Genomic DNA, 71,830 nt, shown 5'->3' with positions numbered 1-71,830 from the left:
GCCGTTAGCTTGTCTTCGCGTGAGTCGTGCGGCGGGGAAACTACCCCAGAACGGTGACCTACTGAACCGTTTATCCAATTTGAAAGAAATGTGCTATGTTTATATTTATGCTCCACACATTTTTACGAAATTTCGTTCACCTGGATTAATTACGAAAGAAACTAAGCGCAAGCTGACAAATTGGGGTCTGTTGAACTTTTGCCTGCTGACAAGGGCAGCGGTAAAACACAAACGCGCCTTCCGACCGGTTACACAGACAACGTCGCAGTGGTTAGAGCATCGCCTCGCTGTACATACCTCGCTAATTTGTACACAAATGAACGATTTATACATATATCACCCGCGTTTATTTTTTTGTGCCACTCACGCGTACTTCTACGAAAGTTTATGCAGCATATATAGACAAAAAACAAAAGCATCGATCAATTTTTTTTTCTCGTTTGGGGGACGGGGGGCGGTAATATTAGGTAGGGTGACGTACGTCTGGTTTGAAATCTCACCATAATCCCTGTTGGCAGTAGTGTCCGTCAGTTGTATGCTATTCTAAGAGGAGAGACCATTGGAGGCCGAGCTTTCCTTCTCACTCGCGTTGTTTCTGCTTTTATTGATCGACCGTGCTTGCCGGAGTAGGCTCAATTTAAGGAATCATCAGCCGGCATTGTTTTTCAGTCATCTCGGCCTTTATAGAATACTGCCAGCATTTATGAACTTGATACGTGCAGCCGTCCTTGGATTGGTTTCATGTGGATTGATTTGGCATGGCTTTTCTTAAATTAATTTGGAGTCGATTGGGGGTTTGGGGCCGTCTGCGTGTCTCTTTGTCGCGCTCTCGATCACGTAGGGTACGCCACTTTTCATGTGGCAAGCCGCGTCATTCTTGGCGCGCAGTGCATCGAACAAGGTTTCATAGACAGATCGCTTCATCGACACTGCAATGTTTCATCGGCAGATCGTTTCTTCGACATTCGATGCTCGACAGAGTTTGGTACATTTCGTCGACACTTTTTTTTTTTTTTTTACTCGGACGTCTAGACAATATTTATATTTCTCTTTCATCGACGCGGCGTTGGTTTCTTGACGTCTCGCGTTCTTCGCGTGTTCGAAGCGCACTGCGGTGTGGACAGGGCGCAGGTGGGGCAAGCGCAAATGCTCCTCACTCTTTGTACGAAGTGCGCTGTGCGCTTGCATTGCTGGAATGGTGCGTGCGACGTGGCGGCCTTTTGAATATGTTTGGCCGTACGCGCGCGTGCTCGGCCTGTCTAGCCATGCGGGTTTGCCCGCTCACGTCTGGCTGTACGTGGCTTTCCCGTGTCCGGAAAAAAGGGCATCCTGGTGGTTGAGCCGAGCCCGGGTAGGTTTGGGCCCTTTGAGGACCCCCGGGTGAGGCAATACACCTCTTTGGCCCCCGCTTCTCGTAGACGGGAGTCCTGGTAAGGCCCGGCCAGGATGATTCAGTCTAGTCGCCTTTTCTTCTACTATCTCCTCTTTCTCGTTTCACCCCTTCCCGCTCCCTCACTTTCACCTTCTTTGGCGGCAAGGGCCAACCTTGTGTGGTGGCAGATACCCTTATCCTAACCATACTTGGGTATAGCACCTGGGCACGTGCTAGTAGATCAGCGCTTCCAGCAAAGCCCATTTTGTTATGGGCTGCTGACAACTACTTAAGTTGGGCTCGATGGTGGCCGGCAAACCGCAAATGCCGAAATCCGTTTCCCATTTATATGGGTACCAAAATATTTTTTCCTTGATCGGGTCCCGAAAAGGCTCCGCACTGAAGAGACAACATGAACAAGCCTTACCTTGCCTGTCATGAATATTCCTAAATTTATAGCAGGGATGGGCAGTATTTCAAATACCAGTATTGGAATACGTATTTCAAATAAGTTGTGTATTTTGCATTTGTATTTAATTACAAATTTGGTAATGTATTTAACGTGTGCATTTAAATACTAAAACGTGGGTATTTCAAATACAATTGCAATTAAATACAATTTTGTGGGAGAAGAAACATCCCTCAAATTTATTGTCATGACTTATTTTGCTCATCCTAAGACATGCCCAGAGCAGGAAGAAAACTACGTTCTGCACCGAATGCAGTGTATCTCAACCAAGCACGAGCGTTTAGTGACTTTGTGATTACGGTGCTAGTCCAGGGGAAGAATAGTGACGAAATCGGCGTTCACGCGCAGACTGGCTAAATAAGTGCCTGTGACAACTTGTCATGCTTTACAGCCTGATTTCCATCCATATTTTTGCCTGGAACGTTCTAATTGTGCGGGTCGTCCAGAGTTTCGTAACTGGTGCGAGTTGCAACAATAAATAATTCTCCAGCTAGTGCTGCGCGTCTTGGTCGTCTCGGTTCTTTGTTGATCTATACCAAAATGTAATCGACAAAAAAAGCTGCTTGAAGCTCTCTACTTTTTTCACCTATTACTTCCGAGCTGATTACATTTTTTTGTGCTTATATTTCTATTACGTTACTAGAGCCTTGCACACTAACTCCCGAGTGTGCAATGCAAAATTAAAATGAGATGCACAGAAACCCGTTGCAGGTGCTCTGAAGTCGCTGCCACAAATTTTGAGGAATGTATTATGAAAAGTATTTGGAGCAGACCAAATACATTTGGTTTTATTTGTATCTTGTATTTAAATGTGTTTTTTTTTGGAAATGTAATTAGATTTGTAATTAAATACATTTTTGACGAAGTATTTTGTATTTGTATTTCGATACATATTTGCATGTATTTTGCCCATCTCTGATTTATAGTAATGCACTCGGAGAACGAAGATCAACCACTTGCAAGGCTTTCCCCGTTCTTGGTCGCAAAGAGCCTAAAAGCTGTAGTAGGAAAATCTTTTAAAGCCCAAAAACTTCCATCTGGCGACCTGCTTGTGGAGGTCACAAATGCTGAGGAAGGCAAAGCACCTCGTGCACTCAACCAAGTAAAAAATTACAAAGTATCAGTGACTCCACATCACTCACTGAACAGCACGCAGGGTGTCATCTCTGAAGATGATCTACTTGGAATATCTACCGACGAGATACTTGAGGGATTTTAAGATAAAGAGGTGGTCGCTGTGCGACGAATCGCTCTCCGTCGCGACGGTGAAGAACGGGACACAAAACGCATTGTGCTAACGTTCAACTCGACAACGCTCCCCTCCACAGTTAAAGCCGGGTATCCCAACTGCAAAGTTCGCCCCTACGTCCCCAATCCAAGGCGTTGCTTCCGCTGCGAGCGCTCTGGACATGGGTCACTAACCTGCAGAGGAAAAGCCACCTGTGGAAAATGTGCAAGCACTGACCACCCTGGCAACAATACCCATTTTCACGTCAACTGCCAGGGAACGCACCCAGCATTTTCTCGCAGCTTCCCGCTGTGGAAGAGAGCGAAGGAAATTCTCTCACTAAAGGCCAAAGAGAATATTTTTTACCCAGAGGCACAAAAGAGATATTCTTTTATTTCTCAAGGCTCTTATGCCGAGGCCACGCGCAGGGGACCGGCGCGGTCGACGGCGTCAACGGGAACGCGGACGTCGACGGACGACCTGCGTCTCCCCCCTCAGTCCCCCTCAACCCTATCCGGAGTGGCACAAACCACTTCAACGCCAAAAATAAATGTGGATCCTATTGCTTTGAGGTCCATTCAAGCGCAGGGTTCTTCAATCCCTGCGCCATACAAAACCCAGGTGCTTCGAGGTCGGGGACTTCCTTCTCGTCCCTGTGAAGGCGCCCGAAAACCTGATGAGCCGTCGGGGTCACAGGCCCTTACAAGTCAGCCCGAGGCGGCCCCAGACGAGCCGATGGACGAGAGCGGGCCCAAGTCCAAGGACGACAGGCCCCACTCAAGCTCGGAGTACTTAGCTTCGACCTCCTGTGGTAACACAGATAGGCCGAAGGATACATCTAAAATGAAAAATACACCCGGCATCAAAATTGATTTTAAGGTCTATATGCAAGGTCTTTCTTCTAAATCATGCATGACGGCAGCATTCCTCCAGTGGAACTGTCAAGGACTGCTTCGAAACTACGACGGCGTGTACTCTTTGTTAGACCAGCATCACCCCATAGCATTTGGTCTTCAGGAAACACGCTTAAACAATAGTCACTCTTATATACTAAGGCGCTTTCAGGTTTTTTGCAGACGGACCTCTTCTATCTCACAGTTCTGGTGGAGTAGCTATAGTTATTTAGCCGTGTACTCCATGTGTTGAGGTCCCGCTGAATACCACTCTTTTAGCTGTGGCAGTTCGTGTTTTGTCGGACCGTTTAATAACCGTCTGTTCGCTTTATAATAATAATAATAATAATAATAAATTGTTTTATTTATTCGTGCCCACAAACAACCTCTTGGTGCACCGTGTGGTGCACTAAATATACATGGAGTAAAACCTAAAAATACAGGAAACAAAAAGTTGTATCAATAAAAGTCATTCAACATTATCGTAATGCAAAAATTGATAATTGATTAATTCACAAACATCCAGTCACGAAGATTTAACATAAACTCCTGGGTGGATAAAACGATGTCGAGTTTAAATTGCTTTGAATCAAAGGCAATTTGAAACCTTGACAATGGGTTACATTCCCCCAAGCTATCCTCTCTCCCGTGAAGAGCTTGAATCACTTCACGACCAGTTACATCAACCTACCCTAATTCTCAATGACTTCAACGCTCATAATCCTCTTTTTGGTACTGGAAGAGGAGATACACGTGGCTCGATGATCGAGCGTTTTCTTTCCTCGACAGCTATATGCTTGCTGAACAAAGCAGAATCTACTTATTTCAGTGCCCCAATTCATTCTTTTACATTTATTGATCTGTCTCTTTGCATTCCAACATTATTTCCTTTGTTTTCGTGGGTTGTCGCTCCTAACCCCTATGGGAGCGACCACTTTCCTATCATACTGAACCGACTAATCCCACCTGATACAGTGCCTACACGAACTCCCTGTTCGAAGCTTGAGGAAGCAAACTGGTCTGTCTTCAGCCAGGCAACCCAGCTCGCTTGTACATCGCTTAACAAACTGTCCATCGATGAAGTCACCAATGTGCTTAGCGCCCGCATCCTAAATGCTGCAATTTTAGCTATCTCTATGACTTCATCTCGCTTACCCCGCCGTCCTAAACCATGGTGGAATGCCGACTGTGAGAAATCAAGAAGAAAACAGCGCAGAGGATGGGGCATAATTAGACGTTACCCAACATTGACTAATCTCATCAGTTTCAAGCGGATGGAGGCTCATGCAAAATACATCCGCCACGTCTCAGAGCGTCAGAGTTTCCAAGGTTATGCTTTCTCTATTAACAGCACCGCCACCACCAAGGAAGTATGGGATAGAGTACATAAAGTCAATGGGCATTACAAGGCTAACTCAGTACCGCTTCTTTCCGAAAACGGACTGTACCCTGAGAGCCTAGAACAACAGGCAGATCTCGTTGGGAAACACTTTGAAAGTTTTTCTAGCTCTCAGAATTCTTCAGCTGCTTTTCTGAAGCACAAGCGACAACCAGAAGTTTAATCTGTGCGGACATCGGGCGGAGCTAGAGAAGCTTACAATTTACCTCTCACGCTGAATGAACTGGAACGGGTACTTCATGAAACTAAACCTACGTCTGCTGGACCGGATGAAATTCACTACCCTATGCTTACTCACCTTCACCCTTCCACACTCAACATAATTTTGCATTTGTTTAATCGCATTTGGCAGGAGAGTACATTTTTATCATCTTGGAGAGTGGCAACCGTCATTCCTTTCCTAAAGCCTGGAAAGGATGCATCGCGTGCATCCACTTACCGCCTAATACTGCTAACTGGCTGTCTTAGAAAAACTCTGGAGATGATTCTTAACAAGCGACTTATGAACTTTTTAGAAAAAGTAAATATTCTTGATAAATTCAGTGTGGCTTCCGTTCGTCACGATCTACATTGGACCATCTCGTCCGCTCGGAGTCTACCATCCGTGAGGCCTTTGTAAATAAACAGTACTGCCTCTTTGTCTCCTTCGAATTAGAAAAGGCTTACGACGCTGCCTGGCGGTATAACATCCTGCAAGGTATGTATAGCCCTGGCATTCGAGGCAGGATGCTAGCATTCGTAAAAAGCTATTTGGCGATAGGTACCTTCGTGTCAAATTTGGCAATACCAGAGTTCTGCCAGGAAAACGGCGTTCCCCAGGGAGGCGTATTGAGTGTCACCCTTTTAATAATAAAAAGAAACTTAATAGCCCGGGCCATTCCATCATCCGTACAGTATTCGTTTTATGTTGACGATCTTCAGATATCCGTCTCATCCTGTAACATTGCTTTTTGTGTGCGTAGGATCCAATTAGCAGTAAACAATCTGCTCAAGTGAGATAGATCAAAACGGTTTTAGGTTTTCACGAGAAAAGACAGTTTGCGTTTGTTTTTCTCGCTTACGGGGAGCTACAGTAAACCCATCCGTGACCATGCGCTCCGCTCCAATTCCAACAAAACCGGAACAGAAGTTCCTAGGGCTTATTTTTGATCGTAAACTGTCCTTTCTTTCCCATATTATGCATCTTAGGGTAATATGCCAGAAAGCACTAAACATCTTTAAAGACCTTTCTCATACCTCATGGGGCTCTGATCGTCTCTGTCTTCTCCGAATTTACAGTTCGGTGGTTCGCTCACGCCTCGACTATGGTAGTTGTGTATATGGATCTGCAAGGCCCTCAGCTCTTCGAATGCTTGACCCCATTCATCACCAGGGATTGCCACTGTCTACAGGTGCAGTTCGCACGTCGCCTATCCCCAGCCTTTATGCAGAGACAAATGAATACTCTCTGTAAAAGCGAAGGTTTGCTTTGGGGTTTATGTATTCCCTTAGAATGCTTTCATTCACCCTGCATCCTGCACGCGAGTTTGTGGAAAAAACAAGATATAAGCGCACCTTTGACAACAAGCCCTCTGTAATCCCGCCTTTTAGTATAAGAAATGAATGCGGCAGCAGATTCGGTTGGACTGAGCTCTACAATGCCCGTGACCCCCGTACCTCAAGCAATAGCTTTTTGGGAATGTAGCCTCATTTTGTGTGACTTTTCACTGACTAAGCACAGCAAGAAAGACACCCCACAAGGTTGCATCAAACAGGAATTTTATGAAATCCAAAGTAGATACGCTGGACACAGCTCGTATTACACAGATGGCACCAAGACGGAAACGTTCGTTGGATGTGCCGTGGTTGGCCCCTCTGTTCGCTATGTGCAACGAATTGCATATACAGCCACTATTTTGACGGCTGAACTATGTGGTATCCGCCTGGCAGTTAATCACATTATACGCGAGGAGTGCTCAAGTTTCGCCCCTGACTGCAGCGCTATCCCAGGCCCTAGTGAGACGCTTTGGTACTATCGGATCGCGTGGTTCGGCACGTTTGGCGGCTTTTTGCTACGCGTTTCGCTGCCATCTTCGTCGCTTCACGAGTTATTTACGTAGGAGGAATGGAGAAAAAGAAACGTCAGCCTGGCACACGATGCTGTTGCGTGGTTGGTTGTAGTAACAACCTCAGGGAACGGACTAGCAAGTCTCTGCACTTCTACCGTTTCCCTGGCAAAGCGTACGAGATCCAACGACGGCAAGCTTGGATCACGGCAGTGCGCCGACAGAAGTAAGTACTTTATTAGTAGTGCATGGATTTTGCTTAATGCGCCGATAATGAATTGAGACGGAATTACCGTTTTTGTTTTCGGAGTATACACGTTTGCAAAAGAGGCTCTCGGGAGCTGACATCTTGAACGATGCTGCTGCCGTCTAGCGTGAGGCGAGCTTCCGCCAAACTGGGGCGCGCCACTGGGACTTTTGGGGTGCGCGGTCGTTCATTCTTCCCGCATTCCCCATGGCAGTGTGAGGTTGACTGGAGAGCAACTTGTGTGTGCTTTATAGGTCTTGAGTATTTTTTTTCAGCCTCCGTATTGGTTCAGTCATTTATTTTCATTGTTTTGTGCCCTTTTTCGAACGAAGACTGTTCCAGTATTTTTTTTTTAAATAGCTTTTTTTTAAGATCTGTCGAAGCTCAATGGCGTCTGCTTTAGCTGGTGATGACTGGAAGCGTATGGATTTCCTGGATCTCGACGGTAAGCACATAAAATCCCTTTTAAAAGACCAATACGAGAAATGATCACAGAGGTTAGTTGAACAGCAACTCGCGAGTGTTAAGTCTTTCGAAAAATGTGTTTCAGCGACTGCAGTTAGCCTTTTTCGAGACACGAGCAGCAGGCGCGAGCATATCGCATATGATGCTGATACATGATGAGCGATGAGTAAAGTAGCTTTTTCGTGGTATCAATTATACACATCTCTATATTTTGAAATGGGGGCGGGGATTCCGGAGGCCATGTGTTACTGGATTGCGGCTCGGAGAAAATTTAATAAACTTTCACGCTGAATCGGCTCGATCCACATGCCTGCTCGTTCCATAAGTGTAAATTTCGGGGTTATGTGCCAAATCCACGACGGGCATTTGGCATGCTCCAAGAAGACTAAGGATTAATTTAGGCCACCTGGATATCTTTTGAGGTTCAACGCAAATCTGAATTACACGTCGCCTTTTCCGCAATACGCCTCCGTCATATTGTGTGCACCTCTCGGCCGGGACTCCGACCCGCAGACTGGGGATCCGTAGGCCAGCGCTTTGCCTCGGAGCCACCAAGGTGTCTAATGGTCGTTTCAACCTCGACGAGGATCATATCGGCCTGTGGTCGTGTACCACTACTGCGTGAGGCACGTTCAAGACCCCAGGCTAGCGGTTGTTGAGGGCTCTGTAAATTTCTCGTCTAGATAGAACGGAAAGACAGCGATGGGAATGCCATCGGATCGGCCGAATTAATCTACCGCTGGAACTTCCACAGAAAAGTGTCTCGGGACGCTTTGGTATTAGCTGCGTGTTACTGCGGTCACACGCAAGCACTTCACCAGAAAAAAAAAACAGCAAAAAACAGTCTGGCTTGAGTTTTTGCTCTATGGAAGCACGTGCTCCGATCGTCTGCCGTTATAATACTACGCGCGATGTCGGTGCTATTAGAAATCCCCCGTACTTCTAAAGTGACGGCACTTTCATGTAGTGATGCAGGCTGCGCGTGGGATGCGCAACCCGGCATTCTTAGCGCATTTGCCAGATAACCCAGAGTGAAAAACGAAACTCTGGACACAAACTTTTAGTTGAGCAACTACCCGAACCAAACCAAGGAGCATGTAAAGAAAGCTTCCTCACTGGATATTCAAAACGTAAATGTGCACTTAAATGGCTATTTGAAGGAAGACATTGCCTAAGCTGGTGATAAAGTGCCTTCTTTTTACAAACTCAGATGCAGCTGAGGATATGTTGAGAGCTGTATTGTGCTATAATAAACCTCGATACTTCAAAAGGCAGTTTTGGTTCATTCAGATTGCACCGGTATTCACTTGTACATGAGTTATATGAATATATTTTTCTTGCAGAATCAACTACTTACGTGCACCCAAAAGAGGTGTCTGTACGGGACTACGACATGAAGTGTTGGGCACCTGTCGAGAAGCCGGACATTGTTTTTTATTTGTTACATTCAAAGGCTTGCGATCTGCAAGACGTAAAGGCATAGAAGAGCCTCGACTCCTACCAATACCTGACTGCTGGATTGGTAGGAATGGTTCACCATCACAGGATCAACGGTGACCTGGCGTATTACAAGGCAGAGGTCGGAAGGTCGCAATCCTTCAACGTTTCCCCGCACAAGGCATGGGTATGCCTGCACAAGAGTGGACGTGTCGTTACTGGAGGCTGCTCCTGTATGGCAGGAAAGGCAAGAGTATGCAGCCACGTGGTTGCCATACTCTGGAAGATGGAGTATGCCTTTTCGAACAACATGACCGGCATTGCATGCACAGATGAAGCGGCGGCCTGGAACAGAGGAACAAAGAGAAATGTGACACCAGCAAGCTTGGAAAATATTGCATTTGGCAGTGAGCAAGGTGAAGAAATAAACGGGGCGGTACAAACACTTGCATTTGAGAGTCACGAGGGCTATGTTGATCATGTAAGGAACAGCCCCCTTGCTGGACTGACGGACATCCCGGGAACATTGTTCCACAGAACATTAACTGGTGCCCCAAGAGCTCCCCTCACTGAAGCAGTTGAGTGTGAGGTGTTGCCTCCCATTGTCAAGCACAATATCCACGAAGACGTCGGCATCCTCCCCGAAAGCTGCCCTGCCTGTTGAAAGGTATACAGCGACCTTGTGAATGTCAGTGCAGCAGGAGTAGAGCTGCTGTGTAGTAGAACAACACAGCAAGGTGAAAGCAGTCTCAAAGTCGCCGCATGAGGCTCACTTCATCCATAGTAAAACGTGTACCTGTCACGCCATCGACTGACCATACCAAAGCTTTCATGGACATCCTGCACCCCCCCCCTTCAGAGGTAATCGGGCAACTGAGCGGGGACGCCGGAATGAGCCAAGAGCAAGGCGGGAGTTTTTTAGAAAACATCAGTGCACAGTGAGGCAGACGGGGCTCGTGATATGTCCAGCACTCCCATGGCTTGCAGCCAGCCCTGACGGCGTGATCGACAGTGAGAATGCACCAGTGGAAATAAAGTGCCCATATGTGGACGACTGCTCTATGTTACTAGGTACAAGAGCTTACGGCTTGCCAAAGAATGATGACGAAACCTACACACTGCTAGAAAATGGACGCAACAAGTACTACCACCAAGTCCAATTCGCGATGCATTGCACTGGGAAGTCAGCCTCCTACCTGTATGTGTGGTCGGACAAGCACGACATGACAGCAGTTGTTCCGTACAACAGGGACTTTGTGAACAGCCACCTTTCGAGAATTCGCGGCTTTTATTTAAAAAGCCTCCTGCCCGCACTCGTGAATGACCTTCACTCTGGGAAGGTAAACATCTCCGACCAGTACCGGTGCCTTGTAAAAGTGTCGTGATATAGTGGACGTTGTGCATTGTGACATTGTGATGCCTCAGTCTTTGTGTGGTCAGCATTGTTGAGTGATCTCTTTTTTGCCCTCTACTCAAATGGTGCAATGGGTGAGCCAATTCTGCACACTTGTTAATGGGATACTCAACAAGAATTCAGATTTCACAAAAACAATGGACGCTCAGGGGGGTCTTCAAGCCCCACATTTCTCATGCAACAGTATCTTGAATGGATTGCTGTATTTTTAGAGAAGACAAGCCTGAACAAGGCACACGATGCCATAATTCTTCACTTCCCCTCATCCTCGGCTGTACTGGGCAAATCGTAACATCACGCGCCTCGCTCACTCGCACTTCCATTTTCCCAAGATGCGGCCATTTATTCGCGATACTGATGCACAAGTAATGTTCTGGAGCTTGTAGTGTAGATACTTTTGCTGCCTTGTGTTGCGAAATCCAAATTTTAGTTCAGCACCCCATTAAGCTGTTTATTTTTGTTCTTCCTTATCCCTTAGTGCTTACTTATCTTCTACACATCCATCATCTTTCCGTAAAAATGCAACTGGTATTTAACACGGTTGATCCATATGCTTAAAAACATCGACATTTTGCCAGCCCACTCAGCGGCCATGGTAGTCGGTTGCCTCTTTGCTGCTATTGCGGGATGCATGACATGTCTCTGGCTTTCTTTAAAAGGTACAAGTGTTCCTCATTAGACATGCATCTTCTGTTTTCCACCTGTCTGCAATTTTCGTTTTTGTTAATAACAAGTCGCAGAATTTCTTATTCTAATTTGTATTGCTGTTACGTTTTAAAATATATGTGCTCTTTTCTGGCTTTTGTTTTCCCTTGCTCCTGTGAATGTCAATTTCAGTGTGTTCATTCTCTTAGTTACAGTATCTTGCTGTGCACTATTTCATAGGCAATGGGCTCTTCGTAGGCACATGAAATGAAGACTACAATTATATTGAATTAAGTTCTTCTCTAACCCTTTCAAAATGTTTCAATTCATCTCTCTCCACCAGTTGCGACAAAAGGCAAGAAATACAATGAAACGTCCCGAGATAAGGAGAGCAATAAAGAAGCGGCACGGGCGATTCTGCCAGAGAGTGCACTAAACAAGCTCCCAAAATGAAACACTCGTCACGCTCATGGTTGGGCTTTATAGTCCATATAGGACGATACGTCTATGCAAGGGGTTAAAATTGTGGTGCACCCTTGCTATGTTTGGGGAGCAATAAAAAGACATTTACATGATTATAGGGGAAAATGGTACACAGTACAACAGTGATGTGCAAGCGATTGCAGTTTTTTAATCTTTTTTTTAATTTATAAGCATAGGCAATTCTTTTCAATACCCCTAAGGGCCGGTTGCACCAACGCCGCTTAGCGCAAAGCGGAGCTTAGCCCGGAACTTAAGATAAGTTTTGGTTTCGTTCGGTTGCACCAAACCCGCTTATCGCTAAACCTAGCACTAAACTACGCTTAACTTAAGCGCTCAACATTGGGCGCTTAGTTTTTGGTTGTTTCTTAATCCTGGATTTAAAACATGGCGGCTGGTTTGTGGCGGTCGACGCGGTGGACGAAATTGGATGTACAAAGTGTTTTAGGCTACAACAGCGGGAGAGTTTCGACAGCATGACCTTCGATTGTGACGAGGATGCAAAATATCGTCGCGTGAAGTGTTTATCGACCCCTGTTTTTAAGTTGGCTCTCCACTTTCAGTGCGTGTTAGCCCTAACCGAGATACGTACGGAGCTGTGGGGCTCACGTCTGTCTTCGCGTTGGTTATTCTGTCCACGACCAACTCTATCGATTCTGTCAACGAGCTTATTCGTATGTACTTTCTGATTTTCGCATAACTGTAACGTATTGTTATTTACCACTTTGTTTATTTCTGCTTGCAACGCATATCCTTCAATCCGATCAGCGCGTTGAATAGTGGCAGTACATGATCTCGGCGATCAGCTGATTGTCGACACCTCCGCCGGTTGCATGAGATTGCGGCGCTTTTAAATAATAAAACAGCAAAAAATTCAATTTTTTTCGTTTTCTGAGTTTTGAGACAATCTTCAGTGAATTTTCCTTGTCTCGCGAGTAGAATCTTGGCTTCTGAAAACTGTATCGTTCCATAACCGTAACTTTTCTGGTGATCGCGCTTTTTAGGAATATTTTGGCGACGACAAACCGTAACAACTACAATGCGAGATTCGTTCAGCGCTGTATTGGGCCAGGCTGGGGCCGGTGATGCGAAGAGACGACCGTTCTCATCGGCATGATGTTATGTACTTGTGGGAGTTTTCGTACTTTGAAGTCTGCCGCCGTCTATTGGTATGAACTCCAGATCTGCCTATTATCACGCGCGAACGAGCTTCTGGTTCTCTATCAGCAGAAAATTAAAGAAAAAAAAACCGGTTCTGGGTGACATTTGCGTGTTCAAAAATTGACAGTTTGTACAATCATCAAGGGATCTACCAGTAGTATCGTTTTGGTGTATTGGTAGTTATACATTCTTTCCCCTTCACTAAAACAAAATATACGTAGTTCCCTTACCAAAATGTTTGACACAATCAAGCCATTTAAAGGTGTCATTTCTGTGGTGACTGCACACCCCTTTTTATGCAGTCACCAACGGTAGAATATGTCAATCTCAGTTGCGGTAGGCGCACTGTGCAGAAAAAGTTGGTCCACCAGCTGGTGATCGGAAGAATTCTGGTACAGTATCCGAATCACTGGATAGGAGCATGGTTTTTAACAAATGGGCTTGAAGGCAGATGTTGAAAGAGATCAGGTTTTGTCTTTTCCTATATTATGAAGGCTTCACTTGCTTACACGACATCATGACACTATAGTCAGTTACAGGTTAAGAAGGTAGCGGCAAATGCCCTTCAAAGGGAATCGGATATCCCTCCGCCACCTCCGCGTCCAATAGCGTCCCACCGTTTCCGTGACGTCGCGGCCAACGCTCGAGGAGGGTCTTGCCTTTCTGTACAGATTTGCTTTATCTTTCGACTTTGACTTAGCATTTTGGAAGCCACGAGAGGGAGATTAGAGTTCCCCCCACCGGCGGAAACAAATACGGCCTTCGGGGATTAGTTTTTCCCCGATGGATACTACAAAGGCTGCTTTCAGGGGCTCGGTTCCCTCTCCGATGAATACAAAGGTCGCTTTCTTATTAAAAAGTGGGATCGGAGACAAGTGGGAATCCATTAAAGCGGAACAAGGAGCGTTTCTAGTGAACTCTTCTAACGACTGCGGAGAGATTTGAAACGGGCGCATCACACTTGTGGGAGGAGCTTCTCCTACCTTCTTGACTTGTAACCGACTATAGTTGCAGCACCAGAGACGATTGCCTTAGGGAGGAAAGACAGGGCTCATGTTTGCATCTTAATGTTGGTGGTTAAGACCCCTCTTGAACAGCTGCATGCTGTGACTATCACATGCATTAAAGTTTTGTTCAACGTCCCTTCAACTATGTGTTCCCATTTTGTATGCTTAAAATGCTGTGTGCAGTGGCACAAGCAGGGGGGTAGTTTGAAAGGTCAAACCTGCCCCCCCCCCCCAAACCCCCTCCCTGAAATCATCACTTTTTCTTTTTTTTTTGTTAGTAAAGCAAGACAAATATTGAAGGACTACCACCCGAAGGTTTGGGACGGCTGTGCCTGTATCCGTCAGTCGTAGAGTACATTAACTACTATACGCAAATATGAAAGAAAGCCCCCCCCCCCCCCCGAATATAATTCCTGCTACACCAGAGGCTGTGCGTATGCATACATAGACATATCCACCTTATGGAAGGGCAGTAGGATGTACAGAAATGGCTGTTTTCCTGATTTCAAGTTCAGCCTGACAACTGGACACTGCACTTTCCGGCATTGTGGCAACAGCAATTCTGCATAACATGGTGCTTGAACTGATCGAAGCAGTACTTCCTGTGGATCTGAAGCTGTCAGGCATTGGTGTGTTTTCCTAGCTATGCCAACCGAACAGCCGCCTTGCAGGCTCTGATAAGAGCAACACTAAGACCATTCTCGTCAACTGTGTGTAAGCCTAAGTGCTCCTAGGTATGTCTTCAAAATGCTGGATGGGCATCATGAGCAACACCATCCTTTGACAAGTTTTCTGGTCGACAAGTGGATGCTCTGTATTGTAGAGAATCATTTTTACCTTTAGTTTTTATTAATTTCACAACTAGCTTTTTTATAAGTATTACATTTTACTGTACTCATGTATACTGGGCAGCTTCTGCAGTTGTATTCTCCTACGATTCATTTGTGCGAGTGGTCTGGTACATCATTTGCACTGGTGTTACTGTCCCTAATCTCAGTTTGTAATTGATAGACCAGTAGTCCAAGTTGGGCTAGTCTCATATTTGCAAAAAGGAACCACGACACGGCACCCAAGTCTGTGTCGACAGTGGGCTGCGTGGTCTGAAATAAATTCAACGATAGAGACAATGCTCGAAACATCAGACCCAGTCACACAAGTCGCCAAGGCACCCTCATTCTCAACCAACTTACCACATGCTCAGACGCAGGCTGCCAAGACGCGGCACCCAAGTCAGTGTCGTCAGTGGGCGGCGTGGTCTGAAATATATTCAACGATAGAGACAATGCTGGAAACATCAGACCCAGTCACACAGGTCGCCAAATCACCCTCATTCTCAACTAACTTACCACATGCTAAGACGCAGGCTGCCACGACGCGGCACCCAAGTCAGTGTCGTCAGTGCGCTGCGCGGTCTAAATAAATTCAACGATAGGGACAATGCTCGAAACATCAGACCCAGTCACACAGGTCGCCAAAGCACCCTCATTATCTACTAACTTACCACATGCTCAGACGCAGGCTGCCACGACGCGGCACCCAAGTCAGTGTCGTCAGTGCGCTGCGCGGTCTGAAATAAATTCAACATTAGGGACAATGCTCGAAACATCAGACCCAGTCACACAGGTCGCCAAAGCACCCTCATTCTCAAGTAGCTTACCACATGCTCAGACGCAGGCTGCCACGACGCGGCACCCAAATCATTGTCGTCAGTGGACTGTATGGTCTGAAATAAATTCAACGAATGAGAGAATGCTCGAAACATCACACCAGTAACACAGGTCGCCAAAGCACCCCCATTCGCAACTAACTTACCACATGCTCAGACGCAGGCTGCGACAACACGGCGCAGAAATCTGTGTCGTCAGTGGACTGTATGGTCTGAAATAAATTCAACGACTGAGACAATGCTCGAAACATCAGACCCAGTCACACAGGTCGCCCAAAGCACCCCCATTCTCAACGAACCTACCACATGCCCAGACGCAGGCTGCCAGGACGCGGCACCCAAATCTGTGTCGTCAGTAGAGTGTATGGTCTGAAATAAATTCAATGACTGAGACAATGCTCGAAATATCAGACCCAGTCACACAGGTCGCCCAATGCACCCCCATTCTCAACGAACTTACCACATGCCCAGACGCAGGCTGCCAGGACGCGGCACCCAAATCTGTGTCGTCAGTGGACTGTATGGACTGAAATAAATTCAATTACTGAGGTAATGCTCAAAATATCTGACCCAGTCACACAGGTCGCCCAAAGCACCCCCATTCTCAACTAACTTACCACATCCTCAGACGCAGGCTGCCACGACGCGGCACCCAAGTCAGTGTCGTCAGTGCGCTGCGCGGTCTGAAATAAATTCATAGGGACAATGCTCGAAACATCAAACCCAGTAACACAGGTCACGAAAGCACCCTCATTCTCAACTAACTTACCACATGCTCGGACGCAGGCTGCCACGACACGGCACCCCAATCATTGTCGTCAGTGGACTGTATGGTCTGAAATAAATTCATAGGGACAATGCTCGAAACATCAGACCCAGTCACACAGGTCGCCAAATCACCCTCATTCTCAACTAACTCACCACATGCTCAGACGCAGGCTGCCACGACGCGGCACCCAAGTCAGTGTCGTCAGTGCGCTGCGCGGTCTGAAATAAATTCATAGGGACAATGCTCGAAACATCAAACCCAGTAACACAGGTCACGAAAGCACCCTCATTCTCAACTAACTTACCACATGCTCGGACGCAGGCTGCCACGACACGGCACCCCAATCATTGTCGTCAGTGGACTGTATGGTCTGAAATAAATTCATAGGGACAATGCTCGAAACATCAGACCCAGTCACACAGGTCGCCAAATCACCCTCATTCTCAACTAACTCACCACATCCTCAGACGCAGGCTGCCACGACGCGGCACCCAAGTCAGTGTCGTCAGTGCGCTGCGCGGTCTGAAATAAATTCATAGGGACAATGCTCGAAACATCAAACCCAGTAACACAGGTCACGAAAGCACCCTCATTCTCAACTAACTTACCACATGCTCGGACGCAGGCTGCCACGACACGGCACCCCAATCATTATCGTCAGTGGACTGTATGGTCTGAAATAAATTCATAGGGACAATGCTCGAAACATCAGACCCAGTCACACAGGTCGCCAAATCACCCTCATTCTCAACTAACTCACCACATGCTCAGACGCAGGCTGCCACGACGCGGCACCCAAGTCAGTGTCGTCAGTGCGCTGCGCGGTCTGAAATAAATTCATAGGGACAATGCTCGAAACATCAAACCCAGTACCACAGGTCCCGAAAGCACCCTCATTCTCAACTAAATTACCACATGCTCGGACGCAGGCTGCCACGACACGGCACCCCAATCATTGTCGTCAGTGGACTGTATGGTCTGAAATAAATTCATAGGGACAATGCTCGAAACATCAGACCCAGTCACACAGGTCGCCAAATCACCCTCAGTCTCAACTAACTTACCACATGCTCAGACGCAGGCTGCCACGACGCGGCACCCAAGTCAGTGTCGTCAGTGCGCTGCGCGGTCTGAAATAAATTCATAGGGACAATGCTCGAAACATCAAACCCAGTAACACAGGTCGCGAAAGCACCCTCATTCTCAACTAACTTACCACATGCTCGGACGCAGGCTGCCACGACACGGCACCCCAATCATTGTCGTCAGTGGACTGTATGGTCTGAAATAAATTCATAGGGACAATGCTCGAAACATCAGACCCAGTCACACAGGTCGCCAAATCACCCTCATTCTCAACTAACTTACCACATGCTTAGACGCAGGCTGCCGCGACGCGGCACCCAAGTCAGTGTCGTCAGTGCGCTGCGCGGTCTGAAATAAATTCATAGGGACAATGCTCGAAACATCAAACCCAGTAACACAGGTCACGAAAGCACCCTCATTCTCAACTAACTTACCACATGCTCGGACGCAGGCTGCCACGACACGGCACCCCAATCATTGTCGTCAGTGGACTGTATGGTCTGAAATAAATTCATAGGGACAATGCTCGAAACATCAGACCCAGTCACGCAGGTCGCCAAATCACCCTCATTCTCAACTAACTTACCACATGCTCAGACGCAGGCTGCCACGACGCGGCACCCAAGTCAGTGTCGTCAGTGCGCTGCGCGGTCTGAAATAAATTCATAGGGACAATGCTCGAAACATCAAACCCAGTAACACAGGTCGCCAAAGCACCCTCATTCTCAACTAACTTACCACATGCTCGGACGCAGGCTGCCACGACACGGCACCCAAATCATTGTCGTCAGTGGAATGTATGGTCTGAAATAAATTCATAGGGACAATGCTCGAAACATCAGACCCAGTCACACAGGTCGCCAAAGCACCCTCATTCTCAACTAACTTACCACATGCTCGGACGCAGGCTGCCACGACACGGCACCCAAATCATTGTCGTCAGTGGACTGTATGGTCTGAAATAAATTCAACGAATGAGACAATGCTCGAAACATCAGACCCAGTCACACAGGTCGCCCAAAGCACCCCCACACTCAACGAAGTTACCACATGCTCAGACGCAGGCTGCCTCAACACGGCGCAGAAATCTGTGTCGTCAGTGGACTGTATGCTCTGAAATAAATTCAACGACTGAGACAATGCTCGAAACTGAGACCCAGGGACACAGGTCGCCCAAAGCACCCTCATTCTCAACTAACTTACCACATGCTCAGACGCAGGCTGCCACGACACGGCACCCAAATCATTGTCGTCAGTGGACTGTATGGTCTGAAATAAATTCATAGGGACAATGCTCGAAACATCAGACCCAGTCACACAGGTCGCCAAAGCACCCTCATTCTCAACTGACTTACCACATGCTGGGACGCAGGCTGCCACGACACGGCACCCAAATCATTGTCGTCAGTGGACTGTATGGTCTGAAATAAATTCATAGGGACAATGCTCGAAACATCAGACCCAGTCACACAGGTCGCCAAAGCACCCTCATTCTCAACTAACTTACCACATGCTCGGACGCAGGCTGCCACGACACGGCGCCCAAATCATTGTCGTCAGTGGACTGTATGGTCTGAAATAAATTCAACGAATGAGACAATGCTCGAAACATCAGACCCAGTCACACAGGTCGCCCAAAGCACCCCCATACTCAACGAAGTTACCACATGCTCAGACGCAGGCTGCCTCAACACGGCGCAGAAATCTGTCGTCAGTGGACTGTATGCTCTGAAATAAATTCAACGACTGAGACAATGCTCGAAAGTCAGACCCAGGGACACAGGTCGCCCAAAGCACCCTCATTCTCAACTAACTTACCACATGCTCAGACGCAGGCTGCCACGACACGGCACCCAAATCATTGTCGTCAGTGGACTGTATGGTCTGAAATAAATTCATAGGGACAATGCTCGAAACATCAGACCCAGTCACACAGGTCGCCAAAGCACCCTCATTCTCAACTAACTTACCACATGCTCGGACGCAGGCTGCCACGACACGGCACCCAAATCATTGTCGTCAGTGGACTGTATGGTCTGAAATAAATTCATAGGCACAATGCTCGAAACATCAGACCCAGTCACACAGGTCGCCAAAGCACCCTCATTCTCAACTAACTTACCACATGCTCGGACGCAGGCTGCCACGACACGGCACCCAAATCATTGTCGTCAGTGGACTGTATGGTCTGAAATAAATTCATAGGAACAATGCTCGAAACATCAGACCCAGTCACACAGGTCGCCAAAGCACCCTCATTCTCAACTAACTTACCACATGCTCGGACGCAGGCTGCCACGACACGGCACCCAAATCATTGTCGTCAGTGGACTGTATGGTCTGAAAGAAATTCAATGAATGAGACAATGCTCGAAACATCAGACCCAGTCACACAGGTCGCCCAAAGCACCCCCATACTCAACGAACTTACCACATGCTCAGACGCAGGCTGCCACGACGCGGCACCCAAATCATTGTTGTCAGTGGACTGTATGGTCTGAAATAAATTCATAGGGACAATGCTCGAAACATCAGACCCAGTCACACAGGTCGCCAAAGCACCCTCATTCTCAACTGACTTACCACATGCTCGGACGCAGGCTGCCACAACACGGCACCCAAATCATTGTCGTCTGTGGACTGTATGGTCTGAAAGAAATTCATAGGGACAATGCTCGAAACATCAGACCCAGTCACACAGGTCGCCAAAGCACCCTCATTCTCAACTAACTTACCACATGCTCGGACGCAGGCTGCCACGACACGGCACCCAAATCATTGTCGTCAGTGGACTGTATGGTCTGAAATAAATTCATAGGGACAATGCTCGAAACATCAGACCCAGTCACACAGGTCGCCAAAGCACCCTCATTCTCAACTAACTTACCACATGCTCGGACGCAGGCTGCCACGACACGGCACCCAAATCATTGTCGTCAGTGGACTGTATGGTCTGAAATAAATTCATAGGGACAAAGCTCGAAACATCAGACCCAGTCACACAGGTCGCCAAAGCACCCTCATTCGCAACTAACTTACCACATGCTCGGACGCAGGCTGCCACGACACGGCACCCAAATCATTGTCGTCAGTGGACTGTATGGTCTGAAATAAATTAATAGGGACAATGCTCGAAACATCAGACCCAGTCACACAGGTCGCCAAAGCACCCTCATTCTCAACTAACTTACCACATGCTCGGACGCAGGCTGCCACGACACGGCACCCAAATCATTGTCGTCAGTGGACTGTATGGTCTGAAATAAATTCATAGGGACAATGCTCGAAACATCAGACCCAGTCACACAGGTCGCCAAAGCACCCTCATTCTCAACTAACTTACCACATGCTCGGACGCAGGCTGCCACGACACGGCACCCAAATCATTGTCGTCAGTGGACTGTATGGTCTGAAATAAATTCAATGAATGAGACAATGCTCGAAACATCAGACCCAGTCACACAGGTCGCCCAAAGCAACCCTATACTCAACGAACTTACCACATGCTCAGACGCAGGCTGCCACGACGCGGCACCCAAATCATTGTTGTCAGTGGACTGTATGGTGTGAAATAAATTCATAGGGACAATGCTCGAAACATCAGACCCAGTCACACAGGTCGCCAAAGCACCCTCATTATCAACTGACTTACCACATGCTCGGACGCAGGCTGCCACGACGCGGCACCCAAATCATTGTTGTCAGTGGACTGTATGGTCTGAAATAAATTCATAGGGACAATGCTCGAAACATCAGACCCAGTCACACAGGTCGCCAAAGCACCCTCATTCTCAACTGACTTACCACATGCTCGGACGCAGGCTGCCACGACACGGCACCCAAATCATTGTCGTCAGTGGACTGTATGGTCTGAAATAAATTAATAGGGACAATGCTCGAAACATCAGACCCAGTCACACAGGTCGCCAAAGCACCCTCATTCTCAACTAACTTACCACATGCTCGGACGCAGGCTGCCACGACACGGCACCCAAATCATTGTCGTCAGTGGACTGTATGGTCTGAAATAAATTCATAGGGAGAATGCTCGAAACATCAGACCCAGTCACACAGGTCGCCAAAGCACCCTCATTCTCAACTAACTTACCACATGCTCGGACGCAGGCTGCCACGACACGGCACCCAAATCATTGTCGTCAGTGGACTGTGTGGTCTGAAAGAAATTCATAGGGACAATGCTCGAAACACCAGACCCAGTCACACAGGTCGCCAAATCACCCTCATTCTCAACTAACTTACCACATGCTCAGACGCAGGCTGCCACGACGCGGCACCCAAGTCAGTGTCGTCAGTGCGCTGCGCGGTCTGAAATAAATTCATAGGGACAATGCTCGAAACATCAAACCCAGTAAGACAGGTCGCCAAAGCACCCTCATTCTCAACTAACTTACCACATGCTCGGACGCAGGCTGCCACGACACGACACCCAAATCATTGTCGTCAGTGGACTGTATGGTCTGAAATAAATTCATAGGGACAATGCTCGAAACATCAGACCCAGTCACACAGGTCGCCAAAGCACCCTCATTCTCAACTAACTTACCACATGCTCGGACGCAGGCTGCCACGACACGGCACCCAAATCATTGTCGCCAGTGGACTGTATGGTCTGAAATAAATTCAACGAATGAGACAATGCTCGAAACATCAGACCCAGTCACACAGGTCGCCCAAAGCACCCCCATACTCAACGAAGTTACCACATGCTCAGACGCAGGCTGCCTCAACACGGCGCAGAAATCTGTGTCGTCAGTGGACTGTATGCTCTGAAATAAATTCAACGACTGAGACAATGCTCGAAACTGAGACCCAGGGACACAGGTCGCCCAAAGCACCCTCATTCTCAACTAACTTACCACATGCTCAGACGCAGGCTGCCACGACACGGCACCCAAATCATTGTCGTCAGTGGACTGTATGGTCTGAAATAAATTCATAGGGACAATGCTCGAAACATCAGACCCAGTCACACAGGTCGCCAAAGCACCCTCATTCTCAACTGACTTACCACATGCTCGGACGCAGGCTGCCACGACACGGCACCCAAATCATTGTCGTCAGTGGACTGTATGGTCTGAAATAAATTCATAGGGACAATGCTCGAAACATCAGACCCAGTCACACAGGTCGCCAAAGCACCCTCATTCTCAAGTAACTTACCACATGCTCGGACGCAGGCTGCCACGACACGGCGCCCAAATCATTGTCGTCAGTGGACTGTATGGTCTGAAATAAATTCAACGAATGAGACAATGCTCGAAACATCAGACCCAGTCACACAGGTCGCCCAAAGCACCCCCATACTCAACGAAGTTACCACATGCTCAGACGCAGGCTGCCTCAACACGGCGCAGAAATCTGTCGTCAGTGGACTGTATGCTCTGAAATAAATTCAACGACTGAGACAATGCTCGAAACTCAGACCCAGGGACACAGGTCGCCCAAAGCACCCTCATTCTCAACTAACCTACCACATGCTCACACGCAGGCTGCCACGACACGGCACCCAAATCATTGTCGTCAGTGGACTGTATGGTCTGAAATAAATTCATGGGGACAATGCTCGAAACATCAGACCCAGTCACTCAGGTCGCCAAAGCACCCTCATTCTCAACTGACTTACCACATGCTCGGACGCAGGCTGCCACGACACGGCACCCAAATCATTGTCGTCAGTGGACTGTATGGTCTGAAATAAATTCATAGGGACAATGCTCGAAACATCAGACCCAGTCACACAGGTCGCCAAAGCACCCTCATTCTCAACTAACTTACCACATGCTCGGACGCAGGCTGCCACGACACGGCACCCAAATCATTGTCGTCAGTGGACTGTATGGTCTGAAATAAATTCATAGGCACAATGCTCGAAACATCAGACCCAGTCACACAGGTCGCCAAAGCACCCTCATTCTCAACTAACTTACCACATGCTCGGACGCAGGCTGCCACGACACGGCACCCAAATCATTGTCGTCAGTGGACTGTATGGTCTGAAATAAATTCATAGGGACAATGCTCGAAACATCAGACCCAGTCACACAGGTCGCCAAAGCACCCTCATTCTCAACTAACTTACCACATGCTCGGACGCAGGCTGCCACGACACGGCACCCAAATCATTGTCGTCAGTGGACTGTATGGTCTGAAAGAAATTCAATGAATGAGACAATGCTCGAAACATCAGACCCAGTCACACAGGTCGCCCAAAGCACCCCCATACTCAACGAACTTACCACATGCTCAGACGCAGGCTGCCACGACGCGGCACCCAAATCATTGTTGTCAGTGGACTGTATGGTCTGAAATAAATTCATAGGGACAATGCTCGAAACATCAGACCCAGTCACACAGGTCGCCAAAGCACCCTCATTCTCAACTGACTTACCACATGCTCGGACGCAGGCTGCCACAAAACGGCACCCAAATCATTGTCGTCTGTGGACTGTATGGTCTGAAAGAAATTCATAGGGACAATGCTCGAAACATCAGACCCAGTCACACAGGTCGCCAAAGCACCCTCATTCTCAACTAACTTACCACATGCTCGGACGCAGGCTGCCACGACACGGCACCCAAATCATTGTCGTCAGTGGACTGTATGGTCTGAAATAAATTCATAGGGACAATGCTCGAAACATCAGACCCAGTCACACAGGTCGCCAAAGCACCCTCATTCTCAACTAACTTACCACATGCTCGGACGCAGGCTGCCACGACACGGCACCCAAATCATTGTCGTCAGTGGACTGTATGGTCTGAAATAAATTCATAGGGACAAAGCTCGAAACATCAGACCCAGTCACACAGGTCGCCAAAGCACCCTCATTCGCAACTAACTTACCACATGCTCGGACGCAGGCTGCCACGACACGGCACCCAAATCATTGTCGTCAGTGGACTGTATGGTCTGAAAGAAATTCAATGAATGAGACAATGCTCGAAACATCAGACCCAGTCACACAGGTCGCCCAAAGCAACCCTATACTCAACGAACTTACCACATGCTCAGACGCAGGCTGCCACGACGCGGCACCCAAATCATTGTTGTCAGTGGACTGTATGGTGTGAAATAAATTCATAGGGACAATGCTCGAAACATCAGACCCAGTCACACAGGTCGCCAAAGCACCCTCATTCTCAACTGACTTACCACATGCTCGGACGCAGGCTGCCACGACGCGGCACCCAAATCATTGTTGTCAGTGGACTGTATGGTCTGAAATAAATTCATAGGGACAATGCTCGAAACATCGGACCCAGTCACACAGGTCGCCAAAGCACCCTCATTCTCAACTGACTTACCACATGCTCGGACGAAGGCTGCCACGACACGGCACCCAAATCATTGTCGTCAGTGGACTGTATGGTCTGAAATAAATTCATAGGGACAATGCTCGAAACATCAGACCCAGTCACACAGGTCGCCAAAGCACCCTCATTCTCAACTAACTTACCACATGCTCGGACGCAGGCTGCCACGACACGGCACCCAAATCATTGTCGTCAGTGGACTGTATGGTCTGAAATAAATTCATAGGGAGAATGCTCGAAACATCAGACCCAGTCACACAGGTCGCCAAAGCACCCTCATTCTCAACTAACTTACCACATGCTCGGACGCAGGCTGCCACGACACGGCACCCAAATCATTGTCGTCAGTGGACTGTGTGGTCTGAAAGAAATTCATAGGGACAATGCTCGAAACATCAGACCCAGTCACACAGGTCGCCAAAGCACCCTCATTCTCAACTAACTTACCACATGCTCGGACGCAGGCTGCTACGACACGGCACCCAAATCATTGTCGTCAGTGGACTGTATGGTCTGAAAGAAATTCATTGGGACAATGCTCGAAACATCAGACCCAGTCACACAGGTCGCCAAAGCACCCTCATTCTCAACTAACTTACCACATGCTCGGACGCAGGCTGCCACGACACGGCACCCAAATCATTGTCGTCCGTGGACTGTATGGTCTGAAATAAATTCATAGGGACAATGCTCGAAACATCGGACCCAGTCACACACGTCGCCAAAGCACCCTCATTCTCAACTAACTTACCACATGCTCGGACGCAGGCTGCCACGACACGGCACCCAAATCATTGTCGTCAGTGGACTGTATGGTCTGAAATAAATTCATAGGGACAATGCTCGAAACATCAGACCCAGTCGCACAGGTCGCCAAAGCACCCTCATTCTCAAATAACTTACCACATGCTCGGACGCAGGCTGCCACGACACGGCACCCAAATCATTGTCGTTTGTCATTGTCGATTGTTTTTCTTGTATTTTGTGCTATTTCTTCAACTTATCACGTTCTGGAAAGTCGATCCACACGTTGAAGAGAACAAAGTAGTCGAATACACGAAAATTTTAAGTTCTGCGCGTGAGCTTGTCTTGCCGAGTATCTGAAGCGTGATTGTTTCTCTGCGCTGTCACCGTAGAATATGGTTCACCAACTCGCCCAAGTATCCATTCTATCATTTCTGCAACATTAAAATGACTCTGAAAGTGCGAGCACCTACAGGGTATATTCACGCAAGTCTTGCAAGTTTTCAATTGTAGGTACAGCGCCCTTGTTGTGTCCATGTGCGATATATGACCAAATACCAGAGACCATTACTGCAAAGTTCTCCGAAAACCAATCCGCGCGGTGGCGAGCGGCAAGAGTGGCACTGTTCACTACTCTGGCCGTTCGTTCGTGTTACTACTAACAAGTGCACCAATGGGAAGGCTTCAGCCATTATTGGGAACACTAAATAAACAAATACAAAATCCAAATACAAGACACACAGCAATCCTGGATGCTAGTAGTGACGCACTTCTGTTGGGGTTCTGTGGATATTTATACAGCGTGTAGTTGGTCAGCCATTTCAAAGTTGCGATGAGTTGCTCGCTGTAGATGAGCAATTTAGCCAGTGCGGTATGACTGCTAGCCTGGGGTCTCCACCCTGCACCACGCAGTAGTGATACATGACTGCACGCCGGTACTATGCTCATCCAGATCGAAATGGGCATGGGTGGGGATTGAACCTAGGATCCTTGAGTTCTGCAGCGCAAGCTTTCGCTCCACGTGCTTCGAGTTGGTGTGCGCTCCGAGTTGGTGTGCGTTGGTGTGTCATAGGAAACACGTGTACAGCAATTGATCTTTAGAGCTCGGCATTTTGCGAGGAATAAATGCCAGCGTCCAAAATTATTTCGCGGGCACAAATTTTCGCGATCAGAAGTGGTATGGTATGCATTAATCACCATGGGGTAAATTCATCGTGGCACCAATTTTTGGCAATTTTTTCTGGGTACGAACTGCGAAAATGAAGGCGTCAGACGACTGGGGCTGTGAAAGCTACGGACTTACTGAACTTCCACGTAAATACTGGCCATCAAACACAGCAAAATACCGGTGCCGGCCAGTTACTGAACTTCCGTAAATATATACACGGCCATCAAAGACAGCAAAATACCGATGCCGGCCAGTTACTGGAACCTTCATGGAAAGACTAGCCAGTAAAGACAGCAAAAACCCGATGCCGGCCAGACACGGCTGGACTGGCCAATGAGCAAGATGAAAGCCTGACGCCGGCCGGGGCCTGTAGCTCCCCGGTGCCCGTGGGCTGCCATCCTGTTACCATGTACGGGCCGGCGTAGTCCCGATACCGGCCGACGCGGAGTGCTACCTACATGTTGACTGGCACCATATACTGCCATATACAGGAGTATCAGGAATCCTATACTGTTATATATGGCAGCCACTGGCACCATATATGACTTTATCTGGCAATATATGTCGTCATATATGGTGTCATCTTCCCATATCTGTCCTCATTTCAGCCCTTGTATGGTAATATATGACCGTATATGTCTACTTATATGCCCATATACGGCCCAATACCAAATATATCTGGGTGATATATGACATTTCTGTAAGGGTATCTAAAGGTGCATTGTTCCCTGTGGCAAGACGCGAAGGATTTTATGAGTAATAAGGTATATTATTAGTGATTTGTGTATGATACAAGCTTCTTTGTGAGCTAATACAGCAGGCATTTTTAAGGTGTGCTGTGTATGATAATTTGCACGCTCGGATTAGACACTAACTGCGGAATATGCGCCGCTTGCGGACTATCTGAGCAAAAACTTTTATTTTTGACCCCAAATTCTCTTTTGCGGAGTTTAGTCTGGAAAATACGGCAGTATCACGGTCAGCATAAAAAATGTGGATATGCCAAGTGCGGTAAAGCACTGTCGCAATGCCGGCGTCACCAGAGTTTGCGATTTACGTGCTCGTATCGTAGCAGTTACACAGTGACGCGACGCAACTCTGGTAAACATATTTCACCTAAGATATTTAAAAAGTGTGATGTCGACATAGAAGCTAATATAGGTCGGCCTGATTTTCGGCTGGTCAGGCCAAAGCTCGGTCTCAGGTTATTTTATTTTCCAGCGAGGATGGCTTCAAGTGGTTGCCGTCCCCGGCGACGAGAATTTGCAGTGCCCATTTTGTGTACAACTGTAAGAACGACGCTGAGGCACACCCCTCGTACATCCCCACCATCTTGCCGCCTCTCTACAAGAAAAAGACGCCCAATGTAGAGAGGGCAAAGAGGTAATAGCAATGTGGTATAGCATATAGTGCAAGATGTGACATGTTCAAGCTTTCAGGATGCTGAAACGATCCAGCCGCTGCCAACCCACGCCACCTCCAGTGGGGACGCCTCCTGACCCTCACATGGTTTCTGAGCCAGAGGCGACAACCGAGGCCGAGAGTTCCAACTGGGATTCCTTTGCGACGCTCGTCCACACGGCAGCCCAAGCTATGCCTACGAAGTGCACGTCTACAATGGTAACTAACGACAATTTATGGGGGTTGGGGGGCACCCTGTGACTGCAAGTAATATCGTTTAAAGGCCCCACTTCTAGGACTGTAAATGAAAGTTCTGTTTAGCATAGAGTATAATGCTCTGGACCTTTGTTTCTTACTTTACAGTGCCTGCCATCGTGAATGCAGAGTATTCATAGATTTGTTTGTGGCACAGGATGTTGAGTGCTAATTTAATTTCCGTATTACTATTTCTTAGGCGACGCAGACTGATGACGAGGCACTGGATGCATGGTGGGCCGCTTTGGCTCCTGCTGTCTGCTACAGATGGACACAACGGATCAACGCAGGTCACTCACACAGAGCAGGTGGCTGAGGTACCCAGGCAGCACACCAATGTTGGACCTACATTGGGCCAACAATGGCAAACGCTGGCTCCGGAGGTTGGTCCAACATAGGTATTCTGGCCGAGCGCAACTTCTTCCAATGTTGGCCCAGCCATTGGAACCAACGTTGGGCCATCGTTCAACGAATGTTCCAGCCATCATTGGCACCAACGTTGGGCCATCGTTCAACCAGCCTTCCAGCCGTCATTGGCGCCAACGTTGGGCCATCGTTCAACCAATGATCCAGCCATCATTGGCACCTTTTTTAGGCCATCGTTAAACCAATATTTCAGCCATCGTTGGCATCCACACTATGTCATTGGCTATGCCAATTTTGGCTTTCACACTAATTCAATGGCTATGCCATCATTGGTATACAAGTTCAATCATTGAATAGGCCGTTATCGGCAGTCAAGCTGATTCATTGGCATGTTCCAGTGTTAATGCCATGTCTTTAATGCTGGCTATGAAATGATGGCAATGTGTTTAAATCCTGGTTATTCCAACATTGGGTTTTAAGAACCTCTGGCCTGTTTCTTATTAGCAGCCCACTGCGAGAAAAACATTCTGGGCACAAATGGCAAGGTCATCCTATGCTTTGTCTGTGCACTATTTTATCTGGCGAGCAAATGACTAATTCAAGATCAATTAATACTTTTTTCGGAATTTTATTGAAAGGGGCTAGGATGGAAGCTCAGCGGGGAGCCTATGCCTGGTCCTGGGGAAGGTCCTGGGGCGAGTCCTGGGGCTGGGGACCCATTACGGCTTCCGAACGCCTCTTCCTCAAGCCTCCCCTTTTGCAAGACCCTGGCAGCCACTTCAGCACCATTTTTAAGCTGCCGATTCTTCAATTGTTAGCTTCGCACTGATGGCATCTACGAAAAGATCCAAAGGTCAAAGATCAACGCTTTCAAACCCACATTGGTCTTAGTAAAGCACACTCCCAAGCAGTACTTCAACAAATGTTAAGGTTTGAGTGTCCCCTAAAAAGTCCCTCGCTCACGACTTTTCAGCCCTTGCGGCGTAGCACCCGTGGTAGCCGATGATCAGGGGTCTACGACGTCAGGGCCGAGGTCCGGACGTAGTGACGAGGCAGTTGACCGATGGCCGAAGGCTTGAATCAGGCCCCGTACGCCGGTGGCAGCCTATGACCAGGTGTCCGCCAAGGTCTGGTCCGAAGGACGTAGCGACGAGGCAGTTGGGCGTTGGCCGAAGGCTTGAGTCAGGCCCAGAACGTCTGTGGCACGGAGTGGCAGCGGGTGTTCAACTGCGCCACGCATGCAGTCTTGTCTTCCCTCCGGAAGGTTGGCGCCCGGACTGCGTGAGAAATGGTTTGTGGGTCGGGCCTCTTGACGTCTGGTCACGCCGACGGAGGTCCGGCCTGGTCGCGTCTGCACCGTCCTTTGTCAACCGCCCGAATCCCCTCTCGCGCTCCTCGCATGCCCCCACCTCGTCTTCTTCTTTCTCGTCCTCTTCGGCTGGTCGCGGGATCGCTCATCACACCAGACTAAGCCAATCAATTACCAACGTTGGTAGGCCACTGGCTAAAGGCTCGTTCACACTGCCCCGTTTTCTTACGTTACGTTGCGAAAAGTCACCGGGAAATCTGTGCTTCGTATTAAGCGTGGTTACCTATTCAAGCAGATAGCCTGGCACGCAACATTCGAGGCACGAATATTTCGGTGACGACGGGCTAGGACGGTGAGTTGCCATGGCAACCAAGGACACAAGGTTCGTCGTAACGTAACGTAAGGAGTTGAGCTCGGTTCAACTTTTCACGCAGCACCGATTTCTTACGTTACGTCTAAGTCACCGAAGCATTCGTGTCTCGAATGTCGCGTGCCAGGCTATCCCCTTGATTCGGTAGCCACGCTTAATACGAAGCACAGATTTCCCGATGACTTTTCGTAACGTAACGTAAGAATACGGGGCAGTGAGAACGAGCCTTAAGACAGGCAATTGGTGGCCAGCTTAAACCAATCGATTGCCAACTTTGGTAACCCGTTGGCTCTATTACAGCTTATATTTCCGAGGGCGTTGTCACTACCGTAGTCAGTACTGCAGTTGCCGTATTTTGTACGCACCTTGAAGTCATTTTTGGGCAAGCAGGCATAATGCTCAGCTTCTTCTGTTATATGTTGCGTGATAACCTTTCTTTGCAGATTGAAATGCGCATCAGCTTTATGTCACCTCCTACCTCAAACATAGGGTGTTCGGGATGTTAATTCAACGCAATTTTTTATTCGTGAAGCATGTAATTGCTTAATCAGTCGCTGGATATTTGTTTAAGGTTTAATTTTTTTTGCTAAAATTATTAGTGCTTTTTATTTATTTTTTTAATTTTGTCCGGTTCAGTCTGAATTATAGGCCGCGTTTTGCGGCTCAGCAAAGCGGGTTGCCTTGAGATTTTCAAGATCACATGCAGCTGACAACACAATACAATATACATGGAATTTACTAAGCATAACTATCAGTTTTGGGAAGACGCGTGTTAGTTATAGTCGGTGACAGGTGGTAGAAGCTCCTCCCATCTCTTTCGATATTTGTAGATCGAAAGATCAAGAGGAGTCGACCTCCTCCCCAGCGTTTATTTTTAACCTGTCACCGAACACATTTTTTTTCTGCGTGGACGTTCAAACTTGCTACAGCTCGCAATGCGTACAGCGTTCTAATTCAGTTGCTAACTTGCTCTGCTTGTGAAAACAGAAGAATCGTTCCCCCAGGAGGCATAGCTAGAGATTGTTCTCAGCGTGAGTGATCAGCACATTAAAAGAACTAAGCCAATTATATATAACATTGGTAAGCCACTGGCTAAGACATGCCAATGTTGCCCAGCCTAAGCCAGTAAATTACCAATGTCGGCAATTGATTGGCTTAAGCTGGCCAACATTGGCCTGTCTTAGCCAATCGATTACCAATGATGGCAACTCATTGATAACATAGACCAATGTTGGCCAGCCTAAGCCAATTGATTGCCAATGTTCGTAACCAATTGACTAAGACAGGCCAATGTTGGCCAGTCTAAACCAATCGATTGCCAACGTTGGTAAGCCATTGGCTGAGGTAGGCCAATGTTGGCCAGTCTAAACCAATCGATTGCCAACGTTGGTAAGCCATTGGCTGAGGTAGGCCAATGTTGGCCACCCTAAGCCAATCGATTACCAACGTTGGTGAGCCGTTGGCCAAGTCAGGCCAACGTTGGCCAGTATATTCCAGTGTACCACCAATATTGGTTCTGCGATGGCCACGTTGGCCCAATATTGGACCATTGTTTGACATTTAAATACCAATGTTGGCCCGACGTCGTGTGCTGTCTGGGTAATTTTAACATAAGAATAATACATTTAACTTTAATATTCTCTATGGGAGGATGTCATCCCTATTGAAAATTCCGGCAAAAACTTCCAGTGACATTCGGTGGAAACGGGCTAATTTCCACTCACTTTCACCAGAAACCAGCGTAGTTGACCAATTTTTTGGTGGAAACATTACCGGCCGCCACTTCCAGTGACCAGATTTCGCTGGACCTTTTGCCGGAGCCGCTGACGGTTAAAATCCGGCAAAAACTTCCAGTAACATTCGGCGGGAACGGGTTAATTTCCACTCATTTTCATCAGAAACCAGTGTAGCCACTTTCGCTGGAAGCTTACCAGAACCACTTTCGATTACCCGCCGCTGGAATCCTACCGGAAGCCACTCTCGTTTGCCGGACACCAAGCATCACTGGAAGCCGACGCAAGGGGGAACCGCTTAAGTCAAGGAGGCCAAGACGAGCAAGGGGACAGAGTTTGTAATGGCGGCCGCCAATGCAGCGGCATTCTCGTGAGTGCGTGTTTTAGCTCGAAACGACGTTGCAATTCTGCAAGAAGTGCGTGCAGCGAACTATTTTGACGACCCAAAACGGTGGGCAGCGATCACCGGCAACTTGATATTTGTGACAGGCAAAAGTCTGGGCCGGAGCAGGTACGAGACCACTCGAGCGGCATTCTCGTGAGTGCGAGTTTTAGCTCGGGACGACGTTGCAATCCTCAAAAAGTACGTGCAGTGAACTGATTTGACGATCCAAAAAAGTGGGCACTTTCACCCGTTTTCATCCGAAACCAATTTACCATGTCTTTGGTAGATTATTTGCCGGCAAACAGATTTCGCTGGGATGTCCCCGGCAGCCACTTTCATATACCAGACGACCCGGATTTCCTAGAAACTTACCCTACACGGGAGGCTGCGTCGCCTCCGAAACGGAGAGAACGGCGAGAGAAGGACCGGCGCGGAGGCGGCCAGAAGCATAGCCTCCTCTATACGGAGAAAGCCTGGCACATCGACGACGGAGCCATAGAGCGCGCGGCCGCAGGAAAAAGAAGAGGAGGAGCGCGCCGAACGGTGACCAATATGGTAGCGCAGAGCAGAAAGGGAAGACCTAGACAGCGAGCGCTTGGGTCATGAGCGGCCGCTCCCCGAACCACGCTTGTGTTTGTGTTTTCGTCACCGTCGTTTTTGTACTCCGGGTGAAACGGGCGCGGCGATTCGAAAGGGCGCAGGGAGAAACGGGAAAGGGTGGACGTTGAGTTTCTCCTCTCCACGATAGCGACAAGAAAAGAGAGAGAGAAAAAAAATTGTTTCTGCGTTTGGCCGCTCGCTCTTTTGTGGCGCTAGCGGACAAGGTTCTCTCCGCTCCCGTTTCTCCGCCCCTCCTTTCCCATTTACGGCGGCCGTCTTTTCACGCGACGCGCCAGGCTTTCTCCGTATAGAGGAGGCTATGCCAGAAGGCAGCGGCGGCTGCCTCCTCTCCGTGCTACGTGCACGTGACGTCCGAGACTCCTTGCGTGCGCCGACCCGCCGATAAAAAAAAAAAAAGTCTCCGGTGCGCACACGCAATTGGCCCTCTCCTCCCCTCCCCCTCCCCCCCCCCCCTCTTTTAGAACACCTACACACACACACACACACACGCACGTCTGTCTCGGCAGTCTCCGTCGGACGTGTTTGTTTTCAGCTTTGGGGGTAGCGGCCGTCGCGATTCCTTGTGGTGTTGTTAAGCCTCGGCTAAAGTTTGTTTCGGCGGACATCGGTGGTGTGGCGCCGGACCCAGAGCTGCGACTTGACGATAGCGTGTGCCCGCGGCAAATACCGTGCCAAAACAAGAGTGACATCCTGCGGGAAGCGGACGCCGGAATCTTGTCTGAGCAAGAAATTGCGAAGAAGCGTGCAATACCGAAAAGCACGCTATGGCGGCAGAAGTTGCCAACGAAAGGAAGAGGATGCGGCCCGGAAAGTATCCCGACCTCGAGAAAACGCTTCTGCTTTGTATTAAGGACATGCGTGCACACGATATTCCACTGAGCGGCCCTGTCATGCTGGCGAGGCAGCGGACTTCGCCCAGCAGCTGGTTTACGACGACTTTGCTGCTTCAGATGGGTGGCTGCACCGATTCCACGAGCGTTACGACTTTGTTTTCCCTGCTGTGTCGGGAGAAGGAACGGCCGTTACTTCACTTTCGTTTGTTCCAACTTCCGTTAATTCGAACTGAGGCGGCTTCTTCTTGCGGTTCGCATTAACGAGCTTTTACTGTATGTGGGGGGCCTATATCTTCCAAAGCAGCTGGGTGTGCAGATGGAAAGAATATATTTTTCAGTGACCTGCTTCTTACGCCTCTGTCCGTCCACCTTCAGAAGCATCCAGCGAGCGAAAAAAGACTGCACAAGATTTCTCAACGTCGGCGGATGTTCGTTTCGCGAATTCGTGGTTTTCGCGAAGCGCGCTACTGACGCCTGGTGCACCCGCGGCGACGGCATCAGGGACGACATCGTGAGTGTGCCCAGGATTTTTCAAGGGAGGCGGATGTTCGCTCCGCGCGGTCGTGGTTTTCGCTAAGCGTGCTACTGACGCCTGGTGCACCAGCGGCGACGGCAGCAGGGACGACATCGTGAGTGTGCCCGGGATCTTTCTACGGCGGCGGGTGTTCGCTCCGCGCGGTCGTGGTTTTCGCTAAGCGTGCTACTGACGCCTGGTGCACAAGCGGCGACGGCAGCAGGGACGACATCGTGAGTGTGCCCGGGATCTTTCTACGGCGGCGGGTGTTCGCTCCGCGCGGTCGTGGTTTTCGCTAAGCGTGCAACTGACGCCTGCTGCACCCGTGGCGACGGCATCAGGGACGACATCGTGAGTGTTGTGCCCGGGATTTCTCTACGGCAGCGGATGTTCGTTCCGCGCGGTCGTGGTTTTCGCTAAGCGCGCTACTGACGCCTGGCGCACTCGCGGCGACGGCATCAGGGACGACATCGTGAGTGTGCCCGGGATTTCTCTACGGCGGCGGATGTTCGTTCCGCGCGGTCGTGGTTTTCGCTAAGCGTGCTACTGACGCCTGGCGCACCCGCGGCGACGGCATCAGGGACGACATCGTGAGTGTTGTGCCCGGGATTTCTCTACGGCAGCGGATGTTCGTTCAGCGCGGTCGTGGTTTTCGCTAAGCGTGCTACTGACGCCTGGCGCACCCGCGGCGACGGCATCAGGGACGACATCGTGAGTGTGCCCGGGATTTCTCTACGGCGGCGGATGTTCGTTCCGCGCGGTCGTGGTTTTCGCTAAGCGCGCTACTGACGCCTGGCGCACTCGCGGCGACGGCATCAGGGACGACATCGTGAGTGTGCCCGGGATTTCTCTACGGCGGCGGATGTTCGTTCCGCGCGGTCGTGGTTTTCGCTAAGCGTGCTACTGACGCCTGGCGCACCCGCGGCGACGGCATCAGGGACGACATCGTGAGTGTTGTGCCCGGGATTTCTCTACGGCAGCGGATGTTCGTTCCGCGCGGTCGTGGTTTTCGCTAAGCGTGCTACTGACGCCTGGCGCACCCGCGGCGACGGCATCAGGGACGACATCGTGAGTGTGCCCGGGATTTCTCTACGGCGGCGGATGTTCGTTCCGCGCGGTCGTGGTTTTCGCTAGGCGTGCTACTGACGCCTGGCGCACCCGCGGCGACGGCATCAGGGACGACATCGTGAGTGTGCCCGGGATTTCTCTACGGCGGCGGATGTTCGTTCCGCGCGGTCGTGGTTTTCGCTAAGCGTGCTACTGACGCCTGGCGCACCCGCGGCGACGGCATCAGGGACGACATCGTGAGTGTGCCCGGGATTTCTCTACGGCGGCGGATGTTCGTTCCGCGCGGTCGTGGTTTTCGCTAGGCGTGCTACTGACGCCTGGCGCACCCGCGGCGACGGCATCAGGGACGACATCGTGAGAGTGCCCGGGATTTCTCTACGGCGGCGGATGTTCGTTCCGCGCGGTCGTGGTTTTCGCTAAGCGCGCTACTGACGCCTGGCGCACTCGCGGCGACGGCATCAGGGACGACATCGTGAGTGTGCCCGGGATTTCTCTACGGCGGCGGATGTTCGTTCCGCGCGGTCGTGGTTTTCGCTAAGCGTGCTACTGACGCCTGGCGCACCCGCGGCGACGGCATCAGGGACGACATCGTGAGTGTGCCCGGGATTTCTCTACGGCGGCGGATGTTCGTTCCGCGCGGTCGTGGTTTTCGCTAGGCATGCTACTGACGCCTGGCGCACCCGCGGCGACGGCATCAGGGACGACATCGTGAGTGTGCCCGGGATTTCTCTACGGCGGCGGATGTTCGTTCCGCGCGGTCGTGGTTTTCGCTAGGCGTGCTACTGACGCCTGGCGCACCCGCGGCAACGGCATCAGGGACGACATCGTGAGTGTGCCCGGGATTTCTCTACGGCGGCGGATGTTCGTTCCGCGCGGTCGTGGTTTTCGCTAAGCGTGCTACTGACGCCTGGCGCACCCGCGGCGACGGCATCAGGGACAACATCGTGAGTGTGCCCGGGATTTCTCTACGGCGGCGGATGTTCGTTCCGCGCGGTCGTGGTTTTCGCTAGGCGTGCTACTGACGCCTGGCGCACCCGCGGCGACGGCATCAGGGACGAGATCGTGAGTGTGCCCGGGATTTCTCTACGGCGGCGGATGTTCGTTCCGCGCGGTCGTGGTTTTCGCTAGGCGTGCTACTGACGCCTGGCGCACCCGCGGCGACGGCATCAGGGACGACATCGTGAGTGTGCCCGGGATTTCTCTACGGCGGCGGATGTTCGTTCCGCGCGGTCGTGGTTTTCGCTAGGCGTGCTAGTGACGCCTGGCGCACCCGCGGCGACGGCATCAGGGACGACATCGTGAGTGTGCCCGGGATTTCTCTACGGCGGCGGATGTTCGTTCCGCGCGGTCGTGGTTTTCGCTAGGCGTGCTACTGACAGTATACGTGTGTGTGTCCGTGTGGTGCACCTGCGCGGTTTTATTAGTTGAACTACCGTGCGTCTAGGAATTTACCCAGCGGCATTGTGAGTACCTTGAAAGATATCTTTTGCGGCAAAGGACTTAGTTGTTCCTGTTTGGTCTGATTGCTTTTGCCTACAGCTCTGCAAATTGTTTCACTGGTATCGACCCTGTTAAATAAATGCATAGAACCCTCAGGTCTATATGGACTAACCACTTTAATTGTTAGCGAATCGTCCAGCATCTGGTAAACATATATGTTTACCAGATGTGGTAAACATATATGTTGCCCTATTGAAAATTCCGGCAAATACTTCCAGTGACATTCGGTGGAAACGGGCTAATTTCCACTCACTTTCACCAGAAACCAGCGTAGTTGACCAGTTTTTTGGTGGAAACATTACCGGCCGCCACTTCCAGTGACCAGATTTCGCTGGACCTTTTGCCGGAACCGCTGACGGTTAAAATCCGGCAAAAACTTCCAGTAACATTCGGCGGGAACGGGTTAATTACCACTCATTTTCATCAGAAACCAGTGTAGCCACTTTCGCTGGAAGCTTACCAGAACCACTTTCGATTACCCGCCGCTGGAATCCTACCGGAAGCCACTCTCGTTTGCCGGACACCAAGCATCAATGGAAGCCGACGCAAGGGGAACCGCTTAAGTCAAGGAGGCCAAGACGAGCAAGGGGACAGAGTTTGTAATGGCGGCCGCCAATGCAGCGGCATTCTCGTGAGTGCGTGTTTTAGCTCGAAACGACGTTGCAATTCTGCAAGAAGTGCGTGCAGCGAACTGTTTTGACGACCCAAAACGGTGGGCAGCGATCACCGGCAACTTGATATTTGTGACAGGCAAAAGTCTGGGCCGGAGCAGGTACGAGACCACTCGAGCGGCATTCTCGTGAGTGCGAGTTTTAGCTCGGGACGACGTTGCAATCCTCAAAAAGTACGTGCAGTGAACTGATTTGACGATCCAAAAAAGTGGGCACTTTCACCCGTTTTCATCCGAAACCAATTTACCATGTCTTTGGTAGATTATTTGCCGGCAAACAGATTTCGCTGGGATGTCCCCGGCAGCCACTTTCATATACCAGACGACCCGGATTTCCTAGAAACTTACCCTACACGGGAGGCTGCGTCGCCTCCGAAACGGAGAGAACGGCGAGAGAAGGACCGGCGCGGAGGCGGCCAGAAGGCAGCGGCGGCTGCCTCCTTTCCGTGCTACGTGCACGTGACGTCCGAGACTCCTTGCGTGCGCCGACCCGCCGGTAAAAAAAAAAAAAAAAAAAACGTCTCCGGTGCGCACACGCCATTGGCCCTCTCTTCCCCTCCCCCTTCCCCCCCCCCCCTTTTTTAGAACACCTACACACACACACACACACACGCACGTCTGTCTCGGCAGTCTCCGTCGGACGTGTTTCTTTTCAGCTTTGGGGGTAGCGGCCGTCGCGATTCCTTGTGGTGTTGTTAAGCCTCGGCTAAAGTTTGTTTCGGGGGACATCGGTGGTGTGGCGCCGGACCCAGAGCTGCGACTTGACGATGGCGTGTGCCCGCGGCAAATACCGTGCCAAAACAAGAGTGACATCCTGCGGGAAGCGGACGCCGGAATCTTGTCTAAGCAAGAAATTGCGAAGAAGCGTGCAATACCGAAAAGCACGCTATGGCGGCAGAAGTTGCCAACGAAAGGAAGAGGATGCGGCCCGGAAAGTATCCCGACCTCGAGAAAACGCTTCTGCTTTGTATTAAGGACATGCGTGCACACGATATTCCACTGAGCGGCCCTGTCATGCTGGCGAGGCAGCGGACTTCGCCCAGCATCTGGTTTACGACGACTTTGCTGCTTCAGATGGGTGGCTGCACCGATTCCACGAGCGTTACGACTTTGTTTTCCGTGCTGTGTCGGGAGAAGGAAAGGCCGTTACTTCACTTTCGTTTGTTCCAACTTCCGTTAATTCGAACTGAGGCGGCTTCTTCTTGCGGTTCGCATTAACGAGCTTTTACTGTATGTGGGGGCCTATATCTTCCAAAGCAGCTGGGTGTGCAGATGGAAAGAATATATTTTTCAGTGACCTGCTTCTTACGCCTCTGTCCGTCCACCTTCAGAAGCATCCAGCGAGCGAAAAAGACTGCACAAGATTTCTCAACGTCGGCGGATGTTCGTTTCGCGAATTCGTGGTTTTCGCGAAGCGCGCTACTGACGCCTGGTGCACCCGCGGCGACGGCATCAGGGACGACATCGTGAGTGTGCCCAGGATTTTTCAAGGGAGGCGGATGTTCGCTCCGCGCGGTCGTGGTTTTCGCTAAGCGTGCTACTGACGCCTGGTGCACCAGCGGCGACGGCAGCAGGGACGACATCGTGAGTGTGCCCGGGATCTTTCTACGGCGGCGGGTGTTCGCTCCGCGCGGTCGTGGTATTCGCTAAGCGTGCAACTGACGCCTGCTGCACCCGTGGCGACGGCATCAGGGACGACATCGTGAGTGTTGTGCCCGGGATTTCTCTACGGCAGCGGATGTTCGTTCCGCGCGGTCGTGGTTTTCGCTAAGCGTGCTACTGACGCCTGGCGCACCCGCGGCGACGGCATCAGGGACGACATCGTGAGTGTGCCCGGGATTTCTCTACGGCGGCGGATGTTCGTTCCGCGCCGTCGTGGTTTTCGCTAGGCGTGCTACTGACAGTATACGTGTGTGTGTCCGTGTGGTGCACCTGCGCGGTTTTATTAGTTGAACTACCGTGCGTCTAGGAATTTACCCAGCGGCATTGTGAGTACCTTGAAAGATATCTTTTGCGGCAAAGGACTTGGTTGTTCCTATTTGGTCTGATTGCTTTTGCCTACAGCTCTGCAAATTGTTTCACTGGTATCGACCCTGTTAAATAAATGCATAGAACCCTCAGGTCTATATGGACTAACCACTTTAATTGTTAGCGAATCGTCCAGCATCTGGTAAACATACCCTACCGAAAAATCCGGTATAACTTTTCCCTATCCGGATTATGGAACCGGAAATTTGTTTCTGGAAACCCAAAATCCAGATTGTAGACAAAGGAATAATTTCTGAAAACCTAAACTCCAGATAGAATCCGGATAGAGTCCAGATAGCTTTCCGGTTCCATAATCCGGATAGCGAAAAGTTATACCAGATTTTTAGGTAGGGTACACCAACCACAGTTCACCAGCTTCCTCCTAAGTGCCTTCCGTTGACGTCCGAAAAAAGAAAAAAAAACACGGTAAATCCCGGCCAATCTGGTGATCTTCTGCTAAATTGTGGCTTTACTGGAAGTGAAAAGAGTCCCATAATCCAGTAAAATAGATTTTTACTGGAAATATACTTCCGGTACAAATCCGGTGACATTCTGATAAAAAATCTGGTGCCATTCCGATAAAAATCCGGTAACATTCCTGTAAAACAGCCGGTAACATTCCAGTAAAGAACCCGGTGACATTCCGGTAAGCTACGGCTTTACTGGAAGTGAAAACAGTCCCATAATCCAGTAAAATAGACTTTTACTGGAAATGACATTCCGGTAAAAAATATTTTTTAATAGGGTGGTGTATACACCAACCACAGTTCACCACAGTATACACCAACCACAGTTCACCAGCTTCCTCCTAAGAGCCTTCCGTTGACGTCCGAAAAAAAGAAAAAAACACGGTAAATGCCGGCCAATCTGGTGATCTTCTGCTAAATTCTGGCTTTACTGGAAGTGAAAAGAGTCCCATAATCCAGTAAAATAGATTTTTACTGGAAATACACTTCCGGTGACATTCTGGTAAAAAATCTGGTGCCATTCCGATAAAAATCCGGTAATATTCCTGTAAAACAACCGGAAACATTCCAGTAAAGAACCCGGTGACATTCCGGTAAACTACGGCTTTACTGGAAGTGAAAACAGTCCCATAATCCAGTAAAATAGACTTTTACTGGAAATATACATCCGATAAAAATCCGGTAATATTCCTGTAAAACAACCGGTAACATTCCAGTAAAGAACCCGGTGACATTCCGGTAAACTACGGCTTTACTGGAAGTGAAAACAGTCCCATAATCCAGTAAAATAGACTTTTACTGGAAATGACATTCCGGTAAAAAATATTTTTCAATAGGGATAACTCAGTTCTTTTCCTATGCAGCTGTGTTTAATGGGAATATTTTATTCTATGTTTCCTTCCAACCATTAGTTCCGAAGTACAGCCTCAAGCACGGCCCTAAGCACGGCCCCAAGCACGGCCCCAAGCACGGCCCCAAGCACGGCCCCAAGCACGGCCCCAAGCACAGAAAGAGATTGGCGACGGCGGTGCGGTTTCCTTGGGTTTCAGTCTCTCAGAGATTCAGAGCAGGCACTGCAGGACCTATGTGGTGTCACAATGACTATTTTCAGCCTCCTACTGTGTCTGACACCCGCAACCAGGTACAGAAGTAGTGATATTCCGGCCGATGACAAACTCGTTCTCTTCTTAATGAAACTTAAGTTGGGGATCCTTTACACCGCACTGGCCGCTCTCCTTTCCGTCCACAAGACCACAGCTTCTCGGATCTTTAGGACCCTACAGGACAATGTTAGTGTGAGGCTTGAACGATGGGTATTTGTGCCAGCCCGTGAAATTATCAAGGAGTCGCTACCACCAGCCTTTAAAACGCACTACCTAAATTGCACATTCATTATTGATTGTACAGAAATTAGAACTGAATCTCCATCTGACCCTGAGCAACAGCACTACCTGTACTCCAGCTACAAAAGTGGTTACACCATCAAATTGCTGATTGGCATAATTCCGAATGGCATGATTTCATTTATATCTAAGATCTATGGGGGCCGACAAAGTGACTTCCACATAACTGTTAAGTCTGAATTTTTGTCTCTGGTTCAGCCCGGTGATGTTGTTTTAAGCGACAAGGGCTTTCCAAGCATCCGAACTACCGTGGCTTAAAAGAGTGCTGTCCTCGTCGTGCTGCCATTCTCAAGTGCTGGTCAGCAGTTTTCTCAGGAGGACATGGACAAGACTTACCATATCGCACAAGTTCGCATTCATGTAGAAAGGCTAATACAGAGGCTCAGAACTTTTCCCATTCTAAAGCACAGAGTTCCAGTCACGCTTATCCCACAGAAGAACCAGGTTGTTCAAGTTTGCTCAGCACTTGTCAACATGCAGGCACCCATTTTAAAAAAGTAAGATGTCTCCTTCTAAGACAGATTGAGCATGTTGGTAAAGTGCACATAGCCCAGGAAGGAAGGGAAATAAAGGATGTACACAGTGCAACTCCCCCACTAGATAGAGTATTTATTTGCACCGAAGTTTGTATAGTAACAGACAAACTTCAGTGGAAATAAACATTGTCTCTAGTTGGAAGTTGTACCGCGTCTGTCCTTTATTGTTCCCCATTCCTAAGCTACATTTCTCATTTTCCATGCCAAAATTAGGACATTCAGCTTTATTTCCTTTAAGCAAGCAGGATGCAGGATATTTATATTTTCTCAAAGCATGCGTTAACCTCTCATGGACAACCATTTAAAGGATCTGTGCAGCGATTTCAGGGCTTTGCTTTAATAATTCTGGAAGGTGATGCCTGACACTTCTGCAGTGAACTACAGAAAACAGATTTTGCCTAGATACCCTAATTTTTATTTAAAAAAAATGAAAAAGTTCCAGGTTCTTGCCGCCTCTCAGCTCGTACATCGTCTTCCGGGTCACGTGCACAGTGACGTCACTTGAGTAGGCGCGGGGTTCCGGAAAAGTTCTCTATTTAGAGCCATCAGCGAGCAGCGAGAACTCATCCGCTCGCGACCGCGTGACCACGTGCTGGCGGACGCCCCGCGAAATATACGGTGAAAGGAGGAAAATCTCATCCGGGTCCGGCCATACCCGTCCTTGCCCGTCCGGCGCTGTCCCCCCCCCCCCCCCCCTCCGGCTATTGGCGGCTATTCGCGGTTTTGTGGACCTAGGATAGATAGCGCCACTAAAACTCCGTATAATAAAAGTTTTGTCGATGATACGAGGGTTTTTACGCATTTATATATACGTTAGAACGACAAGATTTATAGAAAAGTTACCTTTTATCCAGCAGGTATTCGCACAATGTGCTATCTTTTTTACAACTACCCAAGTGACGTGACGCCGCTTGTTTCTCATGGCCGCCGCTCGTGGCTGCAGGACGGGAAATATTCTAAGTTTTGCCTCGCTTTTACGCGGCGGAATCACAACAATTTGATGAAAGGAGGAGTGTTTTCTGTCATTTTTGACACAGTCAACAATATCAAAAGCAGAAGATGCCAATTCTTTCAACGTTAAAATCGTTGCACAGCTTCTTTAAGTCTTTTACAGTAGGCCCCACAGATCATACTTTAGGTGGAAATGTCTTTCAGTCTGTGTTTTCATGTGACATAAAAGTAGGCAGGTTGCCTCCAAGATACCGATCTCACCAACCAGTTCGGCTACGCTGCTGCGGTGCGTAGTGGGAACTTTAGTTTTTCTGCATTTGAGACAACCTCACCTAAGCTCTGCATGTGCAGAGCACGAGATAGCATGAGCGGTATCGTGCACTGCTGGTTGCCGCCTGAAAACTAGAGTTATAGCAGAATCACCCGTGAAACCAGTCTATTTGACAGAATTGCAGTGAAAGTACCATGTGAGGGATCGCCAGACAGTGTGTACTTGCTTTCACCTCAAGAACCGTAGTAAAAAAAGTTATATATACATAGCATAACTAATTTCATTATATATGTGGCAGTTTATGCACTTTTATGGGCATACAAGGTGTATTTTTTTTTCATAGTTTATGACGGCACGCAGCCTTCAAATGTAAGAAAATGTTTTTCTTTTACTCTCAACCAAATTTTGTAAGCAAAAAGGCTGGAAGTACACCTAAGCACTTCTTATGAGTTGTGAATGCGAAAGCATGCATGTCATTATTTCGCTTCCTTATATAGTCTGCAACATACTTGCGTCGACGGCGGAGAGCACGTTTAGGTGCCGTTTGGCGCGGCTTCAAAACTGTTGATGTCGGCTCGCTCCATGGGACAGTTAATGTTTTCTCTTTAAAACTTTATGAAGTGTTTGAATTATATGCAAAACACTTTTTTTAGAATCCGAGTAAAAAATAATATTCACTTGCTCAGTGGTAATCTAGTTAGTTGGAGTGTTGCCCCATTCGAGTACTGAAATTGGTTTGTAACCTTGTGCCCGAATCACTCATTTGTACCTGATTTCGTGTTCAAGATTTGTTTGGCACTTGCAACTAACCACCACCTCGTAAAGGTAGACAGACCTTGCACTGCCTAAACGCTCAATACGAATTTGCTTGCAACTTAAACGAACATCGCTATGTGTACTGCTTAGAGTTTTGTTTTATAAAGTGTAACCAGTCTGATCAAGGTCCTTCTTTTACGTCCTACAATGTGCCAATGTTAAAACCACCATTTTGTCTTGGTGAAGGTTACGACGGCTAGTCATGCATGGATGACAAATCGAATATGAATGGTAAAGAGAAAAAAAACACTCCAGTCTGGAATCCAGTGAGTTTAACGTAAACTCTGCACGCAGTGGAAGTCACTGTCACCGGAATCGTAGACTGAAAGCAGTTTTGTGTACAAAAAAACTTTATTTGTAAAAGCAATACAGTGGTCCGAAATACCTTTTCCTGAACATAAAAATTAGACTAGTACACGTAGCATTTCAATTTTCCTTTTGACATGTTTTCTGCTGTTACACTTTCATCTGTGCAATAAATGCGACATGTGTTTCATAAACATTGAAAACCTCATTTGCAAATAATTGGGAAAAAATAGGTGAAGTAAAAATGTTCTAGTTTCGGGATGGTCTCTGCAAGAAATCCATCCTCTCTTTTCACCAGGATGGACTCTGAGCCTTTTGGGCTATAGACATGAAATACTGCCTTCTGCAGGTTCAGCACATACAGCTGAACCTGCACTTGGGTGTAGTACGGGTGAGGTGGCTCAAGTGACAGATCACCTTCTCTGTATACAAGGTAGGGAACATTGCACTGACTTTCGGCACGATCCAGAATCGGGCAGTCCTGGCAGGTTTATGGGCATTTAATTTCTACCAGCACCGTCTCACCGTCTACCATCATGAGGCTGACTGGGCTAAGCACAGCCAGGGCTGCTGGGGCATCACAACGAAACCTGTCTGATATTGCACAAAGTGAAAACCTTGTCGCACTATTGACCCAGGGTGATGAATATCAGAAAAAACATCTACCTAGAAAATTGGCGTGCCTAGCTTCTCCTGCAGCTCTTCTCTTGCGGTACCTTCCTTCTGGATACCTGCACGCATATTAAAGAGAGAAAGGCGACAGAATGCAAAATCATGCCTGCATTCGCTACTCCAAAGGTGACATGCCGTTACAGTGTACTACTTTGCTTAACAAGATCAACCAGAACAATATCCATGTTAGAAAAGTTACACAAAGCACTTGGCTTCTATAGACCAGAAATTGTTATGTTCCATTCGTGCTGCCATTTTTGTCGATGCTGGTACCACCGACAATAGCAGGGCTGGGCAGGTATTCAGAATGAGCTTTTTAAAGCTTTTTGCAGATCGCAGTGCAGGAACGACAGAAACGCATAAGCATGAAACACCAAGAACACCGATGCCAAGGTTGCCGCAAAATGCAGGAACCATAACCGCAGTACCCCTTTCATCATTCGCATGCTACCGGCACGAGCCGATGTAAAAAAAATTAACCTTGGCGATAAAAGCATTACCTGAGGCTATATGCTCGTACCGAAAACCTCCAGAAGTTGTGCACTATTAATACAACAAAAAAGGAGGGCAGAAACAGATGAGATCGCTGGGAGCGAGGGTTTCGGTAAATGGTCTATGCATTTGTTGCCACCTGATCATGTCATGCGTGGCTGGGGCCGAAACGTGAATATATGTGCATATTACCATACTGCACAGCTTTGTTTGAGAAGTGTTTTGGCCGGCCCATGCTTCTGGCTAAGGCTTCATAATCGCCTCCTCTGGTGCGGATGGGCTTGGCCGTGGTGCTACTAATGCGTATGCGGCGCTCTTCATGCCACCTGGAGGTGTTAATCAGGCAGGAAGCAAACAGCCAAGCAGAGAGCATCACATTAAAGCTTTCTGAATGCACTGTAAATAATGTCAATTGCAGGAAACATGCATCATGAATTTCCCAAGTTGCAACTTTAATAGCAGATATTTTCAGCCAGACATCTTGCATATGATGGCGAATGGACCAATTGCTATATTACCCACGCATTAAGGAGAATGCAGGAATTGGTGTTTCATGCGCCATACGCGCACGCCTTCCCCCTATAAAAGATTCGAAGTAAATAACCAAAATAAAGCATTGACGAACGAGCGTGCAAGATGCCATTTGTTTTAGGCTTTTGCTTTAGAAAAGTTACTACTGCTGATGCCAGCACGTGCGGGGCGTGGAACACCAATCTCTGCATTCTCCTTGATGCTTGGGTAATATAGCAGTAGTTCTATTGTGCCATAAGCCAGTGGCACCAGTATATTTGAATGATCAATATATCATCCTTCGTTTCTATTGGCATGATCCATTAAACTTTAGTTGCCACAAAAGTCATTCACAGCATGGCATGCATCACAGTGGAACTCTGAAGGCACCGTTTGCAGGCATGCAAGTCGGCAGGCTAGAGGAAGAAAGCTTTGAACAGATTCATGTCACATAAATACTTTGCATGCAAAAGTGAGACTAAATGTTGAAGAGCAATAGAGTACAATCAGAAACACTGCAAGGAATCAACTTCCAAATGGGGTTGAAAAGCCCATTGCAGCAAAGATTAGATTTGGCTGTAACATGCTTGAAAGGCAGATAGTCGAGAACATGCCGTGGGTTCTGGGATTGACCTTCGGTGTCCAGGGCCATATCCTCCACGTTGCACAAAAGCAGGACATGTGCGACGTACTGATCTTGGAGCCTGTCACTAAGTGCAGCGAAAAAGTCAAACGCTTTCAGAGAGATCCTCAGGCCCACAAAGGAAGCTGCCATGTGGTGGAACACCTGGCGAGGTTCCTTCATGGCTGCAAGGAGCCCCACAAGCCTTTCTTTGTCCACAACCCGGGAGACCTGGGTAACCATGGAGTTGAGGACATCTCTGCATATGGTGTCATCAACACTCCTGGCAGAAAGTTTTAGAATTTCTACAAGGGGCCTTCCACCTCTGGCAAATGCTCCAAAATAATTGAAGGTGAAGCAGGTCGAACATCTGGCCATGTGCTTCTTGGACCTAAAACAAAAATAAAGGCTTCATATTGGCATCAAGCTGAACATCACACAATAGTGCCCTAAAATGGGTGCTGTATATAATTGTATCAACAAATGAAATGATATTCCCCGTGAATAATGCACGGCCAAGGCAATTGTGAACCAATTGTAAAGAATTTACCTAGGCTGATCTGTTACTACATACCAAGTTTACTACCTACTCATGCTCAAACCTCACTAGAGATTACTATTTCTCACGGAACGAGAGGCTGCCTCCTTGATATTTAGATCTAATGCACCACCAGTAAGCTACTGAGTGAAGTACGAGAAAAATAACCTGGGAAGAAATCCACGCGGGGTTTGTTTGTGGCATACACTGGTTTGTGGTTTGGTCTGCTTCACTGTTGAGGCCGGCTGGTGCATGAGGAGTCTTCGGTAGTATTAACAAAAAAACATACTGCAGCGCAGTGCTTGCACCGACCCTCGGCACCACCCCGGCAGCTGCAGGTGGCAGTGGAAATAGCCCGCGGGGACGTTGAAAGCTAGAGGAGAACAACGGAATGTTCTTGTAGCTTCATTCAGCAACCAATCTTAGCACGCAAATGTAATCCGCAACGTTTAAACACTACGATAGCCGAAATAGAGCTCCAGCAGGGACCGTACTGTTCGCAGCACGTTTTTTGCACTCGAAGCTCACCTATTACCTGACCAAAAAAAAATGGACCACTGTGACTACAAATCGCCCTCGTAACGAGTAGAAAATAAAATGTTACGAAGAAGAGGAAGAAGAGGACGAGCTAGAGATGCCACGGCTGTGGCGAGCTCCGTCTTTTTAGATCAAAAACTCCGGTGTGATTGCACCGAAGGCACTGATGACGGTGCCGAAGCGGTCGTGTCCCGCATGGGATCCGTGAGCAACCAAGACTCCGGCGCCGTCGCATCGACGCGCCGCAGCTGCCCGATGCCGGTCGCCGAGGAGCTACAAGGCAGCACCCAGGGTGGCTCAACCACCCCACAGATACACCGGGTAAGCTCCTTTCATGGAATGGAAGTAGTTGAAGTAGAAGGTACAGATATTACACCAGAACAAGTAACGAAAAAAGCGGGATGGCTTGACAGCTACCGCAACAGGAATCGTAGAACCCTCGCGCAGCTTGGCCTAACAGCAGAAAAAACAAGCAAAACAGCTGGAGCCGGCGCAGTGCGTACCAGATATTCTACCAAGAAACCACAGCTGCCGCGACAGCTGCAACTGCCAAGGGAAGATATAAAGATCATCGTACGTCCCCGCGACGGGCTTAATATTTCAAAACTAAACGACGCGCTAATTCGAGATGGAGTACTGCGTGCCGCAACAGTAACAATCGCTGAGGCGGAAGACGACATATATCGCTCCTGCATGGGACAAAATATCATAGTAATCAGCACTCCAAGTTTGGCAAACGCTGAGAAATACAATCGAATCAGAGAACTCCAATTCGGAGACACGCACTACGAAGCCACAGCCTACGCAACCCCCCCAGCAGACACCTCCAAAGGCGTAATCCACAATATTCCGGATTACGACACTGCGGAAGACATCACCAAAAGCCTCATCTACAAGAAGAACCCCCCCATCCTGCAGGTCCGTCGTATGGGAAACACCAACTCAGTCATCATCATCTTTGAAGGCCCAAAGGTACCATTCTACGTCTACTACAGGGGCGCGGAGTACCGCTGCTACCTCCACAAGAAAAAAGTCGGAGTGTGCGGCGCCTGCGGCCGCATCGGTCATCACGCGGACGTATGCCCGACCCCTGACAAGCAACAATGCATAGAATGTGGTGCCCAAAACCCCACGGACAATCACAACTGTAACCCCAGCTGTGCGCTATGTGGCAAAGACCACCCCACGGGAGACCAGCGCTGCCGGAAACACTTTCAGACGCCTTTCCTCATCAAACAGCGCCAGTGGGAAAAACGGCGACAACAGCAGCAAGCATTACACACCCGGAGCGACGGAGACAGAGACTCATTGCTATCAAGTCAAGACGGCAAAAAAGCAGCGGAGACCCAACGTTCCTCCCGATCCAAATCAAGGAACACGGCCAAAAGCCGCAAGGCATCTCAAACCAGATTTCCATCGGAACATAGACCCCAAGCGAAACAAGAAAGCAAGAACTCAAACAACAACAAGATGAGCTGGGCAAGTGCAGTCTCCCAGCCTAAACCCACTATGACAGAAAACCCGACCCTCCCCTCATCTCACAACAGTGAGCTTACTAAAATCAAAAAAATGCTCGAAACACTACTAGCAGAGAATAAGGCCCTGAAGGCCGAGATCGCTCAACTCAAGGCAACACCGCCTGAAACGGCTGCACCCGCCGATCCAGAAACGACCCCTATAGAAATTGATGCACCCCCGTTAGTTGTAGAACCTACAGCACAAGATGCGGAATCAGATTCTGATATCGAACACCTACCCGCAAAACGCGGAGCGGTAGAACAATCCCCTCATTCCCAGGAGACGACCGCCCGCGCCGGCAACTTTAAGCGTAATATCAGGGAAGACATCATCATAGATAAAATCACCAGGGTCATTGATCTCAAATTCGAAGTAATTCATAAAAACTTCCACACCATGATCACACAATTTGGCGAGAATTGTAATGCCAGAATTACGGCCCTAGAAAACGCGCAACAGAGGCCCAGCGTAGGGCCCATTAAAGTAACTAAGCTTTACAGCCGCCCGACTAATGATGGCCAGGATTAGCGGTAAAAACACTACGCACATCATATGGCAATGGAACTGCCGCGGATTCCGCCGTAAGAGGGGAAATCTCCAGCAGTTCCTACAAAATAAAAATTCCGAAATGCCAGACATAATTGCTCTTCAAAAGACGGGGGGGGGGGGGGGGGGGCAGGTCAAATTATCAGGCTATACGTCCTTCTGTCTGGATGTATCGGGCACAGGCAACGCGACACTCTCTAGGTTAATCAAACGAAATATACCGGCGCTCCTGCACCAGACCGGCATTGCGTCGATAAAACACGTCCTAGTAGAAATTATTCCTACAGCAAAGCGAAGAACTGGCAGTCTGTTTGTGCTCAACATATACAGCAACCCTAAACAGCAACACCGATTTCTCAGTCTATTCAGGAAAGCAATACAAGTAGCAAACAAACAGCCCCTAATCATAGTAGGAGATTTCAATGCGCACTACTCTGCATGGGGTTATTCCACCGATCACCGCAAGGGCCGCCTATTATGGCTAGACGCACAGCAGGAGCAACTAACGTTGCTTACAGACCCGACACATCCCACTCGCATGGGAAACTGCGTCAGCGTGGACAGTACACCAGACTTAACCTTCACAAAAAACGTGTCAGGTGCCATATGGTTCAACACGCAAGAAAACTTAGGAAGTGACCACTTCATAGTAGCCACCAGAATCCAAACGGGTCCCGCCAAACCTAAAGGCAGAGGAATCCACCTCACGGACTGGGACGCTTTTAGGCAATCACAAAGAAACAAGAACGAAACTAGCGTTTCTGAGATAATAGACATAAAGGCATGGGTCGACACCTTACAACAAAATGTTATGCAGGCGACCAAAACCATACCAGAAGAAGCTAATATCCAGGCGGCAGATGCCAAGCTACTTCACATGTGGGAAGCAACAGCTAGTTTACAAAGACGACTAAACCAACACAAACTGAATAGATCCCTGCGTAAACGCCTAACAATCTTAAACAAACAAATTGAAGACTATGCGGACCAACTAACACGCCAAAACTGGAATAGTGCGTGTGATGGCATAGAAGCGCAAATAGGCATGGCCAAAACATGGCGCATACTAAGATGCCTACTCGATCCCGAGAACAGTAAGACTACGCAGAGGCACAACCTCAGCAAAATAATCCATACTTACCCGGGATCAGACAAAGACCTAATCAATGAACTCAAAAAACGATACCTCGGAAACCATACCAAAATGCCCTTGCCCTCATACACGGGCGACCCAAACCTAATAATGGACGAGCCTATTACGGCAGCAGAAGTACGCGAGGCCATGCATGTTCTACGAACGCACTCCGCTCCTGGTCTAGACCGAGTAACAAACAAAACCATAAGAAACCTGGACGATGATTCCATAGAAGCACTAACCAAGTATTTCAACAAATGCTGGGAAACTGGCCATATTCCTGAACAATGGAAGGAAGCTAAAATTGTAATGATACCAAAGCCAGGCAAGAGGTTGCAGCTAGAGAACCTAAGACCCATCTCGCTCACCTCCTGCCTAGGCAAACTCCTGGAACACATCATCCTTACTCGCTTAAACAAACACATGGAAGACCACGACCTGTACCCTCACACGATGATTGGATTCAGGCCCAAATTGTCCACGCAGGACATTATGCTTCAAATTAAACACCAGATAATAGGCGGTTATCACACCTCAGAACTCGATACCCGAGCCATTCTTGGCCTTGATCTAACCAAAGCCTTTGATAATGTTCACCACGAAACCATCCTAACCCAGCTAAACAAACTAGGAATTGGCTTCAGAGCTTACAATTATATAAAAGACTTTTTTACAGACAGGACACTCACTATTACCGTCGGTGGGATAACCTCGGAGAGCATTTCGCTCGGGAATAGAGGGACACCCAGGGGTCGGTCCTACCTCCTTACCATTTTAATATGGCCAAGCTAGGATTGCAAAGCAAGCTAGACAAGATCCCCAAACTACATCATAGCTTATATGCAGACGACGTGACACTCTGGGTAACCGGAGGAAGTGACCGAGAAATACAGGAAACTTTACAAACCGCGATCGATGTAGTCAACGAATACGTAACACCTAAAGGACTCTCCTGTTCCCCACAAAAGTCAGAGTTATTACTGTATACACCTACGTGCAGAGGTAGAAAAACTTCCTCCATACCCCCTCAAATCACGCTCAGATCTAACGGACTGGACATTCCAATAGCATCGAGCATCAGGATCCTTGGACTTAGAATACAGACCAATGGACACAACAATGAAGCGATAAAGGCGCTGGACTCACATGTGCACCAAACGACAAGACTCGTTTCGCGCATCGCCAACAGACATCACGGCATGAAAGAAGGTAATCTACTCAGACTGGTACAGGCTTTCGTTATAAGCAGAATAGTCTACGCTATTCCATTCCTGCAACTAAAGAATGATGAACGTTCCGAAATTAACCTCATGATCAAGAGAGCCTATATGCAGGCTCTACACCTCCCAATTACCACCACGAACGAAAAGTTTGAGGCTCTAGGAATACACAATACTCTTGACGAGCTCATAGAAGCCCAAAGAATTGCCCAGCTGGAGAGACTCTCACAGTCCCCGACGGGGCAACATATTCTCCAATCACTCGGGATTACATGCAGCACCCAATTCGGACCAAAGCTGGACATTCCCATAGAGCTCAGAAAAGACATACACGTCCCACCATTACCTAAAAACACCCACCCTCTGTACAACCAAGAACGCAGAAAGGAAAGAGCCAGAGCCTTACGAAAGCGCTTTGCTAATTCTAAAGACGTGGCCTATGTAGACGCGGCCGAGTATCGTGATCGAGACGCCATGGTAGTGGCTGTACTTGATCAACAAAATCAAACCATCGCTGCAAGCTCAGTCATTACAACCTCGCCGGAGGTCGGGGAGGAAGTCGCAATCGCCTTGGCATACGCTTCATCCTCAGCCAAATTCATAGTCAGCGACTCAAAGTCAGCTATACGAAACTTCGCGAAAGGGCGCATTTCGCCCGAAGCCCTCAAAATTTTAGTCCAGGCACCCGAAACCCGGCGCAGAGGGACACAACTCGTTTGGGCACCGGTGCACTCCGGTCTCCCGGGAGACGAAGCTGCTCACAATGCGGCCCGAGAATTAACCATCCGCGGCCGCAAGACAACCTTTCACGATGAGCAGCTCGAATCCCTTCGTCGTTCAGGTAGGGACGGATAGTGTCCTATAAGGAGGTCCTGCAATACTACAGACAGGGCAGGGGAGCATTACCCCGCCGCTCACAAAAATTTAGATAAAAAGCAATCAGTTACTTGGCGCCTTTTACAAACGCACACATTCCCAAACCCAGTGACATATAGTCATCTGTGTCCAGGGCTATATACAGCAGATTGTAAATTATGCGCAGGTAGGGCCGATCTTCACCACATCATGTGGGCGTGTCCCCTGATAAGCACTCAAAAGCGCACCAGCTCATTACCTCCTCTTCCCATTACCACCTTAGAGGAGTGGGAGACTGCACTGCTTAGCTCAGACCCGGATCTCCAACTTCGGGTCGTCCAGATGGCCGAAGACGCCGCCAAAGCCCAAGGCCTGGCCGCCGCCTGAGGAAGAAGAGGACGGGCACTCCCACTCCCCTCCTCTCTAAACCCCATCTTGGACAAAATAAAGTTTACTACTACTACTACTACGTTTACGCAAAATGTAAACAAACACCGCTCACCTGCAAAGTGATGTCGTAAACGACGTTCTGTCGCACTTGGGACACACACTTGGCCTTCACTTCGTTGGTAGAGCCGTCGACTATCTCTTCAACGGAGAACACGTGCTGCCGTAGCTTTTCACCCTTCTTTTGATTTGACCCCCGAAAGAATTCGCCCAGGTTTTCTATTTTTTCAAAACCGCACCGCAACAGATACATGATAACTCCGCACTACTCCTCTGTTTACCGATGCTGACTGAAGCGACTAACGCGATCTATTTTCGGTTTTTCCTCCATAGACGGCGCCACCGTCGCACTTTCGGAGCGCCATCTAGTTCGGCGCTTCGTTTCTCTAAAAACGAAGAGCATGAAGTCAGTTGTGTATACTGATTCACTTAGTTCACTGAAAGCGCTCTCATCACTAAATACCTTTAAACAACCAATAATCATAGAGTTGCAGAATAAAATCATCGATGCTTCCAAGAGGAATATTGAAATAGTCTTTTGCTGGGTCCCTAGCCATGTTTGTATACCGGGTAATGAGGAAGCAGACCTTGCAGCCAGTTCTGCTGGTGACAACGAAGTCGGACTGCATGACATTCCATATAAAGACTGCCACAGCCTTTTAAGGTATTGTATAAGGGAGAAATGGAGTGGGAGAGTGCACGACACCGTGAGAGCTTTTATGAGGCTGTCCTGTGTCGGCTATGGATAGGCCATACGCACCTCACCCATGAAATCTTTTGCGCAGGGAGGAAGCCCCAGAGTGTGAGCAATGCAGTAATCCTTTATCTGTCGCACACATATTACTAGAATATCCTGCCTACGACCCAAACCAACGGAAACATTTTTCTCATCTATATAAAGAGCATGCGCCTTTAAACCTCTCTATTTTGCTGGGCAACGAACCATTAGTTCCACATCACTGCTTTTTTAGCTTCTTGAAAGCTATCGGCCTTTTACACCGACTATGATTTTACAGTCAACTTCGTGCTCATAACTACTTACAAGTCGTACATATAATTTTAATCTATCATCGACTACTAAAGTTCTATCCTCTTTGAAACTCTATCTGCAATAGCGTATGTACCTGGCGTATCATAGCCTAAGATGCTTTTGCGCCATAAAACCCCAACCAACCAACCAACTAGGCCTGTCTAGCGCATACTTTTTTTACGTAAGGAGCGTGGCCTATGAAGCTGAGGCTCGGCGCTCGGCAGCCAAATAGCCGGACATAATGGTTGCTTTCTGTCGTGCTTTTGGCTGCGTGCACACTCGAAGTTCGCGAGATGTATAATCGTTCTACACTTTTTCTAAAAGTGTGTTTCTCGACACGGTGGTGGCCTCGTATACCGCTCATTTTTTTGCAGACTCATGTCAGGCTTATTTTGTGCCTAGTAATGCACGCAAAATACCAAAACTGATGTTTTGCATTCTCGTCTTGCAAGTATTCCGAAAAAGGTAGTGACGTAGAGGTTAACCTGGCGGTTTAGGTAGTCTTTAAGAGTTGATGAACGACGTATTTAGATTGTTGTAGCTTCCAGAGTCGAAGCTGGCGGAGATCTATCGTCTACGTCGTCTTCTTTGCCGTTGGGCAGCTGACCGATTCTACGTGCTCGAGATCTCGCTGTAAGCGTAATCCTATTTATGTAGTATTCAACAGTGTTCATCCGTGTGTACTGTAGTGAACATTTCAGTCCCGACATATCAATATTTTCTTGTTATCAACCAGGAAAACGCAATATCTGTAAACACTTCCCGACAAAGAATGAAAACCAGAGCTCGCCGTTCGTTTTGACCAATAGACCTATCTGACACTTTCACAGCTACCACAATGACAGGCTACCGCAATGACAATTGTGGTAGCCGTGAAACGCGAACTTAATCGCGCCGCTGCTTGGCGGCGACGCGACTGACCTGTGTGAGTCAAATGAATCTCAAAGAGACACAACGACCAGTTATAGATTGCGCGCGTCGCTGTTTCGCAACATGTGACTTAATGACAAGTTCCTATGAGTTGCCAATGCTCTACCTTTTCTCTCCAACTCTTCCTTCACATACGTTGATTGATTGACACCCTTCCGCATATTTGCGGCCAACTATTTTAACAAACCCCTCTCACATCTTTCTTTCCCCCTTCCCCGTTGCCTATGCAAGTTTTTCCCCTTCCTAGAGGATAACAATCTGCGTAAGCGTTAAACCCCTTTTCCCGTTTTGTACAGCCCCCCTTCTCCTCACCAACCGTCTGGAGCGTGCGTGACGCAGCCATAGTTGTACTTCACAGGAGGCAGCGGTAGTGCACGAGACGGCTCGTGATCGATACCCGCAAGCCTTCAGCGGCGTTGATTCTCGTGCAGAAAGACTAGAGCTCCCGCAATGCATTGCGCCAGAAGAGGCGTAGCGAAACCGGCGGTGGGTCGGTCTATTACCTCAATCCCGGTTCATACATCTGCGTTCCGAGCGACAGAAACAAAACGAACGACATGACACCGGTACGATTCTTTTCGCATTGCAGGCATAGGTCGGCATTTTAAGCTGTCCTCACTCAAACTCACGATCACCACTTTTTCATCAATCAGAACTCACGCCCACTCACGATCACGATTTATTCAAAATAGGGTCATCACCCGGACTCACCCTCACGGTTCAACGCAAAACCAGAACTCACACGCCGTCATCATCACGGTCGTCACGCTCACAGATCGTCACGGTCATCACGCTCACAGGTCATCACGAATCATCAGACTCACAGGTCATCACACTCACAGATCCTCACGGTCCTCACACTCACAGGTCATCACACTCACATATCCTCACGGTCCTCATACTAACAGGTCATCACGGTCTTCAAGGCACTCACACTCACAGCTCCTCACGGTCCTCACACTTACAGGTCATCATGCTCATCACACTCACTGGTCCTTACGATCCTCACACTCACAGCTCCTCACGGTCCTCACACTCGCAGGTAATCGCGGTCCTCACACTCACACAGGTGCTCACGGTCCTCACACAGGTCTTCACACTCATCACACTCACAGGTCATCACGCCTGCCGGTTGCTTTCTTTTTGCTTTTCTTTTGTTTCTGTCAAGCCGTTGGTTTGTCTTCGCGTGAGTCGTGCGGCGGGGAAACTACCCCGAGACAGTGAACTTTTGAGCCGCTAATCCAACTAATCCGATTTGAAAGAAATGTACTATATGTTAATGTTTATGCTCCGCACATTTCTACCAAATTTCGTAAACCAGGATGAATTACGAAACTAAATGCAAGCTGACGAAAGTGGGTGTGTTTAACTTTCGCCTGCTGGCAAGGGCGGCGGAAAAATACAAACGCGCCTTCCGACAGGTTACACAGACAACGTCGCATGATTAGAGCATCGCCTCGCTGTGCATTCATCGCTCACTTATACACAGATAAGCAATTACTACATCTATCACCCCCGTTTCTTTCTTTGTGCCACCCACACGTACTTCAACGGAAGCTTATGCAGAACGTATACATAGTAAATGAAGCAAAGCACAAGGAGGGTGGAAACCCGAAGGTTTTATTCTGAAGAGCAGCGCTTTTCGACCGCCGACGCCGGTCAGAAGCTGGTCACAAACTGTCAGGTCACGAGCCTCGGCGCAAGGCATGCGCTTCTCGGCTGGTCAGCCTCACGCGCGGAGCGCGTGAATGTCCGAGTACACAACAGTAAACATATGCATCGACCTTTTTTTTTTTCTCTCGGGGGGGGGGGGGGGGGGGGGGGGGAAGCGGTAATATTAGGTAGGATGGTTTCACGTGACAACGGTTTGAAATCTCACCATGATCCCTGTTGACAGTGGTGTCTGTCAGTTGTATGCTATTCTATGAACAGAGGCTGCGGTAGCCGAGTTTTCTTCTCACTCGAGTTGCTTCTGCTTTTGTTGATTGACCGTGCTTGCCGGAATAGGCTGCGATTTAGGGAATTATCGGCCGGCATTGTTTTTCAGTCATCTCGGCCTTTATAAAATACTGTCAGCATTTATTATCTTGATACATGCAGCCATCCTTGAATTGATTTCGTTTGGATTGGTTTGACTTTGGCATGACTTTGCTTGGTTTGGTTTGGGGGTTTGGGGCCGTCTCCATGTGGCTCTTTGTCGCGCTTTAGATGACGTAGGGCGCGCCACTTTCCATGTGGCAAGCCGCGTCATTCTTGACGCACAGTTTTATAATCGGCAATCAGTTCGTCGAACAAGGTTTCATAGACAGATTGTTTCAGCGACACTGCGATGTTTCATCGGAAGATCGTTTCTTCGACATTTGTTTCATCGATGTGTCATCCGAAGATCGTTTCTTCGACATTTGTTTCATCGATGTGCCATCCGAAGATCGTTTCTTCGACATTCGATGCTGACAGAGCTTACTACTCAGCCACCATATTACTACATCTCGTCGACAATTTGTTTTTTGTTTTCTTTTACTCGTACGTCTAGACGACATTTCTCTTTCTCTCTCTTTCATCGACGCGGCGTTGGCTCCTTGACGTCATGCGTTCTTCGCGTGTTCGCAGCGCACTACGGTGTCCGCTTCGTACAGGGCGCAGGTGGCGGAAGCACAAAAGCTCCTCACTCTGTGTACGCATGCAGTGCAGTGTGCTGTGCGTGGTGTTGGCTGTGGGCTTACGTCGCTTACGTTGCTGGAGTGGTGCGTGCGGTGCGGCGGCCTTTTGCACACGTATGGCCGTTTGGGCGCGTGCTCGGCCTGTCTAGCAGATATTTGTTTACGTATAAGGAGCGTGCCCTATATGAAGCTGAAACTCGGCGCTCAGCTGCCAGACGGCCGGACGTAATTGTGGCTTTCTGTCGTGCTTTTGGCCGCGTGCACACTCAAAGCTCGCGAGATGCTGAATCATTCTAAACTTTTTCTAAAAAGAGTGTTTCTCGACGCAGTGGTGGCTTATTATACCGCTTATTTTTTTGGAGAATCATGTGAGGCTTATTTTGTGCCCAGTAATGCACGCGAAATACCAAAACTCACGTTTTGCATTCTCGTCTTGCAAGTGTTCCGGAATAGGTAGTGACGTAGAGATTAATCTGTCGGTTTCGGTAGTCTTTAATAGAGCACTATATAGCTCCTACCGAGCAGAGTAACGCAATCCTTTGATCCGCGTGTTTCGCCGACAACATGGCCCACGGAGCAGCGCGGCGCGAGTAACCTGGTACTCGGGGTTCCAGGAGGCAGCCCGCCCTACGGGAAAATACATGGAGATCGACTCCTCACGGCTGATTAAAAAAATAAACGCCAACTTCACACTTTTCGAAACTAGTCTGTCGTGAAGTTGGTAAAGCACTAAACATTTTACGAAAGTTTTCATAATATCGGATACGTGTGAAAATTTTGAGAACGCAATTTCTAAGGCAATGGCGTTTGAAGCAGACGATTTTTGTACGCGGCGGTGATGGACTTTATGGATTGGCCGTAGTGGGTCACGTGGACGGTGCGACGTCACCGCGTCGTCTGCTGCATGATGTCGCTCAGGCAATTTTTTTTTTATTATGTCCTTAGATTTCACGCAACTTAGCGCAAATTATTCTAAACTGCTCTTTTATTATGTCAAAAACTATTGACGTTCCGCACGTCTCCACAATATTGAGGAAACAATGATTTTTTTCACGTTCCCTTTGCATTTCTGACCGGAATTGGAGCCCCCGGGCGTTCGCCGATAGTCGCCGAGAGATGGCGTTCTAGATTGCGCTACTCCAGAGCCGTATATAGGGAGAGTTTGGCCAGTGGGTCTGGCGACGAAGGCGCCGGAGAGGAGAAAAGTAAAGTAAAGGGAGGGGAGCGCCGAAGAAGCGAGAGAGAAAGAAGGGAGCAGTGAGGAGACGACCGCCATTTTTTGGCAACGCTGTCGGAGACTGGTTGGAGAAGAGCACTGCTAGTGCTGAGGCTACGCGTCGTCTGCTACGGGCCGACTTCTTTTTCGCCTAAATAAAAGTTTGTGGCCATGCGCCGAAAATCTTCATTAATTAGCTTTTTAACCCACCGAGGAATAACAGAATGTCATTTTCTTGCCAGAGCCAGTAATATAAAAGGCAATAATCGAGATTTAGATGCCGATCGCACGCATTCCGCCGGGAGAATGATCGAAGATTGCGGCCCTCTCCACTCAGGTGGGAGGAGCCGGGAGTTCACGCGCATGCGCTCATGCCTCTCGCCCTACGCCGTGTGCTGATTGGCTCACTCGGGAGGAGAGCGTTACAGCGGCGACATCATAGACTGACCAAACTCTCCCCATATACGGCTCTGCGCTACTCTGCTCCGAAAGAGCTATATAGTACTCTAGTCTTTAGAAGTTCAATGAACGAGGTATTTGCATTGTTGTGGAGTCGGAGCATGAGGAGTTTCAGCGAATATAGGTGGCGCTCCGATCGATCCAACATGGCGCAAAAGAGGAGGATAAATTTGCGACGCCCGTAGACCGGTAGCGTATAAATTAAACAAAGCGTGTCGTTCTCTGATTGTTCGCCGTGTACGAGATGATCATCATTTCAACCAAGACCTATCGTGATGCTACAAATGAATTGTTCAAGCCAGTCGAAGGCAAGAAATTTTGCCATAGTCAAGATATGTCTGCAAGTGTTCGACATGAGCTCTCACGCTGGTGCAGCTGTCATCAAGTTGAATCGAGTTTACGTGGGTCCGAAGAAAGGTGCATATCAACAATGTTGGCGCGTTAAAACTATGACGCGTACTTTATCTAAAACTACACTTATCGGTCTGCGGCTACAAACATTTTCGTTGACGTTGCTTAGATGAAGTAACCATTCAGGCTTGGCATTAAACAGTGTTGCGAACTCTTCGGTTCTAGTTACTTGTGCTAAAAAGCGGTTGGATGGAAAGTATGACAGCTCGAGCATCCAAGGGACGATTGAGGTCTTTATCCTGCGTTCTTTGTATGGAAAGAATGGTATTCTTGGTGTTATATTGCTATCAGCTGGTCGCCGATCGTCCTGTATTTATTCATAATGTAAACAAGCCCCGGAAGCGCCAATCTCATATTGATGACCTTGTGCACCCCTACAAGCCTCCTTATGGCTTTTGTGGAAAGCTTTATTGTAATAGAAATTGTCTTATCGGCCGTTCGAGTTGTATGCACCACGGTGATATCTGCCTGCTGTATGTGATGTGCAAAATAAAGAAGCCTGTATTAAATGCCAGAAGAAGAACAAAGGTAAGGCTTTTTTAACGTTTTTTTTCTTTTTACAAAACAGGGCAAAGCTTCTAAAACAAGAGCACCCTAAGCTGATATTTGAGTGTGCTCAAGAATGAATGGCAAAAGGTGCTTATGATAAGTGGTAGATGTACACAGTTGATTTTCTTTTTGCCTTTGCATTGTAAATTGGAAGATATGTATCAGCAGAAGGCACGTGTCCTTTTGAAAACGTATTTTATTAGGGCAAAAATAGGTTTTCATACACAACCGAAGAGTTCGTAAAACCATTTAATGCGAGGCCTGAATGGTTACATCATCTAAGCAACGTCAAGGAAAATGCTTGTAGCCGCAGACCGATAAATTTAAGTTTCGATAAAGTATGCGTTACAGTTTCAGCCTCAAACGCCAAGCATTATTGATATGTACCTTTCTTGATGACAACTGCACCAACGTAAGAGAGCCCACGTCGCCGAAAACTTGCACACATATCATGACTATGGTATGGCAAGATTTCTTGCTTGAAGCGAAGGTCATCTCGCTAGGACTAGCTACGACCACCCACCGCAGCGATGCAGGCGTCGAAGGGGTGCAACGCAGTCAGTCGCCGTCACCCCACTCTGCTCGTTTGACATTCACGGCTTTCCGCCCAGGTTCTTTGTTTGTACTTGGCACCAAGTGTTATTTTCTGTGCTTGTGTCTGTGCTCAGTGACTCGATATGGGCCTCAAGAGCAGTTCTTCAGGCTCAAAAGCAGTCGCCGAAGATCTTGTGAAGAAAATACCACCCAGGAAAAAAAGCACGAAGACACAACTCACAAGCTTGGCGGACTATGCACTGGGCGCGGAAAGCAGGCCCTGCGGATCATACACCAAATGCAAACTACCTAAAAAAAACATTTATCGGCTCATACTGGCTTCTGCGGGCTATACGCCTGGACTCTGCTTGTTATTATGCATTGTATATTCATTACTGTTTTTTGCGGCTTGTGACTGCCTTCCTGTAATGATGCAGAGGGGTCAACTGTGAACCTTGAAATAAACATATTTAAGCACATCCAGACGCGATTTTCCATGAAGCCAGATTGTCAGGGAAAAGGTTGCCATTACCTAATTTGCCAACAGCACACCAAAGGTGACAATCAAAACTCACCGAGTTAATGAGCAGTTTTCCACCGCAATATTTATCGCCGTGTAATCACCTATTTGGACCATTAAAAACCTTGAGGCTGTAGCCACGAGCACACCCATTCTGGGTCTGCAAAGCTTATGCTGTAGACATGCATCATCACATGAGCATGTTTCTTATCAATCTTAAACGTAAAACGCTAGCTATGCAACAAAATTCCCATATCATCACATTTTCAGCAAACTGAGTGGTCCCACCTTTTACACTTTCAGCTTTGGAAGTAAACGAGTTCACAATACCACCAGTGGCATACCATCGTGCCAAGCATTAGTGCCGCGTGTGGCAGCAAAGTGTCTTAACTAGGGAAGCAAACCTAATCGATCATGTTGATTAAAGCAGCTAGATACTTGAGAAATTATCGATGAATCAAAGAAGGTCCCTTGAAAGGGAAGTTATCTCGTCGAACGAATATTACTTTTTATTGGGCGTTCCGCAATGTAAGGCCGAAGACATTCACTCCGTGGTCGGTACTGAAGCATTTGCTTAGTAGTCGGTCGTGCGTGATAAAAACAACAACAAAAACAAAGGTGGATTAGAAACGCGATAGATTCGTCTTTGCACGAAGTACTTAAACTAAAAATTGTGTCAAGATAAAGCGACTATGCGCCACGATGCTAGCAGGTATCTTAATATTTACCCGTGTAGTCGTCACACCCGTGCACCAATCGGGAGCGTTGCTGCAAGCCCCTCCGCCGTCAACTTTGAGTCGCTGTTGAGTCTGAAGAACTGCTCTATGAGGTCCATATCTAACCACTGAGCACATACACAAGCACAGGAAATAATTCTCGGTTCTAAGTACAAACGAAGAATCCGGGGCGGAAAGCCCTGAATGCCAAACGATCTGCGTCGGGCGACGGCGACTGACTGCGTAGTACACAGGTTGCGCTCCTTCGACGTCTGCATCGCTGCGGCGGGTGGTCGTAGCTAGTCGTAGTAGATCGTGTCAGCTCTGTTGCTCGTACCGGAACACTAGAGCCACGTAATATTCTTGCTGCCGAAGTTTATAGACCTTTTCACCCTCCACCGCATGGGCGCTGCCATCTTGGAATCACGTGATGCGGCCGCCATTAGGTTGCTTCAACTTGTCGCTCCGCTCTCCCGTCCGCGCCTTGGCGGATGCGTTGAATTCGTGTTCGTCGCGTTTCACCGCGTCTCTTGCCTTACTCCGTAAAGTGTCGTCCGATGTTTATACTTAGCATGCAATTGCATTACATCATTAGGCGCGCAACTTCTGTAGTTGATTTGAAAACACGTTTTGAACATGTTTTACCGTCGGCGTGCGGGATACGTTTGAAAAGGTTTTAGAGGAACAGGAATCAGCGTTAGCACTTGCGCACATTAAATACATATATGACTGGAAGAGAGCCTCGAGGGTTCAAATACCAATAACTTATGAGAACTGAAGTTTGGTTACTAATAAGGGCGGAACATTTGCAATAGGAAGCCCAATGTTAATATATATATATATATATATATATATATATATATATATATATATATATATATATATATTTATATATATATATATATATGAGTGCGCATTGGTGCCAAGGAAGAAAACAAAACCACTCAGCGTAATTAGCCACGTGTTTTTCTTGAAAAAATGGTGGTTTGTAGCTCCAACAGATCGAAAACAGTTTCTTTTGATTACACTAGGAAACTAGTGGACAGGGCGCGGGAACAAACATTTAGTTTGAATAATTTTTTATGCTAGAAATAATGGCACCTTAACATTAGGCAACTTGTTTGTTCGCAAAATCACACATATATCTGTTTTACGTTCTTAATCGCCTGTGTGATATAAGCATTCGCTTTATCGGTTTATTTATGAATTCCACGGAATTGTATATCGTGCTTGGTCCCATGTCTATAGTTTTCAGTTGCTTTAGTAATTTTTTAATATAACCATGCAATTTCAATTAATTTATTTCAACATAAATAATTGAACTCCCCGCGTAAGATACTACCACAGACAACTTGATAGTGCCTATGATTCATAAAATGTGACGCCGAAAAGAATCCTTCTGCATGAAAATCACCGGAGTGCAGCTAATTGTCGACCTCGAATAGGGAGTTACTTTCAGTAGATGGCGACATCAAAATGTGCAAAGCGCATCGTTTGCAATCAGTGAACAGCTTTCTACAAAGGTCCATTGGGTGGTGCCTGGCATTCTACTTCAGCCAAACTTATCGGAGATCATTTCTTTTGCGCTCTTCAATTTCATTCGGCAAATTTTGCGGAAGATGAATATCAGACTTTATTTGAAGCCTGGCATTCACTTATCTTACCATTCTCATACCTTGAGAACGTCGTAAGCAAATGTCCATATGACAAAAAGTTTATTTCATAAGGCCAATATTTTGAAACGCTGTAAATGAGTACTTTAGTTAAAGAAATTTTCTAGTCAGCATAGGCTGGTCTATCAAAATATTTGTCGAGCGCTTAATTTCTTTAAATAAACAGGCCGAGACAATATTACTTTTTTATATTATCTACGTGATTTTATTAAACGTGTCTAGTCATTATAAAAGACATTTCCAGTCTCGAAGTTAGAAAAGGTTGGTGTACGGGAACCAGATATCGAACAGCAAACTTGTCAGGTCATCTGTTCTTGGTGATTCAGCAGATTGTTAATCATGTTGTCGACCTGATTTTTCACTAAGCACTCGTGCAATATAGTCTGTTGCAATATAAGATGATCAGTTTAATATCTGACTTGAGCGCGAGCTATCTACTTCCGTACCGCTCGGTGCACGCGCAGCCAAAGCACGGCGGCAGGCAGCGAGCGCACTGTGCAGACGGAGCTTGTCCTGCTCTTTATTTTTTTCTTCTTGAAATTAGTGCCCGCGGTTACGGACGTAGACTATGGTACACCTCCCTGTGCATCAGCGCAGTTGTTTCACCGCCGAACCTGGCCGAAATTAATGATGGACGGAATCAGACGCATATAGTGTTCGTAAAAAAAAGATCGCAATTTAGGCTCGAAACCACTTCGTGGTTTGCCAAGTGGCTCAATACTATTGTTTCATTCGCTGTATGCTACTAGAAAGAAATTCATATCGCAAAATTAATCGAAAGTGGCATGAAACAGCATCACAATCGTGTGTACGTTGAGACCGAAACCGACCAAATTGAAGCAACCTAATGGCGCCGAGTGCGCCAGCGCCCTCTACCCGCCGGTCAGGCAACTACTGAAATGAAAAGGTCTATTCGCGACTCCAGCAAAACGGACGCCACCAAGCGGGAAAACCGGGAACCAGCCGGTCCAGGTCGCTCCGCGCCCCTCCGCGTCTCTGGTGGCTGTCGCGGAGACGTGTAGTCGGCGCGGTGGCGAACAATTAATGTAATTTGACGAAGGTCCGAATATTTCTTAACTTTGCCTGAGTGATCATTAGTGTGGTGAGGCCTCAGTAGATTGTTTCCTTCCATCACGTGTTTGAAAGCCCGTTTACTCCACAACACTCGGTCGCGTGCTTTCGATTTCTTGGATGGGGAGGAATCACGGAAAAACGTTTTGATTTCTTGTCTGTCTCGAATCACATTCAAAGTGACGACTACTTGGTAACTGATAAGTGGCTTCTTTATAAGGATGTAGAACAGTCAACTGAGGATGACAAACGAGGCATTGCACTGGAGGAAACATCGATGTTGCAGTCAAGTGAATGGGAAGGTTCGATAGCTGCTTTTCTTGAGTTTGGTTGTGTTCGGTTAGCTTCAAGATTGAGCCACTCACGCCGGTCGCCCCCGCAGGGGGCACCTGTGAAAGCAGGTGTTTGGAGAGTGGCGTCTCCACGGACCCCGAGCCATCCGGGTTCGCCCGCCCACGTCTGGCTGTGCGTGGCTTTCCCGTGTCCGGGGAAAAGGGCATCCTGGTGGTTGAGCCGAGCCCGGGGTAGGTTTGGACCCTTCGGGGCCCCCCGGGCGAGGCAATACACCACTTCGGCCCCCGCTTCCCGTAGACGGGTGTCCTGGCTTGGCCCGACCAGAATGATTCAGTCAGTCGCCTTTTCTTCTACTATCCCCTCCCTTCTTTCTCCTTTCTCTGCTCTTCTCTTTTTCATTCTCACCTTCTTTGGCGGCAAGGGCTAACCTTGGGTGGAGACAGATACCTTTCTCGAACCACACTTGGTTATAGTTACTTGGTAGCACTGGTAGTGTAGCATACCCAGCCAAGCCATACTTGCTATGGGGTGCTACCTATCCCCTTGTTGGGCTCGGTGGTGGGTGGTGCGCCACAGTTTCTGAACATCCTCCGCCTTTCATGGCTTCCGCAAACCCTAAACCCGGTTCGGGACGAACCTCTAAGAGGCAGCGTCCAGAACCACAGACCATAGAAAAAGAAACTGTCGAAACATTTTCAAAGTTTTTTGTTATTCACTCACATGACGAGCAAAAACCTGTAGCAAAGATGTCACCTTTTATTGTCGCCAAAGTGCTAGAAAACCTTGTTGGATTTTCTTACAAGGCCAAGAAACTGCACTCGGAAGACCTTCTTGTTGAAGTGAACACTAAAAAGCAAAGCGAAGCGCTTCTCAGACTGACCAACATTGTGGACGTGGAGGTGTCGGTGAGCCCTCACCGTACACTAAACACGGTCCGTGGTGTCCTGTCTGAAGAAGCCTTTCTTTACACCAGTGAAGATGAACTCCTTGAGGGACTGAAAAGTTCAGGTGTCGTTGATGTCAGACGTATAGTGTTCCGCAAGAATGGTGAAAATATCCCTTCAAAACATGTTATTCTCACTTTTGAAAGACGGGCACTCCCAGAGACGGTCAAAGCCGGTTACCTCAACTGTCGCATCCGCCCATACATCCCCAACCCCCAGCGGTGTTTCCGTTGCCAGCGCTTTGGCCACGGATCACGCAGCTGTCGTGGGAAGGAGACATGTGCCAAATGTGGAAATGAGGGTCACGTGTCTGATGGTTGCGAGGCAGAGGCACACTGCGCAAATTGCAGAGGACCACATCCTGCCTACTACCGAAGCTGCCCCCTCTGGAAGCAAGAGAAGGACATCCTCGCAGTTAAGGTTAAAGAAGACCTGTCGTACGCAGATGCAAAAAAGCGCTTTTCCTTCCTTTCTAAGGGAGGTTATGCCGAGGTGGTGCGCAGGGGCCCTGCACCACGCTCGGAGACAAAGGCCACTCAGGTCTCTCCTGAGATCTTGGTTGCCGACCTAAAGGCCCCATCCCCACAACAGAGGCAGCATGCTGCTCCCCTGGGCAAGGCCGGGCCGGCGATAGCCGTGCCCGCCCTCCCTTTCAAGACGGTGGCAAGGGGTCAGCGGGCTCACTCTTCTCGCGGAGAGGGCGCTCCAGCTGACTCCTCTGCTCAGGACAGGCCAGCACTGGCTGTACCTGTCAACACAGGCCGCACTCCTATGGAGGAGAAAGAGCAAGTTCCTCAGCCTCAGTCTCTGGAGAGACAGCCAGGAACCAAGGAGCTGTGTGGGTCGCATGCAGCTCCCTTGTCGGGAAACGAGGTGGAACAGATGGATGGGGTAGAACCCCTCCCCAGTTCATCAACCACCCTTCCACCCAGTTCTGGTCGTGGCCGCGGATCGGGGCCTCGCGGCACGGACCTTCCCAGGCCGGCAAGCAAGTCTGCCTGCAAGGCTCAGGAAAACACTAGCGCTGCCTTGTCTGCCCCCTCGTCGACTCCGGGTTCTGACCAGGACGAGATGGAGTGGCAGACTACTAAGAAACAAAAATCAAAAAAACCTGTAATTCCTCCGAAGTGAAACAACTGACTCACCTTTCCATCTGCTCCAGTTTTTTGTCCCTAAAATGGCTTCAATACTCGTCCAGTGGAACTGCCGTGGCCTTCTAAGAAACCTGGACGATGTAGAGCATCTTCTGGAGGAGTACAAGCCACGAGCGCTGTGCTTGCAAGAGACTCATTTGAGTCCCAGTCGCTCTAATTTTCTGAGACGTTACCAGGTTTTCCGGAGGGATCGCCCGGGCTCTGGCAATTCTTCTGGTGGAGTTGCGGTGGTCCTCCCGAGAGACGTTCCCTGCACTGAGGTCCCACTGTCCACACCACTTGAAGCAGTGGCAGTTCGGTTCATGCACCATAAAGCTCTGACAGTATGCTCTTTATATTTACCACCTTCTTTCACCTTGAAATGTTCAGATTTTAACTCGCTGTTAGATCAGCTTCCAGAGCCTTTCCTTTTGATGGGCGATTTTAATTGTCACAACCCTTTATGGGGGAGCACACGTCAAGATGTCAGAGGAAAAATTGTTGAGTCAGTTTTAACCACACGAAGTCTCTGTCTTTTTAACACGGGCCAGCCAACCTATTTTAGTCCGTCATCTTTGTCATCAACTTCCATCGACCTTTCAATTGGTTCTGCTATTTTACTTCCAGATTTTTCCTGGAGTGTGGATTCCAATCCACGTGGAAGCGATCATTTTCCTACTCTTTTAACCTGTAGCGTAGCCCCTCCTTTAATTCATACACGCCCGCCTCGTTGGAAGCTTGACAAGGCTAATTGGGGCCTTTTTAAGCAGGCATCGCTTCTAGCATATTCTCGTCTCGAAAGTCTCACAATTGACGAACTCAATCATCTTTTAACCGAGCGCATTATCACAGCCGCCAAGTTGTCCATCCCGCAGACATCTCAATTTCTTCCTAGGAGGCCAAAGCCCTGGTGGAATTCGGAATGTGAAGAGGCACGCAAGAAACAAAATCGGGCCTGGGGTATTCTGAGACGATACCCCACTAGAGATAACCTCATATCCTTTCGGAAAATGAAGGCCCGTGCACGCTACGTCCGAAGAAAAGCCAAGCGGGAAAGTTGGCAAGGCTATGCTTCCACTATAAATAGCAGTACCTCACCTAAGGAGGTCTGGGATCGAATACACAAGATCAATGGTTCCTATCATGCATTTAAAATCCCCCTGCTTTTTAGGAATGGAACATGCCCAGACACACTCGAGGAACAAGCTGATATTTTTGGAGAACATTTTGAATATATATCCAGTTCACATCATTATTCATCTACTTTCCTTCGACACAAGCTGAAGGCTGAGAGCAATCCCTTGAAAACCTCAGGAGGTGAACAGGAAGAATATAATGCTACATTCAGCTTGCACGAGCTTCTCGCAGTTCTTCATAACACAAAGCCCTCAGCTCCTGGACCAGATGGTTTACATTATTCAATGCTGCAGCATCTTCATCCTTCTACACGCGATGTTATTTTATATCTTTATAACCGCATATGGCAGGAGGGCTATTTTCCTTCATCTTGGAAGGTAGCACATGTCCTTCCACTTTTGAAGGCTGGTAAGGATGCTTCTTGTGTTTCCAGTTATAGGCCCATTGCTCTTACCAGCTGTCTCTGTAAGACACTAGAACGAATGATTAATCGTAGACTAATGTACTATTTGGAGCATGGTAAGGTACTCGACAAATTTCAGTGCGGCTATCGTTCATCAAGGTCTACAGTCGACCACTTGGTCCGTCTCGAAACTGTTGTGCGTGAGGCCTTTGCGCACGGGCAGCACTGCCTCTCCGTGTTCTTCGATCTCGAGAAAGCGTACGACACGGCTTGGCGCTTTGGCATTTTGAGGGACCTGTCTGACCTCGGACTACGTGGTCGCATGCTTCGTGCAATTCAGAGCTATCTAGACAGGCGCACCTTTCGAGTTCAGCTGGGAAACACACTCTCCCGTGAATTTCTGCAGGAAAATGGAGTGCCGCAGGGGGGAGTGCTAAGTGTCACCTTGTTTATAGTTAAAATGAACTCCATTGCTTCAGTAATCCCTCCGTCGGTGCAGTACTCTCTTTACGTCGATGATTTACAAATTTCAGTTTCCTCCTGTAACCTCTCAGTCTGTGAACGCAGGGTTCAGCTAGGCATCAACAAGCTTACTAAGTGGGCTGACAGTAATGGGTTCAAGTTCTCTCCTGAGAAGACTGCATGTGTTTGCTTCAGCCGCAAACGTGGAATTCTTCTTGAACCCTCCCTAACAATCTACAATAGTAATGTTAGTGTTCAACCTCAGCACAAATTTTTGGGTCTTACGTTTGATAGTAAACTGAATTTTATTGCTCATGTAAAAAGCCTGAAATTGAGAGCTCACAAATCTCTCAATATCCTTAAAGTTCTCTCGCACCGGTCTTGGGGCTCAGATCGATTGTGCCTCCTGCGGATCTATCGCTGTTTGGTACGCTCCCGACTAGACTATGGCTGCTTTGTTTATGGGTCTGCCAGACAGTCTGTGCTCAAGATGTTGGATCCCATTCATCATCTTGGGCTTCGGTTGGCTACAGGTGCGTTTCGTACATCCCCTGTGCCCAGTCTATATGCAGAGGCTAACGAGTGCTGCCTCGAGAGACGTAGATTCGCATTGGGCATGATGTACTCTCTTCGCATCCGATCTGTCCTCCAGCACCCTACTCGAGAAGTTGTTCAAGAAACACGCTCGGAACGACTGTTTCTTGCAAAACCTAGCGTGATCCCTCCGTTCAGTATGCGACTGAAGACCTTGGCCGAGTCTGTCGGATTTGATGTGGCATCCCAGGTAGTAGAATTTCCTGGCATCATAGCACCTTGGGAGCACCCTGACATACACTGCAACCTGTCTCTTGCACAGTATAACAAGAAAAACACTCCAAGTGCTGTGCTTCTGCAAGAATTTTATGAACTGGCTCAATTGTATGAAGATCATACAAAGTTCTATACAGATGGAACAAAATCTGAGACCTTTGTTGGCTGCTCTGTCATTGGCTCTTCAGTGGAAGTTGTAAGGCGGATAAACACTGCCGCTACCATTTTGACAGCGGAGCTGTATGGCCTCCTGCTGGCTACGGAACACATAGCCCGCCACAGGATACCGCTGGCAGTAGTTTTCACGGACTCTCTCAGTGCCTTGCGAGCCATCTCTTCTCTGCTGCCTACAAGGAACGCCCTTGTTGTTGAAGTTCAGAAGAAAGTTATTGTGGCAGCTAGAAAGCATTGCACCATTGTCTTTTGCTGGATTCCCAGCCATGTTGGTATCCCAGGCAATGAGGCGGCCGACCGTGCTGCTCGCACATGCGTCAGCAGGGAGGTAGACATAAAAGGAATCCCTTACGTGGACTACCGCTCTTCTGTAAGGTATCGCATACAAGCCCAATGGCAAGCCGAGTGGAATGAAGAGATCTACAATAAGCTGCATCTCATTAAGCCAAACCTGGGTGAATGGGCAAGTGCCCGACACCGAGAACGGTTTTATGAAGTAATACTGTGTCGTTTGCGCATTGGCCACACGCATCTGACTCATGGCTACTTGCTCCGTGGGGAGGATGCCCCTTTGTGTGAACAATGCAATAAACCTCTAAGTGTTCTCCATTTTTTAATTGAGTGCCCTTTCTACGAACGGGAACGCCAATTTCACTTTACACAGTTGTACAGAAATCACACTCCCTTACACCCAATGCTTTTGTTGGGTGATGAACCATTCGTGGCTTACAAGCAGGTTTTTAAGTTTTTAGAATCTATTGGTCTTCTACATCAATTGT

At 48.3% G+C, this 71,830-nt stretch overlaps 2 protein-coding genes, 1 long non-coding RNA gene and 1 pseudogene across 3 annotated transcripts; 2 read left to right on the top strand and 2 right to left on the bottom strand.

The window, feature by feature from the left end:
• Positions 1-15,628: 15,628 nt before the first annotated feature.
• LOC120840078 lies at positions 15,629-15,952 on the bottom strand. Its single transcript, XR_005715470.1, has 3 exons — positions 15,920-15,952; positions 15,764-15,829; positions 15,629-15,674 (listed from the first exon to the last, which is right to left on the bottom strand). It is a non-coding gene; the product is annotated as an uncharacterized LOC120840078 (long non-coding RNA).
• A 16-nt stretch (positions 15,953-15,968) lies between these two features.
• LOC120840903 lies at positions 15,969-26,078 on the bottom strand. Its single transcript, XM_040211688.1, has 61 exons — positions 26,022-26,078; positions 25,870-25,935; positions 25,718-25,783; positions 25,414-25,479; positions 25,262-25,327; positions 25,110-25,175; positions 24,958-25,023; positions 24,806-24,862; positions 24,649-24,714; positions 24,497-24,562; positions 24,345-24,410; positions 24,193-24,258; positions 24,041-24,106; positions 23,884-23,949; positions 23,732-23,797; positions 23,580-23,645; positions 23,428-23,493; positions 23,276-23,341; positions 22,965-23,030; positions 22,813-22,878; positions 22,661-22,726; positions 22,505-22,570; positions 22,348-22,413; positions 22,196-22,261; positions 22,044-22,109; positions 21,892-21,957; positions 21,740-21,805; positions 21,588-21,653; positions 21,436-21,501; positions 21,284-21,340; positions 21,127-21,192; positions 20,975-21,040; positions 20,823-20,888; positions 20,671-20,736; positions 20,519-20,584; positions 20,367-20,432; positions 20,215-20,280; positions 20,058-20,123; positions 19,906-19,971; positions 19,754-19,819; positions 19,602-19,667; positions 19,291-19,356; positions 19,139-19,204; positions 18,987-19,052; positions 18,831-18,896; positions 18,674-18,739; positions 18,522-18,587; positions 18,370-18,435; positions 18,218-18,283; positions 18,066-18,131; positions 17,762-17,827; positions 17,458-17,523; positions 17,154-17,219; positions 17,002-17,067; positions 16,850-16,915; positions 16,698-16,763; positions 16,546-16,611; positions 16,389-16,454; positions 16,232-16,297; positions 16,071-16,140; positions 15,969-15,985 (listed from the first exon to the last, which is right to left on the bottom strand). The coding sequence occupies exons 1-61, from the start codon at positions 26,076-26,078 to the stop codon at positions 15,969-15,971; spliced, it is 3,954 nt and encodes a 1,317-aa protein (XP_040067622.1).
• Positions 26,079-41,647: 15,569 nt separating this feature from the next.
• On the top strand, positions 41,648-42,454 carry LOC115321731 (annotated as a pseudogene).
• A 6,005-nt stretch (positions 42,455-48,459) lies between these two features.
• On the top strand, positions 48,460-50,250 carry LOC121048322. Its single transcript, XM_042293497.1, has one exon. It carries the CDS (start codon positions 48,460-48,462, stop codon positions 50,248-50,250), a length of 1,791 nt encoding a protein of 596 aa, XP_042149431.1.
• The last annotated feature ends 21,580 nt before the right edge of the window (positions 50,251-71,830 follow it).

Source organism: Ixodes scapularis, unplaced genomic scaffold, assembly GCF_016920785.2.
Source record: "Ixodes scapularis isolate PalLabHiFi unplaced genomic scaffold, ASM1692078v2 PGA_scaffold4__175_contigs__length_147842914, whole genome shotgun sequence".
NCBI classification, from domain to species: domain Eukaryota; kingdom Metazoa; phylum Arthropoda; class Arachnida; order Ixodida; family Ixodidae; genus Ixodes; species Ixodes scapularis.
The sequence above is the reverse complement of the archived record's forward strand: the minus strand, read 5'-3'. Positions and strand labels throughout refer to the sequence as shown.

What these genes read in the sequence shown, in the direction of transcription:
- LOC120840903 (XM_040211688.1), bottom strand. Translation starts at nt 26,078, where the DNA reads ATGACAAACGACAATGATTTGGGTGCCGTGTCGTGGCAGCCTGCGTCC. An exon ending in AGCCTGCGTCCGAGCATGTG is followed by an intron (nt 21,041 to 21,126) that starts GTAAGTTAGTTG and finishes AATTTATTTCAG; the next exon opens with ACCATACAGTCCACTGACGA. An exon ending in AGCCTGCGTCCGAGCATGTG is followed by an intron (nt 20,433 to 20,518) that starts GTAAGTTAGTTG and finishes AATTTCTTTCAG; the next exon opens with ACCATACAGTCCACAGACGA.
- LOC121048322 (XM_042293497.1), top strand. Translation starts at nt 48,460, where the DNA reads ATGCCGGTCGCCGAGGAGCTACAAGGCAGCACCCAGGGTGGCTCAACC.